Source organism: Aplidium turbinatum, chromosome 17 (genome assembly GCF_918807975.1).
Source record: "Aplidium turbinatum chromosome 17, kaAplTurb1.1, whole genome shotgun sequence".
NCBI classification, from domain to species: domain Eukaryota; kingdom Metazoa; phylum Chordata; class Ascidiacea; order Aplousobranchia; family Polyclinidae; genus Aplidium; species Aplidium turbinatum.
In genome coordinates, this window is record NC_137488.1 from 7,239,192 (window position 1) to 7,311,280 (window position 72,089).

General features: G+C 37.6%; 3 protein-coding genes and 1 pseudogene across 3 annotated transcripts; 2 read left to right on the top strand and 2 right to left on the bottom strand.

Moving 5' to 3' along the window:
* The first annotated feature begins 5,542 nt into the window (after window positions 1-5,542).
* LOC145786319 (26S proteasome non-ATPase regulatory subunit 13-like) lies at window positions 5,543-19,981 on the top strand. The gene is made up of 11 exons (XM_082597958.1): window positions 5,543-5,690; window positions 13,404-13,464; window positions 14,250-14,361; window positions 14,951-15,081; window positions 15,325-15,496; window positions 15,942-16,021; window positions 17,003-17,128; window positions 17,507-17,569; window positions 17,762-17,902; window positions 18,598-18,654; window positions 19,277-19,981. The coding sequence occupies exons 1-11, from the start codon at window positions 5,593-5,595 to the stop codon at window positions 19,370-19,372; spliced, it is 1,137 nt and encodes a 378-aa protein (XP_082454084.1). The 5' UTR covers window positions 5,543-5,592; the 3' UTR covers window positions 19,373-19,981.
* A 338-nt stretch (window positions 19,982-20,319) lies between these two features.
* Window positions 20,320-26,626, bottom strand: LOC145786574 (cytochrome P450 4V2-like). The gene is made up of 3 exons (XM_082598255.1): window positions 25,949-26,626; window positions 24,382-25,534; window positions 20,320-23,312 (listed from the first exon to the last, which is right to left on the bottom strand). The coding sequence occupies exons 1-2, from the start codon at window positions 26,593-26,595 to the stop codon at window positions 24,673-24,675; spliced, it is 1,509 nt and encodes a 502-aa protein (XP_082454381.1). The 5' UTR covers window positions 26,596-26,626; the 3' UTR covers window positions 20,320-23,312; window positions 24,382-24,672.
* Window positions 26,627-41,883: 15,257 nt separating this feature from the next.
* Window positions 41,884-53,219, bottom strand: LOC145786087 (lysine-specific histone demethylase 2-like). The gene is made up of 19 exons (XM_082597731.1): window positions 52,891-53,219; window positions 52,191-52,283; window positions 51,680-51,780; window positions 51,208-51,373; window positions 50,519-50,703; window positions 49,960-50,053; window positions 49,516-49,628; window positions 49,035-49,155; window positions 48,298-48,577; window positions 47,855-48,024; window positions 46,941-47,182; window positions 46,190-46,317; window positions 45,724-45,855; window positions 45,322-45,428; window positions 45,040-45,147; window positions 44,528-44,633; window positions 44,249-44,374; window positions 43,682-43,834; window positions 41,884-43,112 (listed from the first exon to the last, which is right to left on the bottom strand). The coding sequence occupies exons 1-19, from the start codon at window positions 53,034-53,036 to the stop codon at window positions 42,990-42,992; spliced, it is 2,694 nt and encodes an 897-aa protein (XP_082453857.1). The 5' UTR covers window positions 53,037-53,219; the 3' UTR covers window positions 41,884-42,989.
* A 3,994-nt stretch (window positions 53,220-57,213) lies between these two features.
* On the top strand, window positions 57,214-58,472 carry LOC145786925 (zinc finger BED domain-containing protein 5-like; annotated as a pseudogene).
* The last annotated feature ends 13,617 nt before the right edge of the window (window positions 58,473-72,089 follow it).

Consider the following 72,089-nt stretch of genomic DNA (forward strand, 5'->3'; position numbering starts at 1 on the left):
AACAAAAATCTGTTTCAAGGCATAATAATACATACAGTACGGTAGTTAACTTTTGGAGATTTTTTTATAGATAATTGAAAATGGTAGCAGTTTAACATTACTTAAGGGTTTCTCTTCATCATATACAAAACTCTCACCTATTATCATAGAACAACCAGAACCAGAAAGCATTTCTTGGCAATAGCAGGTTCCATCAATACACCTAGCCTTTATGCAGGAACAAAGCACAGCTTCTAAATGTGCATAAAATACAAATTCAACGAGTAATAGCTATCTGCTGCTTCTTGTTTTAGCAACTTTTTTTAACAAAAATATAGGAAAACATTTTATTTTTGTAAAAGCGTGTGTTAATTATACAGTACTGTTAGAGTTGGATACACCACCAGTGCACCGTCTCAAGTTAATGGATAATTGAGGATAATTATTTAACAATCTCTCAAATCCAGGCCTACGCTATCATATCCATATCGTATCGAAGCTAAATTCATCAGTGATATGGATTAAACCAACTCGGTGTTTGCATATCAAATGTACATCACAAAATCAGAAATGGGTAAAGATCTTTCCGCCTATCAACACAGGTCTTTCGGCCTCAACGCCTCATGCATTACATTTAAAACTAAACAAAACTGTTCAACACCAAAATAAAATTTAACCATGATGTGCTTTTTATGACTTTTTACATAAAACAATACAAATTACAAATCTGTCAATTATGTGTGAAAGCATAAGATAACAAACTATAAAATCTTACCAGCTTGAAACAATAAATAATATTGGAACATGTCAAAAGCTGGAAACAAAAAAGAGCACAATGATTAAACATTGATACAAAAGGGATAAAAAATCTTCTAAATTGATATGATCGCTGCATGATAACAGACAATCAAATCAAAAAGACGTAACTAATTTGCCTTTGTGCAAAGCTACTGGTTTATATTTTAATACTGTAACACAGAGTTTTGAAACCAAATAATGTACCTATGCTTTGGCAGTTTGAAAAGTTCAGCTCATAGAAATAGCAATGTAGGCTGTATATTACTGCCACCTACAAAGTCAACATATATATAGAAAAAACACAGGGCCTACTTCAAAAAAACTTCAACTAAAAAACCTTGAAAAACACATACAGTTTAAGAATTCCTGTAATACACAAATAAAGCACAACCAATTTTTAAATGTTGTATATATATAATTTATTAACTATGCTGCAAACTCAGATACTTTCACGCACCCCCAGTTAAAAACTGCTGCATTAAATATTGTGATGATCTGGTCCAGTTTATAATGACTAGGGTAAATAATACCTTTAGATTTGTACACTAGGATTAAAGTCTGTTGCAACTAAACAGTATTTTTGCAGAAATGTTTACTAAACATTGGACTTTGCTCTAATAATATATGGATGACATAGGTAGCTTACCTATAATAATAAGACAAAGGTCCTTGATGAACCAAACTTTCCTTTTTTCCATGATTTCAAAATGTGTTGTCCTGATTCAAATCTGGATACACAGCAGTAAATAATAATCCGAAGACCAATCCAGTATTGCTGGGTCATACAAAAAATCAAGCTAGTCTTGACACTTTTTCTTCCAATGAAAAGTAGATGTTGGTTTAGGAAGATTTAAAATCATGTGAATAGTGAACAGAAGAACATGTGATCCCAAAACAAATTCTTCATTCAGCTTTTACTTTCCTTTTCTTAGTTTAATTCAGTTTCTTAAACTATAACACCAAATTTCTTCCTGCATTTTTCACACTACATGAATAATTGAAAAAAATGAAGTTAATGTTGTCACTGTAAGGTGGGGTCACTGTAGGGTGGGGTCCCTGAAGGTTGTTAATCAAACAGAATATACTGTACTGTGTGATATTCAAACTAGAACTTAGAATATTTGAATGATATTTATTTGAAATATTGAAATATGCACACACGCTTCACATCCATATGTAGCTACATGAGAAAAAAGAGGAAAAATACAGATAGCCTGCCGGGAAAAGACTACAAACATCTCAACTTTCCTTGTAGGCTACAACAATTTAGAGGCAACATCATAAACTTTGATCTTAGATCGACATCAGTATTTAGCAGAGTACAATTAGGTTATTTTCGGAGTCTGAACAGCATTACAAAAAATTATAGACATTTTTTCTCAATAGAGCATCGATAGACTTTGTTAGTAGCCTACATCACAACAAGCTTGGTGAATGCTCACACTTTCATATGTAATGTAAACCAAACACAATATTGTCTTGTATAAATTTGTTTTTACTAGATGCATTTCAATAATAGGCTACATAATTATATACCAATTTTTATCTATAAGATCAGCTTTAATTAACCATATACAAAGGAAACAAACATTTGCTAGCAATTATTTTCTTATGACAGATCCACACAAATCGCACACAGATAGACGACACTTGAAACAGCTTGAAAGACGTCAATTAAACAACAGAGGTTTCCTTTCTTTTTCGGATGATAATAATTTTCAAATAATTCATTTTGTTCCCCTTCATTTTTTTCTTTGTGCCAGTCTAAAGGTGAAGGTGAATTCCTTACTTGATCTAAACATCTGAGAATAAGAAGACAAGGTTTTTATTATCCTAAACCTTTGGCACCAGCGAGAGTAAGGTGGCCATCAGTTCCTTTTTCTCGGCTACCGTTCCTTCAGCAACTATGTTCACCCAATTATTACACCGTGGTAGAGGTGAGCAGTGTTTTTCAACAACCAGCTGAAGCTGAGAGTCGAACCAGGATTGCATGATTGAAAAGTAAGCGCCTTATCCACTACTCTGAAATTAATTCATTTCGACAATAGAATTTTCCCTTTAAACCGAAATATTTTGAACTAATTATCCTGTTTCGGTATCAAGCACGTTATGACGTTCGCGTTTTATCGCTCCTACCATATTCTAGACTTCTGTCTTTATTTTGCTTATATTGTTTTTCGTTGTGATAGTCAGAAATAAACAAAAGTTGAACTGATGGTGCTATTGGAATTTACTTGACTGTATGTAACCTCATAATCTCGATGGTATGCTCGTTTTAAACTTTGGTGGTTTTCCACCTTTTCCTCTTGTTGGTCTTGTTCTTATGCTCTATTCTAAACGTCATCATTATTGTTGCGTTTCGATGAAGAAAAATGAATTGAATTAAATTGAACCTTAAGAAAATTGACAAGTGGTAACCTACCTAATTTTCTTTTCAATTGTGATAAAAAATAATTAGAATTGGAAACTTGTTTTCATGAAATAGCGTTTTCGCTTTTAATTTCAGAAAATCATTTTAGAAAATCTTACTTCAACATCCATGAAAAAGAAAATTTATGAGGAAATAGAGAATATGCAACAAAAGCGAAGTTTCTGCTCATCAGTTAGCTAAAAATACAGGAATTCTGTAGACCTCCATACTTATAGTAGCCTAATTCTAAACAAAAACCTACCGGCATATTTTTGTTGTTTAAACATGACATTCTTCCCAATTAATTCAAGACTAAATCAAGATGATAAAATAAATGGTGTATTGAAAGAAGTTGTGTTTCTGCTGAATACTGTACTCAACAGCTTGAATCAATTTCAAATTATTTCAAAGTCAACAAACTTACTGTTCTTTTAAACCAGGGGTCTCAAACAAATTGCTGATTGGGCCAAATGAATACGGTAACTTGTAAATTAACCCGAAATTTGCAATACACAATGAGAAGTACAAACAAAATCACTGAAAATAAAACGGGTAGGGTTAGTAAAAAACACACCAAGAATGTAAGATGACAGTAGGCTAAACAGAAATAGTTAGTAAGAACCAGGCTGCAGAGTCGGAAGGATTTTGGCATGTCCAGAGTAGGCCAGTTGTAAAGTCAAATATTTTTTAACTAATGGCACAGCTCTCATAAGAATAAAGAGACAAAAAGCACTGTGAGCACACAAAAAATGCTACTAAAAAACAAAACTTAAACGCAACGATTTCGACCTGGAGAGCAAAAATCTAGCAACCGACTTTCAAAACGCTTGGAAAAAATCAAATCTTTAAAGAATTGACTGCCGCAATTTGCACTATTTGTTCAAAAAGTAAATAGGCAATGTTCCGTCAAACGGGGTGACTTTGTTCACCGGGGTGACTTTGATCAGCACTGTTTTAGCTTTGTAATTGCCAATTTGAGTAATTGGACTTCGCTCAAATTCCAAGGATGGGGTCTGAAATACTTGAGCGAAGTCCAGTTACTCAAATTGGCAATTACAAAGCTAAAACAGTGCTGAACAAAGTCACCCCGGTGAACAAAGTCACCCCGGTTGACGGTTATTGTGATTAAACAATATGAGTTTTTTGCAAAAAGTGATGTGAGGTTTGACAGGCATTTTCAGATTTTTTTAAGCAATTTTAGAGTGAATTTTTCACCTTTTAAAATTTTTATAAAAAATATGTGGCACTTAAGCAGTTACCGGTATGGTACTGTAATTTCTAATTATTGGGAGTTTAAAAATGCTTGACGAGCTTCATCAAAATGTTGTCACAGGCCACTTGTTTGAGATCCTTGTTTTAAACTAAGAGGAAATCATGCTAATCTTATGCAACAAACCTACGTAATTATGATCCAAGCATACACAATTACACAAGATGCAACCTAGTTCGTACCCTGAACAGTTCGTACCCTCAGTTCGTACCCTGAAAAGATCGAGAAAAAAAATTAAAAAAAGCCAAAGTCGCTGATCGCAGTTTCCGCAAACATTTTAAAATTTTCTCTCTAAAAAGATCGAGAGAAAAAATAGCACAAAGCCGAAGTCGCTGATTGCAGTTTCCGCAAACAAACAAAAACTCTCAGGATCATTACTGGAAATTTTAAAATGTTTGCAGAAACTCCGATCTCAACCCTAACCCTTTTAAAATGTTTGCGGAAACTGCGATCAGCGACTTCGGCAAACTCTTAGGGTCATTACCGGAAATTTTAAAATGTTCGCTGAAACTGCGATCAGCGACGTAAGCTTTGTTTTATTTTTTCTGTTGATCTTTTCAGTTTGTTTGTTTGCGGAAACCCCGATCAGTGACTTTTTTTTTTTTTTTTTCTTGATTTTTTCCTAACCTTAAACCCTAACTCTTGTAAAATGTTTGCGGAAACTGCGTTCAGCGACTTCGGCTTTGTGCTATTTTTTCTCTCAATTTTTTCCTAATCCTTTTAAAATGTTTGCAGAAACTGCGATCAGCGATTTCGGCAAACTCTTAGGATCATTATCGGAAATTTTGAAATGTTAGCAGAAACTGCGGAAAAACGAAAATTGCAATCAGCAATTTCGGCTTTGTTCTATTTTTTCTATCGATCTTTTCAGTTCAGTTCTACGAAAAATTTTAAAACGTTTGCAGAAACTGCGATCAGCGACTTCGGCTTTTTTAATTTTTTTTCTCAATCTTTTCAGGGTATGAACTGTTCAGGGTACAAATTAGGTTGCACCCATTACACATGTACATATTATTTAACTTATTTATGGGTAATCTAATAAATCTGTTCAAACTACCGTTTTCTAAATTCTTATATCCAGGTGCATATATGAGATAGATTAGCTGCTTGCTTCTGTTGCAACGTATTAGTTATAATGACCAATGTCAAAGACTTTCTCAGAAAATGCCAATCCGAAAGTCCACCAGAATTGCTTCCTACTTGGGAAAAAATTGAGCAACTACACATTAAAAAGTATGTAGGCATGTTTGTGCATTCAAACTCTAATACTTTTCTTTACAGTTGTTTGCATATCTTTATCAGACATTGCCATTGGTAAGATGATTGCTTGAATATGTTTTTATATCAATACCCTTGATTTAACGGACAAATGCGGACCAGCAGCAGTTCGTTGCTGGAAAAAGTTCGTTAATCGAAAATACCGTACTCCCACTACTGTACAGTGTACAGTCAAGTACTCTGCTATAGCGTAGACCATCTGTCACCGCTTAATAAACCAAATACTGTACAGTACAACACAGTAGCAGTTTAAAGACACATGAAATGCGTTCCTTGTTTGTATTTTGTATAGCTTGCGCGACTACAGTACACAGGTACATTTACAGTACACAACTTAAATGTAGATTAATCTGAGTCAAAGATGATCATCAACTCATCATGTCCATCCTCCTGAACATCAACCTCAGGGATGGCGGGACGATGACTGCAGCATGGGGCATCATTGTTCAGATTTTCAGGGGCAGGTAGAATGCGTAAGAGAGATATAGACAACACAGATGGGTTGGCTGGAGCACCATGTTGAACAGGGCGGCTAGGGGCAAAGAAGCTGTTGATTTTTGTCTGGCGACCCCCCATATGCTGTTCTTTAATGATATGCTCCCTGATCATCCTGAGCTTCCCATATTGGTGCGCCATCTCAAGTAGTTGGCTGTAGGCGGAGTAATCAATGAGGGCATCGATATAACTCCGTAGAGTTGACAACTTCACCTTGGGGACTTCAATCGCCTCTTCCTCGTCACTGCTTTCCTCTTCTCCACCATCCACCACAGATGCCACTATGTCGGCCTCAGACATGAACTGATACCCTGGGTCCAGATGTAATGACCAGGACCTCATCCAAGTAACGTCGGATGTAGCGCCTCTTCAAGGCACTAATAACCCCCTGGTCCATTGGCTGTATAACCGATGTTGTATTAGGGAGCAGATAAAGGACCCTTATCTTGCCGTCAGCGCTTACAAGCTTCTCTTCACTAGGGTGCGCTGGGGCATTGTCGAGTATTAGAATCGCTCGTACATCATCAGGAGAAATCTTCAGCACTTCTTGATATTTCCAAGTCGTAGGCACAAAATGCAAGAAAAACCAATCAGTGTATAACTGTATATTGCAGAGTTAAACCAAGCTTTCTTAGAGTTGTAGTAAACTACTGACAGGTCACGCTCGACGTTTAATCCCTTAAATGCCCGTGGTTTCTTCGATTTGCCCACCACGGCTAGCTTCAGTCGGTGAGTACCGGTGGCATTGGACCCGACCAGGACCGACAGCCTTTCCTTGCTTGTCTTCTCCTCACCCTGACGGACTTGAGAATTCTTCAGGAGAGAACGCCAAAAAATTACCGTCTCGTCTGCGTTATATACTTGAGATAGGGTGAGGCCTGCGTCACTAATCAGCTTTGTTAATTTTTCGCGAAAGGGGGCCACACTTGCCGTATCTGCATCACCAGCCTCGCCATGCAGAACTTTGTTGAATAATCCGTGGCGATTCCGGAATCGCCAAAGCCACCCATCACTGCCCTTAAAATCGGTTAAGCCAAGACTGGTAGCAAGTTTAGCAGCAGCTGCGATTAACTCTGTCCCACGCACATTCACTCCACTGGACCGCTGTTGAACGTACCACTTCATAACTGCTGCGTCCAAAGATTGTTCCTTACCATGGCTTACGTAATACAGGCCTTGCCATCGTGCGAGCTGGAGTCCAAGCTGGAGGCGAACCTTGTTTTTGCACTGTTTGCAGTAAAGAGTTCTCTCAGATTCGATAAGATAATAAAGAGAAAGAAAAAAATTGCTCCTCCGCGATCTCGTAGTATTTCTCGCATGTATCGTCACAACGATTGATTCAGAAAATATTTTACGAAAGTAGCCAACTAACTAGAAGGGGGCGTTTTTCTTATTTTGGTTATGAAATAGCAATGTAGTGTTGATTTGATTTTATTTTGAACAATTTTTTTTTTTATTACTGTATGTGTAACTTTTAGAAGCATAATTTGTACAAACGTGTATTAAAGTAGCCATTTGTTCGAGTTTTTAACAACCATGCCACATGTTGAATCGGTCTTTGTGAAGATAATGATTGGGAAAACAAGAATCTATCTATGCTGCAAGCAAGAAGATGTGAATTTTGACAGCAGCAAAGTACATATAGTCTACTAATACAAGTTCTTAATGTTGGTAATGTTATAAGCTAATGTTGTAGCTGGTGAATAGTCACTAACTGTTGTACATTAGATTTCTCACAATCATTAAGTTACTAGATAGGTGTAGTTTTTTCATTATAGCTGTATCTTGAACAGCCAAAATATCAAAGAGGACTTCCCTACTATAGATACAGCCAGGTTCTCAGCAATCAAGATTTGATAAAAATTTTAATAAACAAATTACAGAGTAGAAGTTATTCTGCATGTTTGTTTTTGACAGAGAATTTTACCAAGAGAGTATCTTTGCGCAGGGCTAGGTCAAAGCAAGAGATTAAAACTTTAGTTTTTTTATATGTTACTGATCAGGAATAGGTTAATAGGCTATAAGGAACCTAAAAGGTAAGCCTATGGTTGAATAAAATCATATACGGTACTGTAATTAACTACTCGCATGTTATATTTAGGTAACTTAATAAAAATTAATTTATATTGGGGCGTAAATGTGTGATGAATTGCAATTATTACTTGCTTCTTGCTAAAGATATGATAAATGTGTAGTCTTGTAGACTTTTGCAGTTGGTTACTTGGTATGAATGTCTATTGTTCATTGCAAGAATTTATCATTTTTTTCATACAATGAATGGAATGACTTGTGAAACTTGACTAAATTTGTTAAATCAATTTAGTAATAGTTATTAAGAAGGTTGTGGTTATATTTACACAATAGTATAATAATAGCCTCAATAGTGTTGCCAGATAAGGAATTCTGCCCAAATTTGGGAAAAGATTAAAGCTGTTGAAAACAAAAACTTGTAGTTTGGAAATTTTTTTTAGTGGTGGGCAAAGATTAAAACCCTATTCTTATTCCTAACTCTAAACCCTACCTTAAACCTTCCTAACTTTAATCCTAACTCTGGCAACACCTAATTGTAACAATGGCATTAAGTGTGGAAAAATAGCCACTTCCTAATAAGAAATACAGAAAGCTAGCTAAATCATCAACAACAAAATGGCAAGGCTATTTGCTTTAATTCTGGTCGTTAATGAGACTGTGACTACGGCTGTATATGATGGTAGCCACTTTAACAAGTCGAAATTCTGCCACTGAAATTAATTAGAATGCAACCGCCAACCAATCAGAACATGTTATAAGAGGCTACCGTCCAATTGTGATCCTTCGAGCACTCATCCAGAGAGTTAATGCTTGTTTTGAACTTTATTTGGTAATTACAGAAGAAAAAGAGCAATAGCAGTAGTGGGAATCGAACCCGCGTCAATGAAATGACTACTTTCTAGCCCTAACCCCTAAGCCAACCAGCTGACAAAAAATCCATCACTTAATTTGCTTTCTATGATCTTCTTTTCGCCATTTTTTACGTCACTTAAACCGTAGCTTGTGATTGGTTGGCGGTTTCATTCTAATCAATTTCAGTGGCAGAATTTCGACTTGTTAAAGTGGCTACCGTATATGATAGTGATCAATGCTTTCAGAGTGCTCAATGTATTATGTGTTACCATCATGACTTTTAGGAATTTAATAGGCAAATAACTTATTGTAGAACATACTGTACAATACACAACATTATTGCTACAATTTATGTGTCAAAGTTATGCAGCTGGAGAAGTGCTTTATTAGAAAATCAAAGGAGTCTGATGAATGTCATAAAACGTGGTATACCAAACGACAAGAATTGTTACCCATTGCACAGTTGAAACGAAATGAACTAGAACTTGCATAATGGAGAGCGGGAGTCAAAGTGGAAGATTGCATTTACGACTCAAGTGCAAAGATATGCCTTTATCCTTATTAAGTATACATATTGCGCGATGTGAAGAGACAAACGAGATGCTGCAATCTCTTACTCCATTATGGAGTTAAGCTTCCCAAAGCACGCCAATCAATTACATTAAATACTCATAAGAAGTTTGATAAAAACCCACAATGCAATTACACCCGGATTGAAATTATGCATCACTTGCCAAAGACAAGCAAAAAAAAAAGCTTGATATTCTAGCCAACGGCAACCTGTCTGACACGGATGAGTGTGATGATGCATGCTAATCTTCAAGTACATCTGAAGCTGACAGATCATCATCATCATAATCCATCGTCGGTTTGTTCCCCACTAGTGGGGGTGGTGCACTTGATAACGAAGGTGCACTTGATGCACTTAATGAAAGTCTTTTAAATCAAAATCTGTCACCAATCAAATTGAACATTTACTATGACATCATTAAAAACAATGAAAACTATCAATACTACAAAAAAGTGCTCAATGCTAAGCAAAAAAGCAAAGCAGAGCAAATTAAATCAAATATAGTTAAATTTTAAAATTAAATTAAATTTTAAATTAAATTTTATTAAATTTTAAATTAAATAATTAAATTTTAAATTTAATGTTGAAGGCTATTATGTAGTATGTTTAAAAGTAGTATATTTGATTTACTATGACATCATGATGCATATGCTGTGTGATCATGTATTTTTTATTAAAAAATCAATAATCAGCAGTGCCCTATTTATGGCATATGCATTTCGCTCTACTACTGTAGAGCATCATTAGTGCCTTAATTGTATGACACTTCAAGTCTATTGATTGAAAACATTATGAATATACTGTAGCAATGAAAATTTCATGTCAATTGCAGAAGCTTGCAACAAAATGTATTTATCATACTTTTCTACATGAAGCAGATAGCTTTTCGTGACAGTTTAGCATGCATTAGTTGGGGGAAAAATCTTTTTGCAGATTTGAGATATGGGGCATTGAAATGGAGTGGCCCAAAGCTTTTGTAAATTGAAAAAAGTGTTTTTCTTTGCTTTTTTCACAAATGTAATAACATATTTCAATTCCTTGCCCCAAAAACTATAAGAATACATATTTTTATTATTTCTGTATCATAAAAAATAAAAATTCTAAGCTATTTTTGTTTTTGTGATATGAAAACAGCGCCTTTAGTGGCAAAAATATAATCATTAAATATTTTAAAAACCGCTTGATAGATTTTGACAGTACAAATGCCAATCTTCATCTTTTCCTAACAGCTCTAACATATTAAAAAAAAATGAAGAAATTCTGAGAGGATGGGTTACAAAATTTCGACTGTATTATAATAGAATGACCCATACATATTGTCTTTCATTGTGCTTTTGTGTTGTGTTTGTATTTGCGTTACTGACGTTAAATCAACGTTAATAATAGCAGATTATGCTTGACCAAGAAATATTGTTTTCTTGTGTGCATTTGTACCTTTTCATTTAACACCTTTTATTCCACTATGTGGCTGTGCTTTATTTAAATGTGTCATTCATTGTAAATCAAACGTAGACTGCATATAACTTATCAATAATTAAAAAAAAATTGATTATTATTCACTGATATGGTATCAATCGAGCAGGATTTAACAAAATGGGCAAACAAGCCTTGAAAAGTGTGTTTAGCAAATTATAGACATGAGTTTTTGTTCGCCTCCAGCTTGGACTCCAGCTCGCACGATGGCAAGGCCTGTATTACGTAAGCCATGTTCCTTACCCATCTTCATATGTTTTCTGTTGCTCACTTTACCACCCTTGGAAGACGCCGCATCAACACAATAAGACATAGCGTATTTCAACAGCTTGTCCTTGCTCTTCTTAATGTCTGAGACTGTTTGTTTTTTGATACCATAGGGAGCAAGTCTTTTAGGCGCTGACAATTAGGCGCTGGTCTAATAGGCGCGCACACTGTGGCGTCTGGATATTTAGGTGCGGAGCACTGTGGCGCCCGGTCATTTAGGTGCTATTCCTAGTAAAGTCTGTAGATTGTAACAGCTTGCCAGAAAATTATATCATGGCTTCCGTGAGTGAAGCTGCTTAAACCGGCAATGCTTTTCACATAAAATGTTATATTGAACAGAAAAATATATTGTTGTTTTATTGATTTATTATTGTTTTATTTGTTGTTAGTCCAGGTTTGCGTTGGTGAAAGCTTTATCAATAAATTATATTCAAGCTTCCGAACATTATTGGAAGTAATCCTACGGAAGTATCCCTACGTCGTAAATCATGGCAGATCCATAGTCTTTGCCTGTCCTTTTTTGGCTACGGTAATAATATAATATTTTGTGTGAAAATCATTGCCGGTTCAAGCAGCTTCACCCATATATTTTTCTGTTTAATATAATATTTTGTGTGAAAAAGCATTGCCGGTTTAAGCAGCTTCACTCACGGAAGCCATGACATATTTTTCTGTTCAATTTAACATTTTGTGTGAAAAAGCATTGCCGGTTTAAGCAACTTCACTCACTGAAGCCATGACCAACAACGCACACGCATTAACAACACAACATATTTTTCTGTTCAATATAATATTTTGTGTGAAAAGCATTGCCCTACGCCCCTACCTGCCAAGCTGATACAATCTGCAGACTTTACTAGGAATAGCACCTAAATGACCGGGCGCCACAGTGCTCTGCACCTAAATATCCAGACGCCACAGTGTGCGCGCCTATTAGACCAGCGCCTAACTGTCAGCGCCTAATAGACGTGGACCCATACCATACTGATCGCAAACACTCGCAACGCTGGTCCCTTTTTCAAGCTTTTTGATCAGTTCTAGTTTCTGCATCATCGACAAGTTCACACGTTTACGTTTTTCATTTGGCTTAGACATAATGCACCGTACTAAACACAGGCAGGTTCTAACTGATTCTAAGGTGCACCGAATGAAGGCTCTTGCTAACAGAGTACAGTACAGAGTACGCTGATAGAGTACGCTGATAGATCACAATACGTATTGTGACGTTGTGAGAGACAGCTTTCTAATCTGGTAAATTCCAAAACAATAAAAACCGTTCTTTTGGTACGTTCTTTTACTCATAGATCTGCGCATATTGAGTCCGTTAAATCCGAAGTCCGTTAAATCGAGGGTTGACTTACTGGCGATTGTATGTAGACAACTTGCCATATTGGTTTATTCATAATTTAAGCTGAACCGTGCATCATGCAAATAAGTCTGAAGTTTTTTTTGCATACCATATTATTAAGTTTTAATGGTGAGGTGAGGTAGAAATTTTTTATGTGGTGTGAAAAAGTGGGATTGCATTTTTTGTGGTGAGTTTTTTCAAAAAAAAAACTTTTGACATTAAGTTATGCACATCCAGAAAATAAAGAAAATTAGTAAACATGTGACAAACAGTTTAAGATTGGTGCATTGATAATGATTTTTACAAAAACATTAAATGCATAGTGTCAACAAATGAATTTATAAATTGGTCAAAAATACTTTTACTGGAAGTTTTTGGTTGTAAGTACAGTTTTAATTGATTAGATTGTTTAACATCAACATGATTTGTGCATTTGGTAAATAGATCCTACTCTGCATGAAACGTTGGTAACCTATGAATTATAACTTCATTTATTATCACACAAATCTTCATCCTATGCACCCTGCACCCACTGTTTGCCAATGCTGTCTGGCCACATTTTGGCACCATTGATGTATTTCAATTGTAATAGAAGCGGTGCAATAGGTTTTATCAGATTATTATTTTGCAGATTGTGGCACCAGCTGACTGCAGTGCTACTTGATTTTGTCAAACAGGAACAGTTCCATAAGGTTGTTGTTTTTATATGATTACCTTTGTAAATGCATCTTGTTTCAGCGTTTAATTGTAGCCTATGATTTAAATAATGAGCAATTGTAATAATTTAAAATCACAACAAACGATAAATTATGTGAGAGATGAATATAGAAATAATTTTAAATTCTGATGTTGTACAGACTGTCTTTGTTTTATTTTAATTATCGTATCTAAAAGATTGACACACCGAATAAAGTAGAATCATAGAATGTAAATTAAAATAACTCAAAAGGCTTTTTGAAGTAGCTACAATGGTTTATGTGGAAAAGAGCACTTTTTTGGTAGTCAGCACAAGATTGAATACTTGCTTGAATAGCAAGCTATTGTGATTCACTAATCATAGCCTCCACGTTAGCCATTAAGATTATCCAATTAACTATACTACCTTATGGGCAAAACACATGTCTATTGCTGTTAATTCTTACTACTTTGTGATCGGCTGCCAAAGAACCTAGGCTATATAGTTGTAGTTAGTAAATTATAGGTAGGTTTGTGTCAACATCTGCTTTTGTTCAGTTCTGTAGTATGTTGCACCGGTAATCGGTATGTTTATGAGAATACATTCAGTTGCCATCTCCAACTCCACTTGAAGCAGAATGTGCATAAACCTGAGTCATGGTTTTGAGCTAGCTTGTCCTGTGTCACCAAATTGAGTTCACTCCATGCCTGGCTGGATGTTGTCATGCCGTCGTCTTGGTTGTATGCTTTGTTGCATTGTATTGTATGGCAGTGTATAATACTTGCATTGAATCAATTTCAGGGATCACAACTACTGGATTTATACAACTGCTTTATAACTGATTTTGAAAGCAAAATAAACTCTTTGTCGTTGGTTGAAATATTATGTCCTTACGTCATCAGACAATTTACAGGTAAAATTTAATCAGAGAATAATGTTAATTTGTAAGCAATGTTGGTTTGAAGTGCAACCCAGGTTGTGCTGTGATCCTCGTATTCTAATAGTTGGTCAAGCAACAGTTTGTTGAATGACAATTTCTCAAAGGACAACTTATCAAGCAACTAGGATGAATGAATTTGATTGGCATTTTAGAGAAGTAATCCACTGGTCAAAGTTTTTGGATTTTTCCCCGCCTCTAATCTCAATTTCCTAAATCCCCTGTCCCATAAAATTCTATTTCCCAAGATATGTTATTTGACCTGCTGTCGTAATACTGAGTTATTGTGATCTCAGGAGTTTAACTTTTAGTTTTATTTTGGTGTCTCACTCAGTACTGGACCACTGGTGTGAGCATCTGATTTCTTCCTTAAATATTGAATTGGTAAAAAGGTTTCTTAAAGAAGTAAACAAAAGGTTTTTTAGTGATAGAAAAATGTGGAAGTTAGAGGATAATGAAACCAACTAACAACATAAAATATAATACTTCTACTATGAGACTAGGCAAAAACATGGCCAACAAGACAAGCTGTGTTACATGGTTACAAGTTGCATTATTTGTTCAGATCCAAGTGAAGCACTGAAGTTTCTTGAAACTGTAAAAGAAAAAACAAAAGCAAATGATGAAGCCAACATTTTGTGTTCAACAGCAATGGGAAACATACATCTTTTAGGAAAAGACTATGCAAAAACTAAAGTAAAGTACAGTATAATTTTATGTAATAAAACATGTATATAACTTGAGCAATTTTGAAGAACAAAAAAACCATTGAAGAGAGCATATTCTGTTGTGCTACTTGAATTCATTTCGATACGTCATAGTTGAGACTATTTTGCAAAGAGTTTATGAATTTTACACTACAAATCATAATATTTGCCATCATTACCACCATGTAAGTTTTCATTGTTATCCTGTGACTGCATGTTAAATTATTTTCAGAAAATTATGGAAGAAAGTGAAGCGAAGCTCGATGCCTTGCCAGGTGTGACGTCAGTGCATAGCCGATTCTATGAACTTTGCAGCAACTATCATCAAATATTGTGCAATCACAATGAATACTACAAGGATGCTCTTCGTTACCTCGGTTGCGTGGAGCTTGACACGATACCAGGTTTGAAATATTTCCAGCCGATAGACTTGCAATAGAAAATAAATCAGCCTTGAAAATTGTCTTTAGTTTTATGAAAACAAATACAGTACTTTGTTTCTTTGTCAGTTTATACCATTTTCAGTTCTTATTCAAATATAATTTCATTAGATAAAGTTCGAAACAGAAAGCTCTCTTTAGATGGGTCTGCTACTATTCGGTGAGTCCGATTCGGTGAGTCTGATTCGGTGAGTTCCTAACCTCCAACCCCTAACCCTAAAACGGCAATGATAATTAGGCTATGGTACCCGATAATTTAAAAAAAAAATTGAAAAAATCCCCCGTTAAGGGATCGGACTCACCGAAACGGGCCATTCCGCTTTAGATAGTGTCGGTTCCTTTCGTTGGATTTTGTTTGTTAATTATTGTTCGAATGCAAGTCAAAGGCTTTTAACGTTGCTATTTTTAGGTCTTGAGCAACAAGAGAGAGCATTTAACCTCGGACTAGCTGGTCTTATGGGAAATAAAGTGTTTAACTTCGGAGAATTGGTAAAAAGTTAACTTGCATGTAGCCTACTTTAACATCAACTACATTTCTTCTACAATCAGGTTTCGAAGACCACTTCCGGTTTAATTCATTTTATTTATCAAATGGCTGTCGCTATTTTGTTAATCGTATATCCTTTTTAATTCACAATGTACAGTAGATGTACTAACGACCTGTTTTAGCCTGATTCTGCGAGTTCGCTGTAGTAATAGCGCTTTGCAGCATCATGTTAACACAGGTCGTTAAAGTCTACATTGTGAAGTATGCAACGATCATGCCGCTAAAAACAAAACTCGATCTATTGCACATTCTTTTTAGTGTTATGTAATAATTTATCCGTCCGTCGTCGATGCCTGGTCCAGGCAAGGCAATTGAAGAAGAAGAATAATAGTTTATCAGACCCAGTTGATAACGTTGATTTACCGCGATAAATGTGGATTGAACTTTTGTGAACGAACAAAGCAAAAGTTGGGACTTGTGGACGGTCCGATTTTTTCTATTTCTCTATTAAAAAGAAGGAATAAAAAAGAATAACACCAGTTGCTCGTCGGACCACTCGGCATGCGACAACTCAGCAAGTGCTTCAATTCCGCAAGTACATTTCAGCTACTGCCAAGTCAGCGAATGAACTTTACGTGCTCACGTCGGACTTGCTTCGTCATCGCTTGTCAAACTCATTTTGCTGATTTGCGACATTCCAAGTTTCGTCTTACTCAGTTGTCACTTGCTCAGTTGTGGCTTGCTCAATTCGCAACTGCTGACTTGTAGAAGACGCACACCAGTTGTGGACTTAACTTTTGGAGAAACAAAACACACCAACGCTATTTTGTAGATCTACAGCGAGAAATGTAGACTTGTCATTTTTACCGAACATGGCAGAAGTTCCATTGGAAGGAAAGAAAGAACAAAAGTAGCTTTAATCAACCATGTTCAATTAGAATAAATGTGGCGTCTATGTGACACTTCCTTGTTTGTACTTTCAGCTGCAGCATCCTATCCTAGACACGTTAAAAGACACCCCCCGACAGTGGCTGGTAGACCTTCTGTATGCTTTCAATAGTGGAGATATTGAGAAAATGAACGAGTTAAAGCCTTTTTGGAGCGCGCAGGTACAAAATGAACTAATATTACGATCATTTCAGAAAGAAAAGACCATCCATGATCTGGAATCAAACCCACGTTTATTTAACTAATACGTATTAGTTAAATAAACGTGGGTTTAATTCCAGATCATGGATGGTCTGGTAGTACACATATCCAGGTAGTACACATGGATGTACACTGGTAGTACACTGGATGTACCAGGTAGTACACTGGATGGTAGTACACATATCCAGTTCAGAAACTGAATCCAGCTCTTGACTACAAATTTATTAGTAAAAAAGGCCTAAGTCTACTAATCATCATTTTGTAAATTGACGTTAACGCTGTCTGTCGTAAGAGAGCTATCAAAAACTTGCAAAACTAGTCTCTTGTTTTACTTGCAGCCCGACCTTCTATCAAATGAGTTGAAGTTACGACAAAAAATTATGCTGCTGTGTCTCATGGAGGTAAGACAGAACTACTCCTTTGTTGAAAAAGTATTCTTGAAAATACATTAGAAATAATATTGTATTTCTTGTAGTCTTGAATCGTTCCTTTTGGTTCAACTGCCATTTTGTCATGTTTTTGATTTGCTACATTTAAACTTTTGTCAATGTTCCGTTTTTAAGGGCATTTTAATTTCAATGTTATCTTTCTAGATCACTTTTGCACGCCCTGCCAACAACAGACATATTGATTTCAACGAAATTGCTACGAAAACCGGAGTCCCTTTGGGTGAAGTTGAAATTCTTGCCATGAAAGCGATGTCTCTTGGATTGGTTAGAGGAACAATTGATCAAGTAAAATAACTTAGGAAACGTTTCTTTTGCATGGACGTTTATATATTTGTTTGGCTTCAAACACGTGAACCAAAGCTGAAGAAAATTGTTAACCTATTGTTATTCGGGCTGTGCACGATGCTCTCAAGATCGCCGTTGCGACACAAACTGTTTCCATTAGCAAGTTCATCAATTGCTGATTTATTTCTATTGCTTGTCATTCCCGTGCTTGTTATAACTTGTTCAAATTCCTGCATTTCTTCCGCCACACCATACTACTGCAACGACTAATACAGTGCTGGCTGAGTGCAAGCATCACTTGAACCAGTCTTCTCTCGTTTGACTTGTAGTAGCTTAGATTGGCAATGCCTCATCGTGCAGCCAAGATACGGTAGTTGGGTCCAGTTGTCGAATACCAATGATTTCACTTGGGTCCGTAAGATGGAACATTCGTGGAGTATGTGTTGCATTGTTTGTTCTACCGCTCCGCAGACACATATCGGCGTATTATGCAACCCCCACCTAAATAGATTAGCTCCAGTGCAGCCAACGTCACATCTGATCCTGTTCAATGTGACCCATGCCTTTCTTGAGAGGTCTGCTCAACTTGAACCAGTGTATGCAGCTCATAAAGCAGAAAATCGATTAAGGGCTCCTACTGTTCAAATTACGATAGCTTTGTTTGAGGTCATTTCTCATTGACGTTCTGTTGGTAGGTTGAAGAAAAGGTCCATATGTCTTGGGTACAACCGCGAGTGCTGGATAAACAACAGGTGGGGAAGTTTATTACATTTTTACCCCTATTGCTTTTTCTGTATGGAAAGTGTTATTTCACTTGTAGCAATTTAACAAACTAAAATATTGCATCAGCAGAAGCTCGTGCAATCGTGTAGGTTTACTTTTTCTTGAATCTCTGGTTGCCATGACACTTTTTCGTCGTTTCAGTTTTGTGAAAAATATTAGTTTGATGTTTTGTGGACATCGGACTCTTTCTGTCGCAGTATCCAGGCTGTGGCTATTTTTTCCTTACAAGTTTTTCCATATCAGTAATTTTGCCCTAAATTTGAAAAGTTTAAGCTGTTGAAGATAAAAACTTGTGATTTGGAAAATTTTGAAGTCCTGGGCACTGAAAAAATCCTAATAGCAACCTTAATTCTAACACTGGCAACACTTGCAATGGCAACCAGCATGGAAAAATGGTCACTTTGTAATTATCTATTAGGCTACAATTTGTTCAACCTGGAAATCCTGACATCAACAAAGCCAACAGAGCTTTAATATATCACTGCTCAAGACGACATTTTATTTGCTGTTGAAGACAAAAACTTGTGATTTGAAAAATTTTGAAGTCCTGGACAGCGAAAAAATATCACAATGACGACATTTTTTTTTCAGGTTTCTAAGATGAAAGACAAACTGAACGCTTGGTGTGGGGACGTATCATCAATGGAATCCCTGATCGCAGCCAAAGCGAATGACATCTTAACCTAAGATTTTCAGTTCTAAGCTGATGCTCACAACTTAGGAATATGAACGAAAGTTTGCTTTCAAGGAAGCAATGTTCTGTTCAACGAGATACAAGCATCATATGATTTGTATTAGTAGACTGATTGTACAAGACATTTGATATGTCTTTTTTTGGTAAAAGCTCAGCAATAAAAGTATATGTTGTTTGTAGGCTATGCTGTGTTTGCAGTAACGATTCAAGTACCGATAATAAAACAGTTTTTCCAATTTGAGTCGCAAAATTAACATTAGAGAATAGAGATACAACTTTAAACCATCCTCCTTCTTGCTACTTTCATAACACATATATATTCTTGGTGAATTTTTTTGGGTACAGATTCATATAACATCATTGTCTCTCAATATGGAAATGGCGAGATTTATTCAGAGGAAAAATATGCTCTAACGAGTGCCGAGTGTAATCAACGGATCATCTATGTCCGGCTAGACTGCAGCGTTTCTTAACCTTTTCTGACTCTAGCACCCCTGTAAACAGGCGTGAACAGTCTAGCACCCCCTAACTATCGTTGACATACGACTACTATAGTGCCGACAAAAGTTTACTAGAGGCCGAAATTTTGACATGCCTTCAGATAGCTGGCAATATATTTTGTAATGAAGTGAATTGAAGTCTCTTGTTTAACAAACTGTGCAGTTGTTTTAACGAATTTGATTCAGGATTTGGTATTTTACTTTCATTCACCAACAGAAATTCAATTATAACCATATGCAAGCGAATCAACTCTCTTAAAACAACAGCACAGTTTGTTAGGCGACAAAAAATACAAAATATACCGCCAGTGATCAAAAAGCATGTCAACATTTCAGCGCCGCCATTAAACTTTGGCCTACACTATTGAATTGAAAGCCATGTACAAATTGATCATTTTGTTTATTCTTCAAAACTACTGTTGTCATTGGTGATAAAAGAAGTAGGAAAACCAGAGAATAGTGAAATAACATGGGCAAACTTTAGCATACTTAAGTTACTCAGCTGGGTAACTAGTTACACATGAATCAATGTGATTTCTGTTGTTGCTTATATGTGACCAATGTTTCTATTCGAGGCTTCGTGTTGGTCAAAGCCACTCTCATATCGTGGAGCAACCCATGTTGAAGGCGGTTCCGGCCAATTGTTTTGATTTGGTGCATGGTGGAGAACGCCTTTTCACACAGGCAGGTAGTCGGAAATGGAACGATCAATTCCAATGCTGCCCGTGCCAATGCAGGATATGCTGTCAACTGATTACACCAGAAATCAGCAAGCGGAAGGACGAAATTTTGTCCGACAACTCTGATTCACCTGGATGTCAATCAGCTCCTCCTTTAATATATTATCATCACTCGCATGGAATGTCCCTCGCAAGACTTACGTGGGTCCGACGAAACCGCCTACGAACCGGCGTCGGTCGCTTTTGTTCAGACATGTGCAGATGGGGCCTGGCTCCCTCACCGGGATGCGGATGTGGTGCCACAGACCAGACAGTAGACCATGTCGTCCATGACTGCCCAATCCATCAACCACCACATGGAACGCTTGGACTGAAGGCCCTGGATGATGAGAGTCGAGTGGCTGATGACCTCATGCCCAAACATATAGTCCGAAAGAAAGCTCATACGACGAAGAAGATCACTCATGTCTGCCAAGAAGGGCTGCTGTATCCACTCTGGATAGTGGATATGAGTGATTTGTGGGAACGTATTTTGCCATGGTGGTTTCTAGAAGCGAGAGGTGAGCAACAATATTACAACAAAGCACCCACCAGTCGCACAAACTAGTCAGGATCAATTTGCGTACTTGACTGGGAGATGACTAGTGACTACAATAACAGCAAATCATGTAGGCTACTTCGAAACAGCAACCATTGATATGACAACTGCTGATACTGGCAGAAAGACAAAAAAATGCAGAAAAGTAAAATGGCATTTTTGATATTATACTGCATGCATTTAGCACCCCCTACAGACTATTCCAGCACCCCCAAGGGGTGCTAGCACCCCCGGTTAAGAAACGCTGGGCTAGAGAATCGGCCTGATTTGTTACATTTTGCCGATGTTTGGAAGTTAACAGTCGAACTGATATTTTATAAAAATAAATGCATTTCTATGTAGCTGTGCTGACATTGTTATTATGTTCATTGGTCACCGGTACCCAAAAAACATACGATAACTGGAATGTAATTACAACCTCAGAACTGATACTTAGGGTGCATTGCAAGAAGCAACTCGAATATAATGTTGACTAAGATGGTACGAGATAAGGGAACCAAAGGACTGCAAAAATGATATATTTAGTAATATCAAGCAACTTAACATGGCTGAAAAAAATATGTCAAAATTATTACCAGTCTGAAAACAAAATGAAGGAACTTCATAAAGGAGATGATAGCTGATCTATTTGTTGAAGAATTGAGGTTTATAAAACTTGTTGTTCAATCCGCCCCGTGAGCTCATTGGTTGAGTGCCGACTTCGTACTCAGTGCCGGATTAACCATTAGGCAAAGTAGGCACGTGCCTACAGGCCAGTCAAAAATCCAGGCCACTTTAAAACCAGTGGAAATTTAGTCATGTTTTCAAAATAGTGATTTTCTAAACTAATAAGTATTTATTTCTAGCTCTGTTTTTCACAATGTTGACACATCAACAACGTCTTGGTACACTGGCACTTTTGTGTATTGAAAACGATCTACTCCGTAAGATTGACCTCCAAAAACTAGTTAACGCGTTTTCAATCGCAAAAACGCGCAAAGTTGCTATTTAGTTAGGCATATGACCAAGCTTTTGCACGGTACCCTGTGTTATAGTCAGAGATGTAGCCTACGTATACGCCGCAAATTCTATGCCGTAGACTTGCGGCGTATAAGTTAGAATTTTTTTGAATAGTTGTCACTTGAGGCTACGCCGTAAAGTTTTCGCGTTTTTTTAGCGTATAGCGTCAACGTATACTTTTTATTGTCTTTTTTTCGCTACAACACGCCAATACCTTCCAGCGCTGCAGTTGAAAGAATGTTTTCAATGGGCAAAGACATAGCCTACTGAAACCAAAACGCAGCAAAATATCAGATGAACATTGAACACTTTCAGATGCTTGTGTTTCTTCGTGAAAATTCAAAATAAAACTTGTTTGTTTCGAGTGGTTTATACCGTGTGAATGTTCGGTACCTAGCAAACAAAATGAGTTTACGCTAGTGTATGCGCTGACGCCGCCAACTTTTTTTACAAGTTACGTTGACGCATACGGCGTATGGTTTTTCTAACGTTTGCGTTACGCTGACGGCGTCAATATTTTTTGTATACGCGTACATCACTGGTTATAGTTGCAACAACGATCTTTGTGACAATGATTTGGTAACACTGATAATTTTAATTTTTTAGTTGGCAACCCTGATTTTCGGGCCACTTACAAAATGTGCCAACAGGCCAGCAGACCCTTAATCCAGCACTGTTCGTACTTAAACAAATATGAAGCGTGTGCGGTTGAGCAACGCCTTTTAGGACCGCTCTCTTCACCAACCGTTTCCGCAGTGGTTCAAAACTGCCAGGAATGACCAAAGGCTTTACCAGTCCTCGGGTAAAGACTCAAAGTAATTTGAAGTTATTTTTTCCACGTTGTTGTAGGCCTACTATTTGTTTAATTATTGTAGGTAGGCTGTACAGAATTTGGTTGAAAGATCCATTTCTTTCCTTGCATTGACTTAGTTACGGTGGGCCTACATAAGATGTCACATTTGCTGGAAGCCGACAAACTTCGCGAAAAGCAAAATGACTTTTCCGAAGAATAGCATTGCCTTGTGAGGGATTTATTAAATAACCGTCTCCCGGGTGTCAAAATCGATGCAATTATGTTTTTAGGCCATTTGATGACAACCTCAAGAGCTTGATAGTTAATTGGTGCAAAACATCATGTGGGGTTATGTTATAGGCTCTAAAGTCTAGCACAGGGGTGTGCAACCTTTATTACAGGAGGGCCAGATATAAATAACTGGGTGAAACCGCGGGCCACACGTTTATTTAATATATGATTTCTAGTAGTTGCAGTCACAAAACAGTAGTTTTTTTGTTACTCATGTTATTCTTATGGCATTATTAGGGGTTATCTCCTTGTAGAAATAATAAGTTAAGACGCATAAATTTCTGAAGAAAACTGCTATTCAAATTTATTGTCACACCGTCCTTTTAAACGAGTTCAGTGAGAAATTTGCAGTTGGCTTCTTTTTACGACGACTTTTTTCAAATTTACCGTACTTTAATTGAAGTGTTCGCATAATTTGAAGTGCATTTTCCAAGTGTTTGTCTGTCAGAACTGATCAATAGGGAGATTTCATGACGCCCATTTTAGAAAAAAATTGTTCGCACAAATACGTTGAGCCAAAAAGAGCCATTTTTGAAGCAATGGATTTTTTCCAATGTGGAAAGTCATCTTGGTTGAGATGTTTTCGGTAAAAATCGCCAAGATTCATTTCTAAATATTTTGCTTTCAAATCCGTTTTTTCTTGAAGATCAATCAGTTCAAATTGGATATCAGCAGATGCTTTGTCAATGACTGTGTCAAATGGCGAAGAGAATATACCAAACAAATATTCATGAGATTTGAAGTCCTTGAAACGAGCCAAAAATTCATACAACAATTTTTCAAATTAAGTTTTCTTCTCCGGATGCATTCCATAGTCTCTCAAAGTTGGAAAGTGGAAAATACTTCCTATCTGTATATGAGCTTTCCAAAGTCGTAATTTGTTCATAAAGCCTTTTATGTGACCATGCATTTTTACGTTCTAAATAATTAACACAATGGATTAGCGGTGGCCGGTGGGAGATTTCTAAAATGGTTAACAGAAGATGAGAAATCTATAATAATCCACTCCACAATGAATTGTTCACACGTACCAGACTAAACTAAATTATAAACACGTTTCGCGGGCCGCACACGATTCAAAATTGGCCGCACAATTTTTCTTCGCGGGCCGCATTTGGCCCGCGAGCCGCACGTTGCACACCCCTGGTCTAGCACAATGAATTATAGGGTCAACAATAGATCGACTGATAGCCCATTACAAACGACTTGTAGGCCTACTTGTCAATTCTAAAAACGTAAAGTTTACATATTATAAAAAAATATATCTTGCGCAACTATTCGATTTTGACATTTCTGATCAGTTGAATCGCGTTTAGTCCAGCCTATAGGCCATGGTTTACTGATCGAGAATATTGCTTCATAGTATGAAGTTAGCTACTCCACAAAACATTCAATGATATACACTTGTTTTGGTCACCAGTATAAATTTAGATTATGATCTTGAGTTTAAAGTTATATTCAATGGAACTGTTGGACGAAGAATGAGATCGCCAGCCATCTTCAAATCTTTAGGTTCATCATGACAAGTTATTGTGAATCTTCGTAAAAGTTGTGAAATGATCACTTTTTCTTCCAACATTGCAAAGCGCTGACCGATGCAATTTCTTGGTCCTGCAGAAAATGGTAAATAAGCAAATGGGTGGCGCCCGACTGAATTTTCTTTAGAAAATCTCTCGGGATTAAAAGTTTCTGGATCTTCCCAAACGTCAGGATGATGATGAAGATTATAAATCGATAAGTTCACTATGGTACCTTTTGGGATTGTGTAGCCATCTATTTCACAATCTTCAGATGTTACTCTCCCATAAAAAGGAACCGAAGGGTAAAATCGTAAGGACTCTTTTATAACTTGCTCAAGATATTGAAGCTTTTTCAGTTCTTCCATACTTGCTGAACGTTTCACATCTTTACCAAATACTTCCTCTAGTTCTTCATGTAAGCGTTTTTGAACATCTGGATGTCTACCAATTAAATAAACGGCCCATGTCATGGCAGCGGCTGTCGTATCGTGTCCTTCAAACATAAATGTATCCACTTCTTCTTGAATGTCACTCTGAGACAATGTTTGTCCGTCTTCAGTTGTAGCATGAATAAGCATATCAAGAAACGCCATTCTTTTTGAAACTTTGTGGGATTCTTTATTATGTTTCATCTTTTGTTCAATAACACTTCTGGTAAAGCCATGAAGTACGCTTAACATTTCATCATGTTCAGTTCCAACTTTCATCTGTTTGAACCCGTAATCCCACCAAAGCCAAGGAGATTTTTGACGCAATTGAACCAAATCAGACAGTCTGAAAATAAATAGTTTCTGTGAAAAAACAATAAAACGACTAAACCTAACTTTTAATATATAATGTAGGCCTATATAAAAAGCTATATAAAACACATATTATTATTACTGCCGTATACAAAACACAAATTATTATAAGCCTACTGTAGCCTTTGTTGTCGCGACGGACGCAAAAATATCGGTATTACTTATTTAATTTAAAAAGGGCCAGTTATTACATCTTGTTCGCCAGAGTGTGCTACATCCCCTGGCCAGCTTAACCTTTGTTTATTCTTATAGTGTACACTGTAGTACACACTGATTGTCAGTCAATCTAAGGTGGCCTACAAAAATACGTAACCTAAATTTTCGAATAGGTGATCGACTAACTATGCAGCATTGCATTTGTCTGAAGCGGAAACAAATTCTCACCCACCGATAAAGTGAAGTCACATAGGGCGAATCCGAATTGGATTGTGCTAAAACAGACTGTCCCATTGCTGTTTCACAAATGATGTCCAAGGCACATAAAGTTATTGATTTTGCAATATCGATAGTTTTTCCAGATGCATGTTGTTCAACCATAATATCGATCATTATTTTTGACTGTTTGTTCATGACATCAAGATAGTCCTGAAGAATGTTAAAGTGAAAAGTCGGAGTGATTAATTTTCTTCTTTGCTTCCACTTTTCTCCCGAAGAAGTTAAAAGACCAGTTCCTAACCACGGATGAAGGAACTCATACAAATATGATTTGCTCAAGTGCTTAGAACTTTTAAGAGCAGGTTCGATGCTTTCGGGATGTAGTAAGAAGACTATTGGAAAAGGTCCGGACCAAGCTACTCCAACTTTTTTGCTCGTTTTTTCTATGAATCTGCCCCACGTGTCACAAATAACAAAAAAGAAATCTGTGTTACTTCCGATAGATAGATAGGCATGGCCTATAATAGGGTAAGCCGTTTCCAGAAGAGAAGGGAGTTTTGATATTGCATGTCTAAACTTCGCAAAGTTGTAAATTGCTTCTCTGTACGCAATCAAAATTATTAAAAGTATTGTTAGAAGTATAATTATTGTTATATTCATTTTTTGTCAGTTTGATTTTTGAACTACTGAAACTACGGTTCTGTAAAGAGAAAAAGTGCAATCGTTGTAATAAAAATGATACACTATTACCATTTATCAACAATAGCTAAGTGGCAAATTTAGAAATGCTTGATTGAAAGTTTAGTTCTGAAAGCTAAATCAAGCAATCGCACCTTTGCTGCCCGTCTACTCTACAGCAATATTCAGTCCAAAACAATTTTTAAACAGGGACGAAGCCACGGCCCCACGGGACGGTTGAAAAGCAATTGCCTTTATAAAATGAAATCTTGCCCCACAAAATAACTTAAGATGGTAACATTTAGCTTATTCAATATTTGAAGAGTTGATTGTGGTACAGAACTTGAATATGGTGAGAAGATATATGCTGCTCGATTAGCAGGGCAGGTAGGCTAATTATCCTATGTTGATTAACCAAATATTGCATTATTTTAAGGAAGTGCCTTCAAATTGCGCATTTTGAGACTACTTTCAGCCTAAATCAACAGTAAAACTTAATGAAATGATGCTGTAACAAAATGTGAAATTTTTATTTAAAATATTTTTGGGGGGGAAGGAATTGAGCAAGGTTCATTGTTCACGGTTCAAGCAAAAATCAGTGAATCACAATGAGTCCTTTACATTTGTGACAAAATCTTGAGAACGATCGTTGAATTTGCTGCCAAGAAAATAAATGAATGCTCGACTATCACTCTTTATCATTCTTTCCAGGCAATCATAATTGATTTCGCAAATGAAGCAACATTGACTTTAATTTTTCTCGCCTGCCTTTTGTCTGTGAGAAATTACTGTCTTGCTTATTTTTCTAAAAAATGCACGTTGATATTGTATGATTTCTTTGTGTTTGCAGGCCAAAAATAACACATTGTACAACAGCAGGCGCGGACCATACAAAAACATCTCGTGGGCCGGACGTTGGACACCACTGATTTAATTCAACCCTCTCCGGACTTTTTGCAATGCAAAGTTACGGATCACAGGATCAAATGATAAATTTTTTGCAACGTCTGAATTGATGCACAACATGTAAGTTTATAGTTACTCTTTTCAATCGGTTTTGAGTAATAGTGGAGCGCAAACAATTCTTTACAAATTAGCTTACATCAAAGCATAGGCGCCGACTTTTCAAAAAACCTTGGGGGGCGAGAAAGGTGATGACGTCATAACCATAACGTTATTTTACATAATTAAAATGTCTTGTTTATGTTGACACCTAGATCGCAAACCGAATTTATTAGAACCGCTGCTTGAAACGATTAGTTTTACGCATGCAGTGCGCCTAGTCGTAAAAATTTTGATATTGTTAGCTCATAATTGGAACAGTTGGAAAACAAGCCGATTCTTTTCCTTTTCGTGCGAGTGAATAACAACGATCAAGACAGTAAAGTTATCGAAATAAAACGCAAAAAAAACATGATCTCAAGCAAAGTGGAAACCCGTTATCAGTTCTATTAGCCTCGTTTTACTAATTACTTACCTTCAAAGCGTTAACAACGGCGAAGTGTTTTCTCTTTTGTTTTTTATCGATAGTCTTTTATCGAATACCGTATATACTCGAGTAAAGGTCGAGTTGTTTGCAAGTGATTTTCAACTCAAAGACAGGTTCAACTTATAAACGGGACAAGCTGTTGTCTCCAGGTCGGCAGTTTTCAAAATGAACGCATTTTTGCTGCGGCAAAATGATTGCCGACATAGATTACGGAGTGTGAAATGGCGTCGGCCATGCCGAAGTGAAAGTTTTGAATACGTTTATTTGCAGTGATTCAAACTTAATTTTTAAATTTAATGATTTCTTGTCAATTCTAAACTTTATGCACTTGTTGAGCAATATGCAAAGCTCACGAGACAAAACAGCAGAAAGAGCTGTTTTAAGAGATCAATTTTTTTATTTTTGCGTATAGGATATAATCGTTCTTATTACGTAACATTCCATGGTCGTTGAAGTCGATGTCAAATCTTAGCGGCCGCATAAAACAATGATGTCAGGTTGGCTAGGTGATCATAGCGGTAAGAGACGTCGTTAATGCAGGCAATATCTGCGACCAAGACCATTAAACACCTTTTCTTTTATCGGTTTTCGATTTAATTCTCACACATTGTGAACAAAACAATACGTTCTGTTTAATCATAATTGATCTCACAGCGGAAAGACATCGTTGAAAACAGCGCGTCTAATTTAGCTGGTTTACTTATTATCGCCGTGAATAGTTACGTGACTATTCCAGCTGCGTAAGTTACTCTACGATGTACTTTTAAATTTCCATACCGCATGTCAGTGCCAATACTTTGATGAACCATCGAATGGTAGTGTCCGGAACAAACTATTCGACTTATGAACGGGAGAAGGAAATATCATCGATTTTCAGCTCAAAAGTAGGGGTTTGACTTATACACGAAATCGACCTATACTCAAATACACTATATAGGCTACGGTAGTGCAGGAGTGTATATACAGTAGATGAGTGTACAGTGATGAGATGTATATATTTTCATAAATAATATATAACTTACATCAATACAGTGCTTATTGAAACAAAACTCTGATGACAGTTTTGAAAAATGCATTTTTTTTAAGCTGTATTCACGTACGTACGTAGGGTAATTGTTCGTTGTGTCGTAGTTTAAACTCGATAAAGTTTGCTAAAATCAATTTCATGTTTGAAATCACAGAAAATCTAACGGACGTTTGGATAACTCGTGAAATGAGAACACACATTCAACCTCGAATTCGCTTTTTCGTTACCACGCGTTTTGACTTTGAAGTTGCTCCTCACGCGCGGGATGATAAGCACTAAGCGGTGTGTGACTGTGAGCGTGCATGCCGTGCGCATCTCAGTAGTAATTCACGTTCCAGAGAAAGCCGGCAAGAGCAACGTAGGCTATTTTTTTGCTTTTGGCATTCTGTAAGTCCGTTTAAATGATCTAAATCTCTTTCGCGAAGTGTTTTATCTTTGAAACACCACTTGTAATAGCCATTTTTGTTGCCCCTCAACCATAAATTTACGGGGGGCGCCGCCCCCCGGCCCCCCCCGGAAGTCGGCGCGTATGCATTAAAGTGTGCCGAAAAACCACGTTCTCAAATCGCAACCGTTGGAGGTAGCTTCTGGAAAGCAAAACAAAATTCATAACAACAAAACTATTTAGAAAAGCCTTTCGGAAATTGCAATCAATGATTTCCTTGTGTAGAGATTATGGGGTGGTTCGTTCTGGTTTGCAGCTGAAGTTTACTGTGTGGCTTTCTGTCAAAAGTACCAACTCATCCAAAATGTCTTGAGAAATGTCATTGTTGTACAAATGGTTTAAATTTATTCCACATACCCGCAACTGCGCATCAGACATACGATGAAATTTTCATGGAACTTTTAAATTCATCGACCATATGTTTCAATTTGTTGATACATTTGTCAATTTCAACAACTAGCGAATCCTTTGCAATGTATGATAGAATACATTTCGTTTGAATGATTCAGCTGGTCAAGTGGAGTTATAAAAGCGTTCTGTCCGCAGAAAAAGAAAATCATTTTCTTTTAAATTTATAGTTGGAAGCAACAACAACTTTAGCTTGCGAATAGTAGACTACTCTTCCCAGCCTTTTCTTACTTCTTCTTTTTCTCTCGTTTGACTTGTAGTACCTTAGATTGGCAATGCCTCCTCGTGCAGCCATACAATGCCTCCTCGTGCAGCCAAGATTCTCTTACTTAAATTACATCTTCCTTTAATTTCATTAAATTCATCAGTGAATCTTGTTTAGGACCGTAATCCACATAATGCAAAACAATCGAAAATTTAAAACTGCTAGTTGTAGGCTACTTTAGCATTGACTCAGCTTCCGATCTAGCTCTTGATGGTCACAAGTTGATGCATTTAAATAACGTCTTTAGCGCTTCAGTTGCAAAGGGGTAATGTAAAGCATTGGGTTTGACTGCGTCATGCCTTGATTACCTTCTTGAAGTAATTTTTTTTTGCAAAGATAATAATAGGACAGCTTTCGTTTGATTTTTCAGAAATTTTCCTCTAACTGAGCTATAACTCTAAAGATGCCACGAGCTTACTGTCAATCAATTACTCCTAACATGATATGACATCTGAACAACACTTTAGGCAACAATGTGAACTCCAACTAGATTTAAGCAACAACACCCACAAACAAAAAATAAACAGGGAGGGTTAAAGCGACTTTCTTTTATCGTGCTTGGACTGACACCTTTCACATCCCCAGATAAGCAGATATGTTGGATACAACATCATATGCCTGGCCTACTGTCCAACGCAGATTTTGAAGGAAAGGTTCAGCTTTCAAGCAAAAATATTTCACGATTAGCCAAAGCAGCACCAGTTTTCAAGTTGAAACTATCAATATAATCGAAACCACTCAGCAGGCCCGCAATCAGCAAATATTTTCGGGGAGGGCATTTAATTTTTATCAAAGAACAAACATTAAAATAATGCATTGTGACATTGTTATGTTAATGTCCACGCCCATTGATAGAGTGTGTGGCACTACCATGTTACGGTTCAGTGGTCATAACTTATGTCAATCACGTTTTTGTTTAGTACAGCATTAAAGGAAACTAGCCTTTGTAACCCTTTCTCATTTAGCTATGATCACCCAAGGAAGAAAATTACGATAATACAGTAATGTGTTCAGTCGATTACTAATAAAATACAACATCTGTAGGCTACGAACTGCATTGGCACGACTGGAGTCATAAATTAATCAATAACATATATTTACATCAACATAAACAAACAGATACATATGAATAAACTCAACACGGTAATTACAAATTACAATCCTGAAACATTTTGTTGGCTCAACAAGTTTTTATGTTTGTAGGCCCAAAGAAGTTGACTTTGCAAATGCAAAATGACATTTTAATTTAGAGCATAATGTCTATAACTTTCGACTTGATTTGGCAAGTTCGTTTAACACCACTTCCGCGCTTGGAATTTAAGTAGGCTCAGGCCCGGATTTAGGGGGGGGGCAGTTGCCCCGGGCCCCCCGACTTTTGAAGGGCCCCCTATGTGGAAAAAAATGTGATTTTGTGTTATTTTTTGCCTTTTGGCCTTTAAAGTTTCTGCAAAATGCTGTGCAGTACTGGACTGATGCTACTGTAGACGTAGAGACGGTTTTTCGCGCCATAGACGCAAAATTTTTTTGCACGGGGGCCCCCCGATCTAAAAGTGCCCCGGGCCCCCCATCAGCTAAATCCGGCCCTGAGTAGGCTACGATGGATTTGCATGAGAGCTAGTCCAGAAAGCCTGTCCTGCCCCATAGTGCTTCTAAGGTAACTTTTCAAGCGTCGTAGACAGCTAAATGTTCTTTCTGCAGAAGCAGTTGTGACTGGAAGTGTAGCCAAAATTATCAAGAGTTTGTAAATGTTTGGATAAAACTCTTTTTGGGATTCTATTGCTGACACCGCATCAATCGCACTTGTTGGCCTTTCACTTTCAAGAATTCGTTCCCACTTAATTTTCCACCTGGCAAGTTCATCTATCATGGCTTCGCAGTCAATGTCTCCTTTGTAAAATTGTACTGTATTGTCAATGTCACTATAGGCTACCTCGTTGAAGCGACATTTCTAGGCACAATGAGTTGAATTTGGGCAGCTGTTTTAAAATGCTCATGAAATCTTCCTTGCAATTCTTGTAGAAGGCCATCTACATACGGTATGTAGCCTATACAGATTGACGATAGAAATCTTCCGGATCATTTGTCTCGTAGTTTTCTCTCATTGATTGGCGACCAGCTTTCCTAGGTATTGTTATTGCATCTAGAAGCAGCTCTTGGGCCTTAGAATATATTGTTTTGAAATCAGCAACTGCATTTTCTCTGCAATCAAATACAACTGCTTGAACTCCGCTAATTTCCTTTGCACACTGTGTGAGGTCCATATTTGGAGATTGAAGAATTTTAGAAATCGGCAAAAGTAATCTTGAAAATCTGGCGCACACACAAAGAGATACAACAAATTTTGGAGAGAGCATAGCACATAAATATTGCGGTGCCTTGGGAGCAGAAGTTGTATCTGACCACTCTATCATTCCCTCAAGTGTGTCAAGCACGACAGGAAACATTTCCACAAATTTTGTGACATTCTTGTGACGATCCACTAGGGATGGTAGAACGATCCACCCACCTGGTTTGGTTTCACGCAGGCGTGTGAGTGACTTACTCCTACATGCACCCGAAATGGATTCACTGCTCTGTTGCAATGCTTTCATGCGCTTTGCTGAACCTCTAACAAATGTGGTGATGTCTTTAATTGTGCTCACGCAATTAGATATGGCAGCTACACTGGAAGCCTTACAAACAACCAGATTCAATACGTGTGAAGCACAGTGCATATACAGTACACAGCAGTAGGGTACTGTCTTTTTACATGTGCCTGCACACCATTAACGTACCCTTTCATCGATGCAGATAATGAGGATGCCAGCCTAATTTATCGAACAAAGTCGTTAGCATGGCTTCCAACCAGCGTAGCCTACTTTCGCTTTCGATAGTCTACACTCTACACTACAGTATGGCTGTAAGTGTACGACGTACGTCTATTCATAGTACATTTCATACTGCATAGAACGCTTAAAATTTTTTCAAAAAATTTCGGGGGGGGCAAATGCCCCCAATGCCCCCCCCTGGTTGCGGGCTTGCCACTCAGTGATACACAATTCATTTCAGCTTCATATTTTACGTCTTGAAGCTGTTCAACACAGCCTAACTTAACACGAAAATGATTTATTCTTGATAAGAAGCATCTGGAGTGACATCTACAATAATTGAAAAATACTTGAAACTACGCACTTCATTCAAGAATTTGCTTATTATTGAGTTGGTACATTTTTATTTTGGTAGTAAAAATGGACCCCCTCAAAAGTGAAAAAACAAAAAAACTACTCGTTTTTCCTTTACAATTTTTGCTAGGGGGGAAATTTTTTCAACTTTCCCCTTCTCGGAGACCTTGATCTTAATCAAATAGCATCATCCTGCATTGTTTGAAGATTACTCCCAAAGGAAGAAGTATATCTCACACAAGGATGCCAGACCTTGGTTTTTCCACCTAGATCTGGGTTTTTTTGACCACATCTGGGTTTTAAGTTTTTTTATTTCAAATTTAGGTAAATCTAGGTTTTTTTGGTTTTTAACTTTGTACAGAGCTTGCACGGTATTAAGGCACTGGGATCTTCGATAAATGGTCCACACTGCAACACAAAAATGATAAGGTAGCCTACTGGTAATGTTTTTTTGCATCAGCTACTGCAGTCAGTGAGGTAGCCTACAGGATGCTAAAGAAATGATCCAACTTTATGAAAATGTGGATGACTAAAAATTGGAGTAGTACAACTATTTGTGTTACTGAACATTTACTTATTGTGAATTTGAGTTATTCTTTTCAACATTATGTTCAAATGAAAAAGGCTAAGCAGGGTTTATTGCTAAGTACCAAGTTATCGTAGTTGTACACCAAGCAGTAAGCAGGCATGATGATTCTCCTCAGCCGCAGTCTACAACTCACACAGCAAAAAGTTTAGTTCAAAAGTCAAAACTAACCTTATTGGTTTTGTCTAGTCAGTTTTAGAAATTTTGGTTAAACACGCACTGAACCTTGCTAGCTAGACGCTTTACCATAAAGGTAATTTTGAACCAAAATCTTTGCTGTGAGCCCATATAGGCCTACCAAGCTCTTGTTTTTGTATATAGTTATATTACATATATATTAACTACCATACCAACATAAGCATGTATATTGTATAATTAAATCAAATATAGTTATTAATTACTATATTTGATTTAATTTGCTCTGCTTTGCTTTTTTGCTTAGCATTGAGCACTTTTTTGTAGTAGGCTATTGATAGTTTTCATTGTTTTTTTTATTGTATAATTATATATATATAGGCTACGTGTTACTATTTGTAGCTTTCTGAGGCTTCTGTGTAATGATTTAAAAATGGTGCTGAAAGCGCACGCAGGTTTTTTTAACCGCTTTACTACATATTTTCGGGACCTGGGTTTTTTTTGCCTCATCTGGGGTTTTTTTAGCACACAATCTAAGTTTATTGGAAATTTGTCGCTGGCATCCTTGATCTCACACAATCAGTTCTGACGTCACAAGTCTGGTGAGTTTGCCTTCCCAAGATAGAAACAAACATGATCGCAAATTGACTTCCGCCAAAATGACGTTTCGAAATTAGCCTACATAATTGGTGAATATCCATTTGCATTACAAAAAAGCGCGAATAGTCTCGACGTTCATATGAATTTTTTTACGCATAGGGCAAACTGCCATTATTTCGAAAATTTTACTGTGGTGCATTTGTGTAGCCAGTGAGTAGTAAAAAACAAATTATGACTTACTTTGAGTTAGCCTATGTGACCTGGAGCGAGTGATCGATGCAAAAGAAAATAATAACTAGTGAGCTACACAACAAATTGATATCACTAATAAACTTTTCACGCCACCCCTTTAGTTCAGTGGTTATAATTAAGCGTCCGAATAAAGATCAAGCGGCGCTGGTTCGGCTCGGCGCAACGCATGAGCAACGCATTTTAGGACTGCTCTCTATTCAGCGGCTACTAGTGGATGGAATAGCTTACAGATAACAGCATTTCAACAACTATAAAAACTTCACTCCGTCAATATCGGTGTAACCGGCCCTAACAGTGGTTCAAAGCCTCTAGCCTACAAGTATGCGAAACTGCCAGGAGTAACCTATCAAAGGTTTGTCAGACCGAGGTGATTCAAAACCAAACCCAGCCTGCAGGTATGGAAGGAGCGAGTCAATGATCGGATCAACCACTTTCAAAGCCATAGACTACACTTTTGTATCTTTTTGTATTTCGCATATTTTCGTATTTCGTAGGCTATCTTGTCGTGTTTAAAAATGACAAGCTTATTTCACTATCTGACATGCACCTTAATCATGTTTTTAAACAAACTCTATTTTAACCATCAAAACACTTGGTCTAAAATTTACTTTGCCCCATAAATTATGATTCTGGCTACGTCACTGATTTTAAACCACCAGCTATTTTTAACTTTTTTGAAGTGTCAATAAGCTTTACTGCAACATAATTATGACGAAAACTGCTTCTACATGCAGATGCAGTCAGCTGCTCTATAAATACGAACCGGGTTTCATGACATGTTGTCTCAAAATTACAACATAGTCTATAGCGCTGAAAAACTACTGTGACTTTAGAACTTGAATTGAATCTGCAGTTCTGCACTGATGCTGACTTGTGCAGCGAAGCCAAAGCTCAGTGATGCGTATCGGTTTCAAGCAAACGATGCGCGATGTCAATCGCTTTACTTTTCACTTCTTTCAAATTTATTGTCTAGTGATCGTGGCGCCTACATCTGCGCGAAAACTATAGTGCTGCTATTCAAATCGTTTGGATTGCTCACAGACCTACGGTAGTGGTTTTGTATAATGTATAATGCTAGGACAATGCGCTATCATACTTGAACTCATAGGTGTAGGAAAACGTTAATTTTTTGGGGTGCGAAAAACTTCTTGTTTAAATATAACTATATACTAAAAAAATTGCAATATAACTATAAATAAAAACAGAGAGAGACTGTTCACCAGGCATTTGGTAATAAAATTATTTGGTAATAAATTTTATAACTATAAATATAAAAAAATTGCAATGCAATATAACTATAAATATAAAAATTGCACCCAAATATTTTTTGCGACAAAGCATAGACCACCTGATTAAAAATTCTATGCTGCTACCAATAGTCTGGTAATACTGTAACTGTAATTGTCAACTAGCCTTCCAGTCCGACAAAACAAAGTAACTTTAACGGGTTCAACATACTTTAGCTATAACACAGGGGTGGGGAACCTTTTTAGTATTACCGGCCACATAAAATGAGAAATAACACAGGCGGGCCACTAAAGATTTCGAAACTTTATTTACAGATAAAAAATGCAGCGAAGACAGTTCAACAGTTAGAAGACAGTTGGTAGACAATGATTTATTTCACTTTCACAGCTAGTGGGATGGCAGAAAGTTTTTATTTTTGGTGAGTCCTGTGATGTCTGCTGACACGGAAGATGTTGCAACTCTTAATTGTAACTCAACTCTTAACTGCAACTCTTAATCTTCCATGATGGATTAACTAGTCATAGAAGGCCATTGGCAATATACCGAGAATGTAGAGCCTACTATTTTTTGAGCTTTTGTTTCAATATATTTTGAGTAAAAAAATTTTGACGCGGCCACATGGAACAGTGACGCGGGCCGCAGGTTCCCCACCCCTGCTATAACATATTGTATTACACATATTGTAGCCTATTGTGCAATACAATATGTTAAATTCGTTAAACTTACTTTGTTTTGTCAGTTTAAGGTTCAACAAAGCGAACTCTCTTCCAAAGCTTTAGTCTCCTAGTATTGCCCAAATAATGACAAAATACCATAGCAATAGCCTACAAATAACAATGCACAAAAATATTTCACATCAATAAGATAATAATAGGTCGACACCTACTTCAAAATATAAATTCTTATAATGATCTAAATCTTAACAAAGTAAAAAGTTATTTCTAAAATTTTATAAACCAAACTTGTAGGCTACGCCTCGACTAAATTTTCAGCTGAGCATTTTGATGTTGTAGGTCCTATGTTATGCATTTAGGCTACGGTACCACTTTCAAATTCAGTATTTGGGCACTACTAGATTAAGATATATTTTTCATAAAACTTGCAAGCATCTGGATTTTTTTAAATGTTGAAAATAAGTTGAAAAGTTATTTCAAATGACAAATGTTATGAACTAAACTTGTGGACTATAATTTCACCTGAGCATGTGGATATTGTAAGTTATGCATTTGAAGCAATACCGTACTTTTAATATTGGAGCACATTGGATTGGGATATTTTTCTGTCCAAATGTTTATCAAATTTGCCAAAATTTTCGACTAAATGAAAAGTTTCGTGGTAAGGTTGCACCCTTTGCTCCCATGTCTATGCTTGAACTTGTTCAAGCCAGAGCCTTGGGAAAGAAACATGTCGGTTTACTTTTCGAGAGTGCAAAGGTTTTCATTAATCTTTAACTTATGATAAAAGTGAACTTTTGTTTACCAATAAGCTGATTCAACTTGGCCAGAAGCGTAAAATTGACGCAAACTACTGAAAAGATACCGCTTAAAACTGCCGACCTTAGCTTACCATGACCAGGTGACCACAAAGTTTTGTGAAGTAGACTAGCAGGTTTGCGCTTAGCGCAAACTTTGCAAGCATAGAGGGCAGGATCGCAGTGGCGTAGCTAGGGGGGGGGACCGCCCCGGGCGGCACGTCTGGGGGGCGGCACTTTCAGACAGGACGTTTTTTTTTTTTTTGATAACGCAAAAGTACACGGAAAATAAAAGCAAACAGAATGGCAACGTTCAAAACAGTGGCGTAGCCAAGGGGAAGGAGGGGTTTGGGGGTTACAACCCCCCTTTTGGCACGCATGTGACGTCACGATATTGAGAATGATGCTTTCAGTCTCTATGTCTCTAAAACAAAGTTTGCCTAATTTTAAACGAAACTCCATTAAAAGAGCGAGTTTTGCCAATACCAAACATTCAAATATCTCAGCCAGGAATTAGCAACAAGAAAACATAGAGACTTAGCATTATTAAGTTACCGAAAAATTCCCAAGAAAACATGATCTTATCCTTTTGCTATGCCACCGGACAGCACCATTTTACAGGAATATTTATACTAGGGGATTTATACTCACATTTTTGTTGAAAATGCTCTCAGAATGCACCAAATCCAAAGTAATTTTTCAAAATTTTCTGGGGGAGGCCCCCCAGACCCCCCGCCGCTGGGTGTCGTTTTTGGCGAGGACGCCGTCGGGCTTCGCCCGCCGGCCCTTAAAACCCCCCCCTTTCAAAATTACTGGCTACGCTACTGGTTCAAAACATACAATAATTCCACTTTAAGTCAATTAAAAAATTTCATTTTCACATGCTTTTTCTTGAAGGGGCGGCAAAATCTGAATCCGCCCCGGCGGCACAGTCCCTAGCTACGCCACTGCAGGATCGTTGCAATTTTTTCCATTTCAAACTGCATCACGATCCGTAATGTATTGAGTAAACCACAAATAACCTATGAAACAAGTTTCATCAGATTTAGAAGCTAACAAAGGTCTCAAACACGTTTTAAAACAAGGGTCTCAAAAGTCAAAACCGAGGACTTTTGATGCGGCCCGCGATGCATTTTTAAGCTTTGAAATACTTAACAATTATTGCAATAAATTACATTTAATTAATTAATTACAACTATTTTTTCTATAGATTTAAAAAGACAAAATGCACTCTAATATTGCTCAAAAAATCTGAAAATGCCAATCAAACTTCACATGACTTTTTAGCACTACTGCCACGCCATTTTATTGCGTACGAAAAACTCGTATCATTACATCACAATCACATTGGCTATCACTTATCGTGTGCAATTCAATAATAGGCTAACATTGGTAGCCTATTTGCGGTTCAGTTCTTCAAGGGTTTTGTTTTCTCCGCACTTTCGAAAGTTGAATACAAGGTTTTTACTCTCCAGGTCCATTGTTTCGTTTACGTTCTTTTTTGTTCGTACATTTGTTTTTCCATCTCTTTGTGCTTATTACTTTTTCTTGAGATCTAACGTTCTTGGTGTGTTCTTACTCCCTTTTTTATTGCGTTTTAACTGTGTTATTTTGTTTAATGATTTCTTATTGTGTATTGCGGCCCTCGGGTTAATTTAGAAGTGTTCATTTGGCCCTCAGAGTCAGAGCAGTTTGAGAGCCTTGCTTTAAAAGATTGCAGCCGAGGCCGAGTGGTTAGCGCGTTGGGCTCGCAGTCGAGAGCCTGCATGTTCGACTCCAGCCACCCGCACTTCCTGTTGTTTCTCTGGGCAAGAAACTTTACGATAATTGCCTCTACTCAGTGATCAATTTCGAGTAATGGGTAGTACCAAATTTAAGTCATAAGTAGAGTAGACAACCGGAAACAGACATTGCCGTCGGCTGCAGCGTGGGTCAGGTGTACATCGGAAGGCGTACACCGATGCATAGCGCTCAAGTCCGCTTTCCCGCAATGCAGGGTAAAGATATAACAAACAAACAAACATCATCGTATATTCATCAGCGGCAATACGCAAGCCATGTTTTAGGTCTTTAATGACTTGCTACATTGCTGCAACAAGCCTCATTAAACTATCCACTATACCAGCGGTTCTTAAACTGGGGGGCGCGAAAGGTTCACAAGGGGGGCGCGAGCGATGTCAAACTATGTGACTAAACGCATGTGACTAAGTGGATTTATTGCCAGGATAAAGCAAAAAAGTCCCAATGCCATTGGATCTCACTGCGTGATTCACCGTGAGGCTGTGGCCTCCAAGACTCTACCAGCTGCAATGAAAGATAAGCTTACAGTAATCATACGAGCCGTCAACTTCGTCAAAACCAGTGCCTTCAATACGAGACTGTTTACCAAGCTGTGCAAAGATATGGATTCGAACCATCCTAAGACTCTCCTCTTTCTTACATCTGTTCGTTGGTTATCGAAAGGTAATCAGTTAGCCCGCGTGTATGAAATGAAAGATGAACTGATGCTATTTTTGGAAGCTCATGGGAAGCAAGATCTCTTTCTGCCATTTTCATCAGAGAAGTTTCAGCTGGAGTTGGCATACCTCGTGGACATTTTCGAGGCCCTCAATAACTTAAATCTGCTCTTGCAGGGCAGAAATACTAACCGGATTATTAGCTATGATTCCATTCGAGCATTTGTGGCAAAGCTGGTGTTGTGGCACCGCCGAATACAAATAGGAAATGCAGCTTCATTTACCAACCTAGATACTGCACTTGACAAAAAGCAACTTGAACTGAAAGGTGAGCTTAAGGCTGAAGTGGAGGCTCACCTTCAGCTTTTGAAACAAGAATTCGAACGCTATTTCCCAGACTTGGGTGACACCGACCTTCCAGAATGGAAGATGACAAGAAATTCCTTTCGTGCTAACGAGGACATTCTTCCCGACGGTTTGCAAGAGGAATTTTTGGAAATAAAGTGTAACTCCACTGCAAAAGACGATTATGAAGCAATGCCACTAACTGATTTTTGGGTTAAATATTTGCACATATACAAGGGAGTGGGTAGCGTGGCGATACGCACACTTCTTCCGTTTTCGTCCACTTATCTGTGCGAAAGTGGCTTTTCTACAATTTTGAACATAAAAACAAAACATCGAAACAAACTTATTGATCTGCTGACTAGATGACCGTTTGGTCTTTTCGCAGTCTCCTCGTCATATGACACACAACCAATTATTGTATACTTTGTATTCTTTTCATGTTTGTGTTTGTGACAAATAAATGAACTGACTGACTGACTGACTGACATTGTGAAGCCGATCTGAAGTGTGCATTATCAGCTACAAAGCCTCAAATTAAACTTTTGGTTTCCGAAAAACAATTACATCCCTCACATTGATGAAAGCTAAATATAAATTCCTGTAGTCATTACACTTTAATGTTTGCTAATTTTGTAGTTTGGGGGGCGCAAGTTTGGATGGCACGTCAAAGGGGGGCGCGGCTCAAAAAGTTTAAGAACCCCTGCACTATACCAAAAGTACAAAACAAGCCACAAAAGACCCAGCATTTGAGATTATCACACCCGTTCACCAAGTGCTATGTAGGCAGTGAATTATTCAATTTATTTCGCCGACTACCTTTTTTTGTTCTTTTGCACCAACCCTAGTGCGATGATGACAACCACCAGCCTAATACTGATCTACAGAAAAACTTTACAGGGCTGTGAAGTCGGCCAGTTATAAACCGAGATTCGAAGTCGTGTATTTTCTATTATTTGAAATCGCGGATTATTAATCCACCGATGAACTTTGCACAAACTGATTCTCGATTATCCAATTCCACGGTTAGCTTAATCGGAGGTTTGGAATCTTTATCCTCGGACTGACAACGCCTTGATAGGTTATTTCTGGTAGCTTCCCATACTTCTTGAGGCAGAGCCGCTTACTGAGATTGGCAGAGTGAAGTTTCCGATTGTTGTTACCGGGGGGGGGGGCTATATTCAATAGGTGCAGCTGAATGGAGAGCAGTCTTGAAATGCGTTGCTCAAGCGCACACTCCGAGAGCCGAATCAGCGCCGCGTGATCTTGAGTAGAGCGTGTACCCACTGAGCTAACAGTGCGGACGATCCGCTGCTGGTGCATTCAACCCTAAGTCTTATCCCTCCATCAAACCAGTAGACCACTCCAAACACAACAAAAGCTACAGGCAGTGGAAGTAATTTAATGCAGGTGCAGCCAAAAACAAACGGGACCATGGTTTCTACGCTCAATAATAAAAGGTGATTCATAAACAAACATGATTTCAACCGGGCCTGAAGAAACATGAACAACAAAGCATGATTCAAGATTTGCAATTGCAACAGTCAAGAATGATTGAATGTATGAACACTTTTCCTCTGACTTAGAAGACCTCTTGGAAAACTGCAGTTTCGCATACTTTTGACGCACTGACGCAAATGTAACAAAAAAAAACATCACTTGGGGCGCATGTCATCATCATCATCCATTTTGCTTCAAAGAAGCCTGGTCTTTATCCCAAAACATCAACGTCGACCAGTTGTCTGCAGCGACTCCTCCATCTCTCTCTATTGTTAGCATCTTCAATTTTCAGGGTTTCTTTTCTTCATGTCTTCTTTCATGGTGTCATCCCACGTTTTCTTTTGATGCATGGCAGAACAATGCTTGTTAATTCGCTTTCGTTTTATGTTGAATTGACATCGCAAACGGTACTGTTTCTTTCTTCAACTAAAAAAATCATTAAAGACAGCTTAGGCTACAGCTGAAGTGCAAATGATGAACATTTTTCAGTATCGCTTGACTTGAGAAAAGACTTCGGTTTCACTCATAACTCTATGTGGCTTACATTTCTCTGAAGGTAATTGTTTTAAAGGCTGAAATTGAAAAAAAACTACCAAAAGAGGCTAGATTTATACAATACATATTACGCAAAGCAAAAAAGACAGTTCTCAAAATCGTGGAATACAAAAAAATATTAACTACAAAGTGGCAAACATCTCAAACAGTAAACAACATATAAACCATAAAGACACTAATTTGCAGCACAACTTTTCTCGTGTGATGCATTATCAGACACTCTCAACCCAGACAGCAAATCAACCGTTTTTTACATCGATTCAACGTCTGCAGACGCTCCATGTAAAAAGCGGTAGATTTGCTCTCTGGGAATACGGCAGTCATGAGAAAGAAGACACAACTTCAAGCATAAGTAAGACAGTGTTTAACGTTGATTTAACGTCGCTTGACAATAAATCTACGAAGTGATTGCGCCCTGCTGGTAACACAGAAGTTACGAGCTGTGGATATCTGAAGATGATTGCTTCAACTTGTTGTGGGACACGATCTTTGAAGCCTCACGTAATCCGCTCAAGTAAGCCCCAGTCACCGTTTGAGGGAAGTGACGGTTGGTGCCCTGAAACATTGCAATGATTAATATTCTGCTTCATACGCAACGTCTGCCGACGTTGAATCAATGGAAAAAAACGGTTGATTTGCTGTCTGGGAAAAGCCATAGCCAAAACTCTTTTGGATCCCTCTTAAGCTTTTCGAACGCCGCATCTGCATCGAATTAACCAGTTTGTAGATAGATTTTGCCAAAGAAGCAAACTGATTTTCATCGAATTCGACTTTTTCTCTCACAAAGTCTTCGAGTATCATGGATACGTGCCTGATCTTTGACTAAAAAACTGCACAATTACAATGCTAAGACACTGTTAGCGTGTTGGTTACACAGTAAAAATAGGGCTCTTCATCTTCAAGCAAGGTCCGTTACAATCAAATACTTTGTCCACATTGTACAATGTACAAGCCTTTTTTAGTTTGCAAGCTATGCCACAAGAATAAGTACAAACCCCAAAATTCAAAAACTTGAATATAAAACGTTTCCATAAGCTATGCAAATCCCTTTAGCGCTTACATTCCATTGTATTCTGTATTTTATTAACACCACAATGGGCTTAAAACATAACAAAACCCTACTACCTCGCCGGCAAAAAAGAGTTTATCATCAACTTCTTTGGCCATGTGATCGTAATCGTCACCACTGCTTCCTCGCTTCACATAGCTGTAAGCCATCTGTGAATATTCATCATCTCGCCAGCGCGTTAAGAAGTAGTTGCTTGGTTGTGGCACCGCCTGCAAAGTGAAGAAAGGTTTGACGCAAACAGCAAAATCAATCGCTTTTTTACATTGATTTGCTGTCTGGAGAGTTGTTAAAAGTGCAGGAATTAAGTTAATCGTTTTTTTTAAACACATCAACAATTCTGCCACACACGCTTGAGTCCGACGTAATGGCTGTTTTCACCGTCAGGATCAGTCTTAAAAAAGTTTGACAGAAACCGATGTGTCGTTGCCTACCAGACACGAGTTGATGTCAACAAGTTACGCAATACGGAATTTGTGTTACAACATTCGCTATACAACATTACAACACGGTCAAATGCAGATTTTGTTATAAAAGACTCGGCGTCCGGTAGAATTCAGTAGATAACAGCAAACCATACTAGAGTTGACAACAAAAAAAGTGCAAAAAAGGATTTTTTTTTTTACTTTTTCCGGAAAAATGTCGCGTAGTATTGACAGTGCGATGTCCACTATCTCCTGGTCGGTCAAACCTCTGGCTACTTCCACAGCCTCTCCTGAAATGACGCTCATCAGCACGTTGCTCTTCTCGCACTGAAAACAAATCATAAATCACTTAGTGACGTCACAAAACAAAAACAAATGACGTCACAAAGCAAACTAAGCCTTCTCACAAAATGAAAGTTAAGTTTTTGAAGCTTCAATCTTTTTTGTAATTTGTTGGGAACTGCACAAAACTAAGCTTACCTGAGGATAAGGAACGTCGTAAAATACGGAAAAGAATCCTTTATTATCTGGTGTCAACGGAACATATCCGAAGTAGTTCGCTCCGTTTATTTTAGCATCCCAAAATCTGGAAACCACAAGTATGCACAGTTTAAAAAATACTCACAAGACATAAGCGCTTCCCTTCAAAATAACACACGTTGACCCCAGTGTAATTTCTTGATATGTAAAATGGTGGAAATATTAAAAAAAAGCCCAAAACTGGTGTTTTAAAAGGTCATTGACCGCCTTCGCGCTACTCTAGAGTGGGATGTTATATTTGCAATATGTTTCAATGGATCACGCCGAATCGCCATCTTGTGTGTGCAGACTAGACTCCAAGACCGCACAAGTGCACGACACGTTATTCATCACTGCCCAATCTACCGATCTCGAGATGGAAATGCTAATCTTTGATGACCAGGTCCAGTGGCTGCAACGTCTAAATGTACTGCTAGCACCTTATTCGAAAGAAGGGGCCATTGAAACCTCACCTGTTTGAAAATTGTAACGCAATCTTTTCGATACACCCGCAGCCAAGTCTATTCATCGCCTCTTTCTTTTCTAGCGGTAAGTCCGGATGAAACCGGATTGAACCTGATCTAGAAAATGTATAAAAAACACACAATTTAATAAAAGTAAGCACTACTCCCACGATAGCTGAATCAGCGATAGCAATTTTCAATTTATTTTTTTAGGAAATAATAATAGAAGTTGATGTTGAAACGACATCAATGAAAACTTGTGCCAGGTTGGGACATGGAAGCCTAACAAACCTCAGCACAGCAAGAGGAACGGCAACAAGAACACGGTCTGCCTGGAAGGTCGTTCCACCTTTTGTCTTCACTTCTACTTGGCTGTCGTTGTAGGTTATTTCGGCGACCTAGGCAAATAGTAACCTTGTGATGGTAGTAATCATAGGGGTTTTAGCTCACACATGACATCATGTATCCATATGTACTTTTTGTAACATCTTTTTACTTGCGGCTTTATGAAACTGATGTAGTACTCGTATGTATGCCAAACCGAAATACAGTACAGTTAAATTAGAAAAAAGGACACATAAAAGTGACACACAAATTTATATAATAAACAAATATGATTAATCATTGATCAATATACATTATACAATATACATTATACAAGCGTTTTTGTTTTTACAACAGTAGTCCACATACAGGAGAGTTAAACCTAACATCCAAATCCGTAGCAAGCGCAGCCAGCGGAGAGCTGAACCCAAACTGTGCGAAAGTATGATCTCCACTAAACTGTGCGAAGATTTCATTCTGATCCCAATGAAAAGCTGAAACCTGAAATCGATAACATCGTCTGGTAACGTTGCAGTGATGTAAAAGACGAAATTGTTGCGATTGAAGCAGCTGTGCAAATGCATAACAATTTCAAACGAAAGAAAATATGTTTGTGCTACAGGTTAGCTAGAGAAGTATTCCAGCCAGGCAATTAGTCGTTTGTTTTTTTACATTAAACATAAAAAACATTGATTGACCGGCTGAGCGTCACGCCGAGTAATTATGACGAAGTTATTAAAACACAATGGCAAAGCAAGGCAATGGTCAAGAAAAAGTTGTCAAGATTTGAATCTTCTTAAAATTTCATAGCTGTTGGACACGGCATGTATCGTACCTTGTCTAGACTGGCACCACACGCAAACTCTAAGTTTCCGATATGAAAATTCAAAAGTCGTTCTTCCAGCTTCGTAAATGACAGTCCACTTTGCTTGATCCACTCTTGGTGGGCTTCTTGTATCTTTTCTAAACAAGATAACATCATTAACACATTGTTTAAGTTGTAACATTGTAATTGTAACATTCGTACATACACATTGTAACATTCGTATGTTCGCTATAATATACGTCCAACAACGCCGTCAAAAAATGCTACACGTCCATTGTTTAATGCAATTTTTAAAGCATGGCTCAAAGAAGCAAGCGACAAGAACGTAAGTATTTTTCGGTGGCCAATTATGGAAGTTGGAAGTTGATAACCAAATGCATGCAACCGCTGAGCTACAGGGTGACACTAAAGCTCTGCAACTAATCAGTTTCAACGTTTACTGGCTTGAATTGAAAAAACGAATGCCGGAGTGGCTAAACCCTCTTTTTACTGAAGCCGCATGAGGTGAATGTGAATATTTTCAAGAAAGCAGACAGCACCAAACAAAAATCAAAAGTCGTTTTAATCGAACAATGTAGTGCAAAGAATTATATGGTTAGGTCTATTTTACATCTGAGATTCTCATCTTTAATAATACCTCAGCCAGCACATCAGCTCATTTTTTACATTGAAAGAATTGAGTTGCTGGCTAGGGTTAGACGGTACAATCAAACCACAGCGGCAAGACGACGAACGAATGTCAATACACAATCGCACGAACCACCGAGAGAACAGTCTTCAGCGTCTTCAACTTGAGCTTGCCTCCATTCTACGATGATATCCAACAAGGAATTGAAGTGGAAGTCCATGCGCTTATCGCAATGCAGGGACACAGGTTTAGTGGGAGGTCGACGTTTGGTCGACTGCTCGCTCGTCCCATCAAAGAGATCGCAGCGGGGTTGCAGCGTGTGCATTTTCAAACCAAGCTGATGAGCTATGAGCGCTAGAGGATTGTTGACGCAACTGTCAGAAAGAGATCGACTTTAATCTCATATTTTTTGGTTGATATATTTCTATAATAACTAATCAGACTTGTTCAGCAGCTGACAGTCATGTTCCCTGCGCACAACAGTGACTAAAATCAGGTAACTCTCAACTATTTCATCGGCCAAAGTTATCATTGTTACATCTTTTCAACGTCTAACGGCATTGAAACATGTAATAAATGACAGTTTTTGTTGTGATGGCAATAAATACTAGATCATGTTTAAACATGTAATTAAAAATGTAATTTCCATGTTATGGTTATCGAGAACACGACTTAAGGCAAGAAATAACACAGATGTAGTTACAAAACTAGGAAACCACACTTCAGCTGCAGGTCTTTTCGTGTCTCTTCAGAATAAAGTAAATCTAACTCTGGTAAGGCATTCATATATAGAAGAAAAAAGAACACAGAAAATAAATTAAAAAGATTACTCTGTGTTTTCTTCTTTCCTTCGACCTATTAATACCTCACCACATTTAGATTTACTTTATTCTGACGACAAACTCCAGAAAAGAGTAAGACGAAAAGAACTGCAGGTTAGAGCCATAAAAAACCTTCTCGCGATATTCAAGTACTGAACCAAAAATCAAGGTTTCAAGATGAAAAATAACAGAAAACTTAGCCTACTGAAGCGAATAAAGCCTTACCCGTTGATTATTTGGGCTCCTCTTCCCACACATACGCCACCAAGTGACCAATCATCATGCACACGGCCACCAATTCTATCGCGGGCTTCCAAACAGATGACCTTACATCCAAAGTTGTGAAGTTGTCTGGAGGCAGCTAAGCCTGCAGGTCCAGCACCTATCACTACGACCTAAAAAAAAACACTAATTCGTTGCCAGTGCTGCTTTGCGTGAAAAGTCTTCGTTTTGATGTGATGCCAAAAAATTCCGCATAAACATCTTGATTAGTATAGTTTATACTAACTTCAGAAAAAGTGGCGTAGAGAAGGCAACCTAATAACGTATCTTTCAATGTACATAGGAGTATGAACAGTCTGAGCTTTAACAAAGAGTGAGGTACGCAATGTATCGCTATCAATTGTGTAATGATCACTAAGTCAACGACTTCTAATACATGTGCTCACTTTTTGCTTGCTGTAAGCCTCCGGTAGCATTCCTGGTTTAAGTTTCTGTGAACCGTTTTCCGTTGCATCAACCTTTCTTCCTAAAGCTCCAGAATTGACTAAACCTTTCCTCGTCACAAAATGCAAGATTCGAGGAACGTCTATAGTGCAAAGGCGCACACGGGACAGGCCACGCATCAACACATGCTGACAACATTTTTCAACGGTTAAGAAACGACGAGGGTTGAGAATCCAAAGGGCAATGATGAGATTGCGCAATCCAAGATAAACGGTTTGATCCCTGTTGGAGTGATAAAGATTTGGAATTCGAAGATTGAAACTTTTTCATAAGTCATACAAACCCTAAACTACAAAGTTATGTGCAATCACATGTGTTATGATGAACATTGAACATGAGTCTCTGACTGACAAGTTGAAACACATCCAAGTGCTGTCATTATTTTACACGTGTTTAGTTGATTGTTTTACACGTGTTAGTCGATTTTAATACGCTGTGAAAAATACACAAGCATCATTCAGGCGTTTTTGTTTTCTTATCGTTCTCGCATCAATAAAAACGACATTAGAGAGAGTGAGAGATTTTTTTTATTTGCCTTCCAGCACGAAAAAAACCATCGAGTAATTCCGCAATAGAATACAGATACGCAGAAAGGACTGGCAGCACCGAATAACCTTGCGGGTGCATTACAATTGTTCTAGTGCGAGGTTGGTACAAAATCAATCAAATTGGTACTAACTTGTAGTACATAGGAAACTCTTCCGCTTCGTCAAGCTCCATGACATCTGGCCTCATACACAAAGCTTTTCCACGTTCATGGGGTTTGTAAAAGGGTTGGAAATAAGGATTTAATCCTTCAACTAAAAACAAAGGACCATTGAAAAATAGAATTTGAAAAACCAAGCGCAAAAACTAAAAATAGTAAAATTTTGACTTTCTAAAAAATTCTTTTTCTCTCCACCCTAATAATTAATAAAGATGTGAATATACAGTACAACGAACTTTCATATCCATCGTTTTGGTTGATGAATAATGATGTAGACTGCAATAATCTGTCGTCAATGCTTGCAATAACATTACAGCGATCAGAAAAAATGTTGTCTAAAGCTAAATACCACAAATTTCTCTGCAATCAAAACGATCCATCACTTCATCAAAGTTAAGCTTAAATCCGAAAAAACATGCAAAAAGTTATGAAACTATGAAAGAATTTACGAGACCCGGAACAGGAGGTTCTTTGTAAGCGTGCTTTCTTCCGCCTGGTGACGTCATCATGGAGGTTTGTTCATTCAAGTGAGACCCTTTCTTTCTGCTGTGCATGACTCCATTTTTCCTACTCAGAAAAATGTCCGAACTAGTTACTTCAGAAAATCGAATATAAGACTTTGCACTTCACACCAAAGTTCACAATTGTTTGCTTTTTAATTGAAAGCAAAGGTTAAATAAGCTAGTCCTAGTTAGGGGAAAGACACCAAGTTTCAATGGAAGTCACACTGCCCTGTTGCTCCAGGTTTATTTGGCAAGACTGTTAGTGTTGTATTCGAAAAAAAATTTAGATTGCACAAATTTCTATGTGCTTTCAACGATGAATGATTGTGTACTAAGGTTCCCGTAATTTCGAACAACAACAAAGTGCACCTAGAAACCGTGAGGGCTTAACTTACTGTTTACAGTTAATTCTCTCCATAACATCAGCAGGGCGAATTACGTCATCATCTTCAGTATCGCAAGCAAACTTAGACATGGTTTGAGTGTTGGCTAAAAGTTTTAACAAATATAACATAAGGAAATTGAATTCGCACTAAAACTATACAAAAATTAAAATGGTATAAATTTGTCGTAACCACGTACGGATTAACATGAATCTAAACTGCTGTAGAACTAAAAAGCAAAGATACAAATACTCAATGTGACAAAGCAAAAATATATTTAATAACGCGTCAAAAACAGGATAGCCTACACGAATTTATGCAGCCGTTCAAATGACGCGAACACGACTGACGCCATGCCTCGGCCGCAAAACACGAATGAGGCAAGGCCAAAATGCCACAAGCCCACAAGACATGAATGACGCGAAGCTTGGATACTTCTTACTTTTTATGTGGTAGTAATTTGATTTGTCACAGCAAAAATTTCAATTTTCACATTCAAAAAAAATTTTTTTTTTCAATACGGTAGTAATTTTTCAACGTCAAAAATATTGTTAAAATGATTGAATTATACTTGTATCAACTGCACTCATTCCAACACCGTCCGGATAATATCCAGTGAGGAATGGAGCCGCAGGACTTTGCTTAAGGAAAGGAATGTAGTTAAGCAAAGCCATCCAGGGCGTGTTGGGATCTAAGGCAACATCCACCGAGCTTTCATTTGGTGCTGAGCAGGAATACTTGATGTGAGGGGCACGCCTGGGATTAAATTTGTGGTATCATTCATAACAATAATACTTTTCTACTAGTTCAATGTTGTTAACACTTTACAAGACAAAGACTTCATTTCACAACACAGCTGCTGAGTTGTTGCAAAAGTCAAATCAGTTTGTCAAATTGTTGGTTTCTGCAAGAGAAAAAAATATTTTTTGTAATATTTACAAATAATTATTATAATTACCAATGATGGATAAAACACAATGTTTTTTTTTGTTTTGTTTTTTTAATTTCTTGAAGTCATTTATGTATTTACATATTGCAGTTTGATTTGAGTTCTGAAGATAAAAAATTTTTGGTTGTGTTTATTTAGTCTTCACTAATCACTTAATTCCTCGTGTTGCTTGAAAAAATATACAAACTTTTTGTGAATATAAAAAACAAATAAAAACATAAAAGCAGAAACGAAAAAGAAAAAAACGTGAGACATAATTTTTTTTAACTGTCAACTGTGTTATGTTGCATGTTCTTAAAATAAAGTGATACCTGCAGCCGTGACCATTTTCATCTTGCTCCATGTCCGCCGTATTGGCTAAGTTTCCCTTGATACACGTATAAGTCCTTGCGATGTCAGGTGTAAGCTCTATCTCGTTTGTCAGCGATCTCCAATGGCCACACAACGTGCACTGTACCCAGTATGGAAGCTGTCTTTCTAAGGTTAATGCGCAAGTGCTGATTGATTGTATTTTCAAGTTTTGAGAAGTTTGTTAGTGTCAGAAAGACATACAGCATTACACATTACCTTAGGCAATTAAAACAAAAAAAAATCATGCATACACATTACACATGTACGGTACAGGATACCAATTACTATTGATTTTATTATTTAACGATAAACAATTAAACCTCAACAATACACATATTGGCCTACATGATGATACTAAGAAAGAATAGAAATACTTGAATAAAAATCAAATAAGTAGGCTACAATAGTATATATGTAACAAAACTGCTAAACCTGCTATGTAAGTTGTTAAGTTTCGGAAGTTTCCATCGGCTTTGCTGTTTTGCATCCACGTTCGTTTCCAGTCATGAAATTCATCACAACCAGAATTTTTCCTGCAATATTACAATCATTCGATATTTTGATAATAATGTCAATGTGAAACCAATTATGAGAGGATAAAGAACGTATTTGTTCATCACCTTTGGATTTAATCTTATGTAGCCTACATTCCAATGCATGCCACTGAAGCACAAACGTTACATATATATCTTTATAATTAAACATGCAGTAAGGAGTAAGCTTCAGTCAAACAAGAGAGAGCATGTCAGAAATGGATGAGTGGTCGGTCGAGTTATAAAATAATATTACACATACAAGTAATTTCAAACCAGTATCAATGAGCTCAATGTAGCAATTGAAGAGCAGCAAAGTAGGCCTACTGCCGGAGCACTTGACAACCCAATATCACGGATACAAAACAAATCAGCATACAATAGCAATCAATACAAAACAAGTGCCGTACACTCTGTAAAATTGCTCAAAGCATCCATTGCAGTAATGTTCCTCCATTGACATGTGGTACCAACGTGAAGACTTCCCTGATGATTCCATGCAACTACAAGTGTTTATAAAATTATGTTGTTAAAATGAACAATACTTGAACATGAGACTAGTTAACACAAAAGACAAACATACTCGACTTATATAAAGAAATACACTACAGCTAACAATTTGACCTAATGAGGTGAAACATTGGGAAATCATCTGCCTGCTGGTATTAGATTTAACATAAGAGTAGAAGATCGTTTTTTATGACAACCAATAACACTTGCGGCTGCTGCTGCAATTTTTTGTCAGCTTAGGTTTATCATTAGATTGCAGCTGCTGAGAACAAACAAAAGGATGAGACAAAAACAAATAAACTGAAGAGTGTTGGAGTCATTAGAAAGACTGAAATTCATGTATTCTCAAGGACTTTGAATAAGATGATCTAGAAACGGAATAAAATAATCACAAACATAAGGGGGGATTGAAAACTAGTGATGCTATATGAGAAAAATACATTGTTTCATTAACAAAACTGAGGTTTCTAAATTGATGTTGTTTCATTGGCATTGTACTTATTATCTATGATATAAAATAGCATGTTCTATTATTTGCAAAGTAATTAGTATATACATAGGCTATATCAGATTTAGCTTACGAAAAATTTTAATATTTACTTGTTTGTGGCTTTGATACAACAGATCAATCCTGACTTTCTACAACCACTTTTCTTGCAAACATGCATTACTTTCACTTCTTCAGAATTGACTTCCTTGTTATGCTTTTGAGCAATCAATGATGCACCAGCAAAATTTGCCTTCATAAATGTTTTCTTGAAAACAGTTTTTGCGCTGGAGCTTTTTACGCTATGTTTTGTGACCCTCAAGGCATTGCCATCTTTCTTCTGTGTTGAGGACTTTTGAGTTTCTTCATTAGGTTTTGGGACTACAGAATTGTCTGATTGAGATGCATTGTCTTGATCAGAGCATAAATCAGATTTACTTTCTAGCACATTTTCTTGTTTACTAAGTTTTGTTGCAATCTCAAGACTGGTGTCATTGCTTTTACGTTTTCCAAGAGTGGTAGGAACCCAGTCGGCAGTGGAAATAAAATCATTGAACGTTCTCCGCTTAGCCTGTGAGATGGTACAACATAGATTTCACAATATTTACGGTTATATCATGAGCACAAAAACTGTAACCTATGCAAACTTCATTCCAACTTGATGTTGGATCAAACTATAGGACTGAGCACCTAAAGTCCTATATATTCAATAACTAAATAAACTACCGTAAGTAGTAAGTTTTTCATTTCAATGTCATTTCACTTTTTAAATTATATAATTTAGTGTATTTTAGTCAACAAAGTCCAAGAACCTTTGAGTAATAAATTATACGCTTTTCATTTTATACATAGTTCTGCAGTTCTTACAGAAAACAGAGACAAATAATGCTCATTAACTACAAACTACCAGTAAAATAAAATTTGAGAGTGAACTGAAGCAAGCACTTTGCAGAAAAGATTGCATGTAATTTGGTTCAATAAACAGGGCCATATCACGTTTTGGCAAGCAAAAGTTCACCTAAAGAAACCCTGATGAAAGCACTTTTTGTTGAAATATTTATTTTTATGCCTCTTGAAAGCCAGGATGCCATGTTTTATTTTCACAAAAAACAAAGCTTTTCTAAAATTTTAATTTGAAAACTAAAAAACAAGTCACATAGTTAGTGTAAAAAGATAAAACTTACACAAGTTGTAATAACATTATTGGTAAATCCATTGTTAATTTTTTTTCAGTCAAATTATTTTCAATTTCAAAATATTTACAAATTTGTGTTGGACGCAATTATGCTGAAATACTTGTCTCAAATACCCACATGGACCCGGGTGCAACCTACTCCATCCCCTAAAAAGATCAAGAAAAAAAAATATAGAAGTGTCAAAGTCGCTGATTGGAGTTGCCGCAAACATTCCAAAATTTTTCCTTTGAAAAGATCGAGAGAAAAAATACAGAAGCGCCAAAGTCGCTGATCGGAGTTACCGAAACACATGACCACGCTAAATATATTAAAATAATTTTAGTTGATAAACCGAACCTCACTATCGGGATAAGGTTATGGAATTAAGATTAGTCACACGTATTTTGTGGTGGCCCACAAAAATTCAATGATGAATTCAAGGGGAAAATTTTTAAATGTTTGCGGAAACTCTGATCATCGTCATCGGTTTTGTTCTATTTTTTTTCGACCTTTTTAGGGAACGAAATCGGGGGACAAAATGTCCAGGCGACATAATAGGTTGCATCCCATGGACCCTATAGCTTTATTAGGTGTTCTTTAACGTTGCAGAACCAACTAAGGAGAAGAGCAAGGTTTATGTTCAATCGACAAGGGGCACATACCGTAGCCTAACCTTTAGAGGGTATGGCTAATAGTAGCCTATACATGGAAAATGAAGCCAACACATTTATTAAAAGTTACTAAGTTCTAGGGTTTCAAAATAAAGTCTTTATTTGTCTAACAGAAACAATCCTATATATTCAAAAGCAATAAAAAACAGTTCTATAATATCCCGGAGCTGGTATACAAGTCCCCCCCTGGGTTTTTTTTTCGGTCATTAATTGGTCATTGACTGATTTTTTAGCAAAATGTCCGAAAAAATATATATAGTCAATTCGGTCAAAATGTCCGAAAAAAATATAGTCGATTTGGTCAAAATGTCCGAAAAAATATACGTAGTCAATGAGAGGAAATATTTTCATCAGAAAAAATGACCGAAATAAATAAAAAATGACGGAAATTTTTCAAGTCATTCGGACAATGACCGAAAACTCTCAGCGAAAAAAGAAACATAGCCCTCCCCCTGGCAACTCATGATAAAGAGGAATTCACCAAAACATGTGGATTGAAGTGTGTGAACAGTAAAGCAAAGGTAAAGTACCGCAGTTTCACCCTATATGTTTGGTTGAGCCCTGTCTTTGTCATGAGTTACGGTACCAAGGGGGGGAGACTTGTATACCAGCTCCAATATTCCCAACAATTAGACATGAACTACGGTACCGTAGGTTAAGGTAAAAAAATAGCGTCAGCCTTACAATCTTCACTTACTTTTCGTCCAGACATCCTCAAATTAAGCCCATTTGCTTCCATCTTGTATGCAAGTAGATTACTTCAGCATAAAGCTTGCCAATGCCGTAATAATATACAGTCGTTTGATAACGGTACCGTAGTTGCCGTAAGAGGTACCATAGGCTATACAAACAAAGAAACTACGGTAGCCAACAATTGAAACTTTAAAATCAATATTGAAGCTAGAAATTTTATCCAAGTTTCATTACATTGAGATTAACGAAAGAATCATCTTATCTTATTCATGAATTTTGAAGTGAAATTTACTCAAAATGTCAATGAAGAAGAAATTTTTGAAAACGATAACGCCTAGAACATCACACAACTAAGGCGAAAGAGAAAATTGAATTGAGTCCTGTCTTTGTCATGAGTTACTATGGGGGTGGGGGGATTTGTATACCTGGGACTGGTATATAAGTCCCCCCCACCCCCCTTGGTACGGTAACTCATGACAAAGACAGGACTCAATTCAATTTTCTCTTTCGCCTTAGTTGTGTGATGTTCTAGGTTTTTCCTTTAAAACATGGTAGGCCAGCGTTGCCAGGTTATTTTGTAAAAACAAGTACCGGTAAGTGAATGTGAAAAAAAGCCAAATACTGTACACGCAGGTCAACAGAAAATGGTGGTTTTGTGCAAAGACATAAATAAATAAAAAAATTTCACCACTCACCAGCCTAATTTTGCGTATATGAACTCCTGTAACGTAATCTACACAAATAAAAGAACTGCAGCTCTCGCCATCAAGGTAAACTTTGTCTCCACCATGCCTTAACATTACAATTTTTTATTCCCAAAGTATTGTAAAAGAAAATAAGCTTAAGTTTGCGGGAAAACTACAAGGTTGAGAACACTGGCTGTCCCGTCAGCTCAGTGGTGAAAAGCCTAACTCAAGATCAATGGGCACTGGTTCGGCTCTTGAGTTGTGCGCTTGAGCAACGCATTTAATGACTGCCCTCCATTCAGCGTCACCTGGTGTTCAGTTTTTTTTAATGTATGGAATTATTCCCAGATAACAATACTTCAACAACTATAGGAAACTTCACTTCCTCAATCTCGGTAACCGGCCCTGCGTTAGTGGTTCAACCCCTCTACCAGACTTGGACAACTAGATAATTCTAGTTGTTTAATTCTATAAATTAGAGCGCAATATCGGTAATTCTAATCTAATTCGGTAAAAACTTGATTGCTCTAATAATCTAATTGTAGCCTAGTTCTTATCCAATCTCCAGTTTTGCTAAAAAGTTTAGTTTGTCCAACAGTATTTGTTGGCAAATGGAACGATACTGCGCTCTTATCAACGTAAAACAAAGACAATGCAATAAAACGATCAAGATCAAAGTGTCATTCTATCCCTTGAGCAGCAAAGTCATGAAAAATTCGATTAATTCATCAATTCACTGAGTTGCAATGTATAATGTGACGTAATGCAGGGGTTCCCAACTAGAGATGTAAAAAAACGTTTTTTTTTTGTTTTTTATTCGTATTTTTGTTTTTTTACCTATTTTGACATTAAATGTCACAATATGCAGCAATTAGGGTAAACTCATTGCAATAGCGTCTCTTTCAACAAACAAACAGTCTCATAACTCGTATAACTTATCTCAAATCAGACTCAGGGGCGGATCTACCTGGTGGGCCTCATTGGTACAGGCCCACCCAGATTGACAGTGGGCCCATCCAAAATCACATTCATGAAAAAAAGCATATTAATGTTTAATACTAGAACAGTGGTTCCCAAACTGTGGTACGCGAGAGCTTTTTAAGTGGTACACAAAGAGTTCGGCGGTTTTTTGTTGTATTTAGTCTACTCTATACAATTTGCCGCATACAAATTACTGACATTTTTCAAAGAGAAAACCCACGACTTTAAAGATGATTTGGAGAACGTTGAGTTTTATCTCACGGCTGGCCTACTTGTCGGATATTTTCCAGGCTCTTAACTTTGTGAATCTTTCGTTCCAAGGATCGAACAACAATATCACTGTTTGTATTAAAAAGCTGGAAGCATTCATTCGCAAACTAGATATCTGGACTAAAAACATAGAGAGCAAACAGTACGAAATGTTCAAACTTCTTACCATTCTTCCAGTGGACCCAAGTCATAAATTATCTCAAAAAATTGGTGATCACCTTAAGCTGCTCAGAACGGAATTAATGCAATATTTCCCAGATTCAGTAAGTTGCACCTACGTGTTCCCGACAATGGTTCACCAAATCAAACGTCATATAAAACCGTTCAGGTCTACTGAATCTTAGCGTATTACGTCATGGAATTTTTCCTAAAAAAATGAGCCAAGATTGCACCATCGTTCGTAAGATTTGTATCACACCTGTTGAAAATTGCTTCACAATGTTTCACTATGACGTCACAGTAACTGCGTACGTGAGTTTGAGATATAGCAATGTATTCTAGTCATTCGTAAAATGGTTGCTTGAAAGTTGGTCGCATATTTAACTGTTTGCTTAGTAGGCTACTTGCCAGCTGGACGAAAATTCCGTCTTTATCTAAGTAGTTTGTATCGTAGTGACAAGTTTTTAGTGGTGTACGGTGTTGCATCCCAATTTCGACAGCCAGGTGGCTAATTTTACAGAAATACAATTTTGATTAGACGTTTTCAAAAAAGCGTTTCTTTCAGTCATTACATATAGACGAACGGATGCGGGAATCTTATGTTACATTTTTCCCACGAAGAGATTATGGTTTACCGTTGTGACCAACGCTGTCAATCCATTCTGCATCGATCCAGCTTTTCTACCCGTAGGAACGGGAGAACAAGAAGAGATAATTGGTATTCAAGTTGACGAGACAGCAAAAGCAAAGCAGAAGGAATGCTCTCCTATAGATTTCTGGCTAATCATGGGTTCCACTTACCCAACATTGGCCCGAAATGCTGTTCCTCAGTTACTCGTTTTCCCTTCTACATGGGAGTGTGAACAAGGGTTCTCGGCCTTGATGGCTATTAAGTCTAAGAGCCGAAATCGTCTAACTGCGCCTGGACATGATTTCCGATGTGCTGTGAGTAAGGTTTTACCCCGGATAGACATGCTTGTGCAAAGGAATCAGTTGCACCCATCGCATTAAATTGTATTTTCTTGCTATTCATTGGTGTTATGGTGTAGTAATAAGGTAACTAATAAATATCAGACAGGTGGTAGGCTACGCAGTGTATTAAAAAACAAATGAGCGGTACGCGATTGGAAAAAGTTTGAGAAACACTGTAGGCTACTAGAACAACCAAGTGGCACTGAATTGTCTGCGGCATCACTATTTCACAGCATTTGTAAGAGATATTCGGTAACACCAGGGCCTGATTTCAGGCAGCACCTTGACTGGTTAACCGCAAGGTTGTTCGGTGCTGCCAGACCTTTCTATTGCTATATTTTGATTTGTATGTAATTGTGTTTCTTTTTCTCGACTCGTATTAGAAAGGCAAATAAACAATCATCTCTCTCTCTCTCCCTGATTAAGGCTCACGGGGCCCGAGGCACAGCTAAGTTTAGGGGCCCCTATTGGCAATCGCTTTCAATGCAGAGCAGCAGTGATCAACCGAAGCCTAGCATACCAAGTAACTTTCCATGTAGCAAATGTGCCCAAGACCATGCAAGCATTAATAATGATATAATATGGGTGCACCGGTGCAACCTATTTCGTACCCTGAACACTTCGTACCTTGAAAAGACCGAGAAAAAAATAGAACAAAGCCGAAGTCGTTGATCGGAGTTTCCGCAAACATTTCAAACAGCGGAAGTCGCTGGTCGGAGTTGTCGCAAACATTTCACCTCTCAATGCTAGACTGCAGTTATAGCCTATTATTACCACTAGCCTAGATCTACTTAAATTAATTATTAACTCTAATTATAAGAGTTGATTGCAGTGCAATTTGCTAATGTGGACTGATAGCCTTACTCTTTGAGCTTTTTTTATTGTTAACGATCAGCACCTAGGCCTACAAGTCGCTGATAGGAGTTTTCGCAAACATTTCAAAAAGACAAAGTTGCTGGTCAGACTTGCCGCAAACATTTCAAAATTAACCGAACTTCACTTTCCTCCTCTCAATGCTAGACTACAATTTTATTATTGTTGTTTGGATTGCTCTAACCATGTTTTCCTTCTTTTGCTATTCGAAAATGCGTTGTTTCAATAAAAATGTGAATCGTGTGCCGTATTGCATGACAGCTCCTATCATAGGCGTAGCCAGGGGGGGCGAAAGGGGCCATGCCTCCCCCAAATTTTTAAAGTTAGGATTCCGAAGTTGAACCCTTTGTTGAAAATATAATATAATTTGTAGGCTATAATAAATTTATATCGTTTTCCAAGACATCTGGCTATTAACACCCCCCAGGACTTGTTTTAGACACACAGAAAGACACCAATAAATTTTGCAAATCGTAAATCGCGCAAACTTTACGCAATTTACGCTTCTTTTAACTAATCTGTCAAAGCAATTTCAGAATCGCTTACTCTGTTGGGTTTTTGTGTAGCTGAAATTTTTGTGTTCTCTATCTTTAGTCGCAGTTTTTGCCCGTTCGTGTGTAACAGCTACCTTTAATAAGTTAATAGCTGTTTATCTGCTAATAAATTTCATACAAATATTACCCTGAAAGTGTCTCCAGAAAGCGTTATAATCCATTATTTGAGTGTAATTTTGCAAAAAAAATTTCGGGGGAGCATGCCCTCAAACCCCTATAGAATACGCGTGCCTTTGGCACGCTCTAATCCACCAGCTTTATCCAGCTTTATTGCTCCCCTTGCTTAACCCACCAGGATACGCCTCTGCACATCACGTGGCGATGTCTTAAATCAAACACTTTATCGTTCTCTTCAATTCATCAAATATTTGCCTCCCCCCCCCCCCTAAATTATTTTCTGGCTACGCCACTGGCCCCTATGAATGACTTTTGCTCATTGTGACGTGGCCTACCGTAACAGGAAAGAAGCAAGACAGTGGGGCGCAATTGCATTGGAATTCTCTAGCTGTAGTTGCATTGGTAACAAACACAACATAGGCTAATGACAGTGTTAAAATGTTTGCGGAAACTGCAATCAGCGACTTCGGCTTTTCTATTTTTCTCTCTCGATCTTTCAGGGTACAAAATCGGGGGACGAAGTGTTCAGGAGACGAAATAGGTTGCATCCATATAATATTATGCCTCGGTGGGCATCTCAGTGTATGCTAGCATGAAATTCTACATTAAAAGTGAAATAGGCCTAACAGAAATATTGTGTACAGTGTACATTTAACACCAAAAATTGGGGGCCCCAAAAGCAGGGAGTCTGAGGCCTGTGCCTCGTGTGCCTCATGGTTAATCGGGCCAGTGGCGTAGCCAGGAAAAATTTTTGGGGGGGGGGCCAAATATTTGATGAGTTGTAGAGAACGATAAAGTGTTTGATTTAAGTCAAGACATCGCCACCTGGTGTGCAGTGGCGTATCTTGGTGGCTTGAGCAAGGGGAGCAATAAAACTGTTGGGGTTAGAGCGTGCCGAAGGCACGCGTATTCTAGGGGGGTCCGGGGGCATGCTCCCCCGGAAAATTTTTGCAAAATTACACTCAAATGATGGATTATAGCGCTTTCTGGAAACACTTTTAGGGTAATATTTGTATGAAATTTATTACCAGATAAACAGCTATTAACTTTTTAAAGGTAGCTCTTACACACGAACGGGCAAAATCTGTGTCTAAAATTAGAGAACACCAAAACTCAGCTACACAAAAACCCAACAGAGTAAGCCATTCTGAAATTGCTTCCACAAATTAGTTAAAAGAAACGTAAATCGAGTAAATTTTGCGCGATTTACGATTTGCAAAATTTATTGGTGTCTTTCTGTGTGTCTAAAACAAGTCCTTGGGGGTGTTAATAGCCAGATGTCTTGGAAAACGTTATAAATTTCTACTAATTTTATTATATTTTCAACAAAGTGTTCAACTTCGGATCCAAACTTTGAAAATTTGGGGGGGGGGGCATGGCCCCTTTCGCCCCCCCTGGCTACGCCTATGAATCGGGCCCTGGGTAACACAAAGTTTTTGTGTGCTGGGCCGCCGTGGCATTATAGGTGAAAGCCCACCAAGATATTTCCTAGGCCCACCCATAAATTACGTTCTGAATCCGCCACTGATCAGGTATATGTCTGGTATATTGTTTCATTGCAATTTTGTAGATCTCAAGTCTCAACACAAGAGCCATAAAGATTTCTCATCGTCTCAAATAGTAGTAGCAGTGTCCTATGGCTGGCACATCTCAAGTATTGTCTGTAATTTGGTCCAGCCAGTTGTTAAATGCAGTAACTTACCACACTCCACTCGTGTACAGTTCCGAAGCCACCTGGGATTTTGGTTAATGGGCATGTTAGGACCAGGTGGTCAGAGTCCTGTTTCTCTGCTTCACAAAGGCACTTTTGATCAGCACACCACACCTTTTCCAGTACAACGTCCAGAGGTTGTTCCAGTTGATGTGCATTTGGTGCAAACTTGATGAAAACCACACAAGCGGTTTTCGAGTTATAAGTGAAATAACTTTAGCCACTAGGTGGCTTCATAGATAAGGAGCAATAGAAAAACGGCTATATCTCAAGAACCGCTCAACATATTTGGATAATCTTTAGCTCTACCCCCATGTTTTCTGGGTGGGTTATCTGTTTATGAACATTAAAACAAGTTTTGGCTACTATTTTTTGAGATAAAAAGAAATTAACCTCTTGTCGTTACGCGCCGATAAAACCATGATGCGCAGCTTTAAAAAAAATTTTTTAATTGGGTAGAGGAAAGATTGATGAAAAGTTTGGCAAAAGCAGTGTAGTGCTAAAGTCCCAACTTTTAGCCCAAATTACATTTAAATGTAGTGAAAGATGGAAACATTTTGATGTTGTTTTATTTTCCCTGAAGAGGTTCAATAGTCCTTTATGATGTCATAGTCATGTTTGGTTTCCCTTAATCACACCATTGTGCTGTCATAGACATGTTTAAAAAAAGTATGGTTGCACTTAATCCATCCAATTTGAAGTTTTGAACTAGTTTGCAGGATTGATTGATTTTGAGACTTTAGCACTTTTCTGTTTTTGCCAAACTTTTCGTCAATCTTTCCTCTACCCAATAAAAAATTTTTTTTTTAAAGTTGCGCATCATGGTTTTATTGGTGCGTAACGACAAAAGGTCAATTTCTTTTGATCTCAAAAAGTAGTAGGCCTAGTAGCCTATCCAAATAAAATAAGTTTTCATCTTTGATGTTTGTTTTGTATTTTTATCCTGCATTGCGGAATATGGGTAAAACTTTATAGGCTACTTGTCAGGAAAAGTGTTATGAAGCATTTATTCACTTTGTGAACACTGAGCAGTGCTGAAAAACTCCACTTTAACGCGAAAATTTCTTCATTCAGGGTTGGTAGTTACTAGCAATAGTCAACATGGGTGGTGGCCTGGTGGGCATTTAAAAGGAACATTAACCTAAACCTTTTCTGACAAATGCATTCACTTTTGACAGCTAAAAATATCAGTGATAAGATCTCTTGCATTATGTCACAAATGATCTGCAAGAAGCATCAATGACAAAGTGTCTCAGACCTTACAAGTTACAACACACGAAAAGAATACTTCTGTTTCAACATTTATGAAGCATATAGTTGTTAAGCTATCAGTTAAAAAAAACATGTTTAAACAAGCTATTGGCAATAGCTTGCATTAGTAAATTACCACAAACAAGGTAGGCTAATGTGTGTTCTGAATACTGCTATCTTGTTTTTTCCAAAATTTCGTCAACCCATTAAGTGTGTACAAGAATAACCAGTCCCGGCATAGGCTACTAACATTCAAGGCTAACTTCCATAAAAGGAAAAGGAAATTAACTCATCTACATTATGTCATGTCTCAAATTGCATTAATTCAATGTTAGTCAGGTCTACTGACACAAACATGCCTGAGAATGAAGAAGAAAGCGAAACAACGTAGGCTATAAGGCTATGCAAAAAGCATATGCTGCTGCCAACAGGGGCGGCGCCAGCCAAAAATGAGTGGGGTGGACAAAAATATTTCTAGGTAATATACTACCGTAAAGTATGGTCACTAAGATTGCCGATTGCGATGTGACTCACTGCAGCTCGGTTAGTCGGTTGTGAAATTTATTGAAAAATAAACAAAGGAAATTGAAAGGGGGCAAAAGCTCGTTTTCCATTGAGCGCACTCTAAATTATGAACAAAAGAATAGAATGGGGCCAAACGCTCCCATACATTTCCTCTGCGGTCCATAGAACTGCCGACTACGATCTTGATGTTAGCAAGCTTGTCGTTATTTTATGTCATGGAGCTGCTGCAATGATAGGCGGCAGTGGCGTAACTACCCATTGGATCTTGTGGATAAATCCAGGGGCGGCAGGTTGCTAGAGGGCGGCAAAATGTGATAACATTTCAAAGTTTATACGAACAAAGACAGTCACGTTAACTTATTCTCGTGTAGACTCAGACTTAAACGACCTAAGTTAACACTGATCTAAGTGAAGCCAAAAATTAAACAAGTTATGCCTATAAACTAATTTGCAACTTTTTAGATTGTGCCTCACCATGTGGTAGGCCTATTTGTGACGGTTTAACGATACTCATGCTGTTGAAGTAATGATAGAATGTCCGTTGCAACTTGTAAGCTATAGCATTGTTCAGTCAATTTAGCTTTGGTAGTTAAGTTCAGATTAGTTTTACGTTTATTTCACTTTCGGGAGGAGACAGGAATGGACCGTGAGGTCATCGAGTCAACTGCCACCTTTACCATCTGTCTGTGGTAGATAGACGGGACTCCTCCATCTTCATGTGTGAAGATAGGTTAGGTTTATGAAAGGTTTAAAGTTTTAGGTCTGAAATAGATCACTTAGCTTAACTCAGCAAATTTGCAATTATAGTTATTGTTTTTAACTAATGTGCTGCAGATTCCAGAACAAGATTTAAGTTGCAATTTTTTTAAGTTAATTTTTGCCTATGACGAGAGTAAAAGAAAGTGAAGATTTTTTTAGAAAGAAAAAGAAAGCTAGAGAAGAGGAACTAAAAAGAATGAAGGAGTCATTTTGAAGCTCCGAAAAATTGCCTCTGATAAAAAAACAGAAGAGATTAGCACAGTCAATATCTACCTCAAGTTGAGACGGAAGAAGACGTGTCTATAGGCTACCTCGAGCTAAACAATAACAAAGTGATCATTGAAAGAAGTCAGCCTGTAAATCAAACACTGTCAGATAAAGATAAAACAGATGTCATGTATCATTCTCATAACGATGTGGCTACTTGGCCAGAAACATTAATTCATATCATGAGAGTTGAGATGATCAAACTAGGGCCCGAAAGGTTTCAGAATAAAGAAGGGCCATTCAAGCCAGTGATTAGAGTAATTAAAGGAGACAAAGAATCCAGCTGTCTGAGTAAGAAGTGGTTTTATTTTGAACTTTTAATCAAATTAAACAAACCTGCTTTAATTCTTCTGTTGGAATTTTAATCAGCTTTTACTACGGTGTCAGGGGGTGGCGGGTAGGGGCGGCGTTTCGTGCAAAAATCCAAGGGCGGCATATTGCGTTGCTACGCCACTGATAGGCGGCCTCATAAAAATTTATTGGGTGGCCCCATAAACAGAATTTCAAAAAACCTGGCTATTACCCAATAATACCCATAGCCATAGGTTAAGAATCACTGCACTAAAGTTTTATTTTGCGCTAGCAGGTCAGTTTAAAAGCTTTCGCCAATTTTTGAGGACCAGTGTTATCGGCAATGTCTCGCTCACTGCTGATCTACACCAGATGTTCAAGTCTTTGTGATGACATGGCAGGTCGCACATAATAGTTTATTGTCTTAACTTTGCTGTTGATACGTTCACAAGGTGCCACAGTCATGGGCAAAGTAGCAATAATTTGAAACAAATCGCTGTACAAGTGATTTAAGATCGTTTTGTCCACACAATTTCAAAAATGAAGGCAAACACAACCACGCGGTCTTGGTCAATTCACTTTGGTGCTTTTCTTTTCAAATTCTAGTTTCCACTTGTGACAATTAGCTGAACTCAAAAAAAGAAGATCCTATTGCTGCTCAACCCGATTTTCATCGAAATTATAGAATTTGACTAAATATTCAACTTTAGGAAAATTTGATGGAGACGTGTAGGTGAAATAAAATCCAGCTGCATTTGACATTAATTCACATGCTTGATCCGAGTAACGCTTTTTAAGTTCATTTAGCATTCTGTAAAGCTTAAAGAAAAATCTCTTCTTAGCTTTTCTCTAATGGATTCAGATTCACTCCACCAGGGGCTCTATCCACTTTTAGAATTCGAGAGGGGGTGATTTTTTTACAGTAGGCTAAATTCCTCATAGTCATTTCAACTTTACTCCATTGAGTGGGGGGTGATCACCTCCCTCACCCCCCTTTGGATATAGCCAATGCACTCCACGGAAGACTGTTGCAACCTATCATTATATCTGACCATCTTAGAAATAGCTTGGTGGGTAGCGGCATCACTTAGTCGGCGTGGTGGTTTCAGTAGTAATTTGATTTCTATCTGCAAACAGCGATGAGTTGAAAACCAATTTGTTAAAATTTTCCTCTGAACGCAGTGAGTCAAATGCTCTTGTCAAGTCGTTGATAGCAGCAACCTCAGTGGTGAGATCTATTTCTTCACTTTTTAAATAATCTGAAGCCTGTTCACTTAACGAAAAGCATTTATGAGGAATAAGACTAGCAGTAAAAAAATCAGTTTGCTTGATGCGGAACAACAAACCAGTAGCTACACCATTACCTTTGTTTGACGTTTGTTGGAACATTGACAGTAGTGCTGGATATAGGCCACATACATTAATAACAACATCCACATCTTTTAAACGTGCAGACCATCTAGTGGCCTATCAGATAACGAGTGCAATGCAATTTTTCCAGACGTGATTCCCCCCTTTTTCAAATGCTCTTTATACAAAAAATGTCTCTTGGGAGAACAGTCCATAAAGTGGTGGGCTAGATGTTATCAATTGTTTCAAAAATTGTTTTGACTGTCGCTACGTTTTCAATACTGTGCTCAAGCACAAGATTTAATCGGTGTGCAAAACAATGAAAATATACCGACAGTTTAGCACCTGCAGCTAGGTGTTGCTGTGCACCTTCATCCTTGCCTGACATGTTGGTGCTAGTCCCATCAAAACCTTTGCCTATTAGGTCTTACAAAGCTTGTGTCTCAGCTGTGATGAAAGCCATCACCTCAAAATGGTAAAATTAGACTACAATCAATCAATACAACAGAGCGATAGCAATGAAGATTCTTCATTTCTTCGTAATGTCAATGTTGCAAAAGTAATTCATACGTAAGAAGTTGAAATTAATTTATGACGCAATCACTAGGCCCCCTAACCCCTTGCATACACCCCCCAAGCTTTCTTATCGGATCTCGACGAATTACAAAATTGCCCCTAAATAGGAGTGGGGTGGAGATGTCCACCCCAGTTCACCCCGTGGCGCCGCTACTGGCTGCCAAGCACAAACACTTAGGAATTTCAGCACAACCATAAAACCATTTTTACTACTTTAATGTTTTTCAAGAGCACTATAATGAAACTAAGCTGCAAATTGTAAAAAATTTGCAACTTTTCAAGACAAATATGAAAAAAAACAAAAAACGCGTGTTTTTTTGGCCCAAGTTTAAAACACGTTTTGGTTCGTTTTTTTTTTGCATTTACATCTCTATTCCCAACCTTTTTTGCTGTTTGTACCCCTTTGTCAGGTCAGAGCATTTTTCGTACCCCCAAAAAATTGTGATTGAATTTTTTAGGCATATATTGCTAAATTAAATTGCTTTTATAGCTCAATTAAACGTTAAACCAATATTTCACACACAAATGCAAAAATTACCAAAACAAATTAAATGTCAGTTATTTTGTTTGCCACTTCTCTGTGAAATATTTGTTGCCTCTTCATTCATAAAATTCGCTCAAACGATAGTTCGATTTTACTCAAGGCAACACGTACACCATCTTCCGCAGTTGCAGTCGATTTCTGTACTTATTCTTGATATACATCATGGTCGAAAAGCCACCTTCACAGTAATAAGTTGTTGAGAAGAGAATTAACACTGTCATGGCTTCCATAGCAAGACTTGGGAAGATTCATAGCAAAACACTAAAAATCTTTTAACTTTGATTTTTCAAATAGCAGTTTCAGTTTTTGGCAGCTTTTCATTTCGATGATGTTCTCTTTCAAATGTTAAATCAAAAAGGAATGTATTTATAATCCAATGCTGAAAATAATTCAATTCACCAGCAAAAACGTAACAACCGAAAGAATCAACCAGCATCCAGGAGCGGATTTACCTATGGCGCCGGGGCGACGCGGAGCCCCCTAAAATTCCAATTTATTTTTTTTATGTCAGCATGCAAATTTCCTTTTTATGCTATACTTTAACTTGTAAATTTCCATTTTACTAACGTACAACAATGCGTGATGTTTAGTCTCGGCAAGTAGGCCTACTAACCGCTAATAACGGTACAAGAGACAATGGACATTAAATAAAATACTAATAACTAATAATAAAACTTTTTTAACTCAAGTTTAAATAATATAATGCATGGTAGCAATCCAGATTTTATTGCAGTTTAGGAAGAGAGATAGGATGGAATGCCATACATCAACCTTTTGGACAGTAAGGCTGGATCTGGTCTTGAACACATCTCTGCTAAATTTAGTACGTATTTTATTCAAAACATGTTTGTGATCGAATTACTTGTTTGAGGAAATCTAATGTCATTTTTATACGTTGTTACAAATTAAAATTACGTATTGAGACGTTTTTGCAACATTATCAGCATGAGTAGTTTAGTCGTATTGTTCTTTTGCTCAATTGCATCATTGTCAGTTCACAATATTTGTTTTGCTGATAGGGCATAGGCCCGATTTCGCTTATTCTACGAAATAAGAAATACTAGACTCTTATTGCTGCAAGCGCTTTGTTCGTATTTGAATTATTTTTTTATTCGCAATATCTTAACTGAGTACCACTCACTTGTACTAAGTACACCTTGGCCTCACCGTTTGAATGTTTTTTTATAATGCATTTTTTTGGGCTATGCACCAGTGAGCTTCAGGCACTCTAGGTTGATGATTTATTGAAATGAATTTTGGTAGTTACCCCTTTTCATTCACTTGGAGCAATCACTGTTGTATAGCCTAAAGTTTTAGTGGAAAATACCTAAATTATCATTTCACGTTCGTTATTGCTTTTAATTGCCACGAGCGGCATTATGGCATTGCCTCAACTTTACAACTGATTGTCACTTGTGGTGTTGATTTGTGATGTGGGAATGACTGGTAGTCTACCTGACCTAGATAGGCAATTTTATTGATAAAAACGCAAAAAAATTTCCCAAGCCATTTGCGGCGAGGTTGTTCCATACTTCTTTGGCGCCCCCTAAAATATTGCCCTAAATCCGCCACTGCGGCAGCATCATGGGAAATAATTTCATTTTTGACATTTTGCAGCAAAAAATTATTTGCAATTTGATCAAGACAAGGAAAATTAGCAAGGTTTCCATTTTCATTTTCAGCAGCAAGTAAAAAACACTTTGTTATGAGACAATGAGGCTTCTTATTAGCCTACTAAATAACAACAATTATTTGTGGATAATTGTTTTTTCAAAGCAAAAACGGTAATGGCATAATATCATCTACAAATCCAAAATAAAACTGTACTTTGAAATCTGTTTGAAAAGCTGCTCTGTAGCACAAGGATCTTCGTACCCAGGGCCGAATTAATCATTAGGCCAATAAGGCTACAGCCTTAGGCTCTAGAAAAATTCGGCTCTCAATTTTTTTAAGGTTAAATTTTTGTAAGGCTGATAGTAGGCTAATAGGCTACAGATGTAGTACCAGTACAGTACAGTTTTTGCGTAAAAACGAATGACCGAGTTGAGTCAATACATAATATGAAGAGCCCATTTCCGAAACCACGTAGGCGCCACTTATACCGAAATTGAGTTTAGAGTAGGGGTTTTCAACCTGGAGGTCACGAGCTGTTTTTCGGAGAGTCGCGAGGCGCTTGAAATTCCAGTGTATTCTTTTCAATTCTTTTTTACAAGAAAAGATTAAAAACTGTGTTTTTTTCGCAATCGACCATTCCTCTACTTGAGGTTATATCGTTTAAGTTTTCAGACGTTGCAAAAGGCTTTAATTATAGACAAGCATTCAATTTTTTTCACCAAGTTCTTGTAACTTACGTTGCTTTGTGCATACTAAAGTTAACCAGTAACCACGCTATGGTAAAAAAGCAAAATCATGTAGAATTCTATGCAAAATATAGATTTCTCAGCATTTTTTTCAATGGCATTGAAAAAAATTAGTGTCGGCTATTTTGTTTGAAAGTTCTTTCAGCAACAGGTGCACACATTGACAAACTTAATAGTTAAAAATATGCAGCACCAACCATCGCACTGAAATTGATTTAAATAAATTCATAAAATGTTGTAATAAATTCAACCGGTGAAAATACGAAAATGTAGATTATTCTCATTATTTTTTTCTCCTATTATCTAGCTAATATTGATAGAAAAAGGAACTAACAATCGGAGGAAATGTAATAAAAGCCATAGGTAATAACATCGCAAAAATCGTTTTTCGTTTCGGAAATTTACGTTGGAACAGCAAAACTAAACATAAATGGATGTCAGCATGAATCAAATTTGGTTAAATTTTTCATTAAATATGCTTTTGTTGAATACTTTTATGGAGGGTGGCGAGATTATATTGATTGCTCTGAGGAGGTCGCGGTCGGAAAAAGATTGAAAACCCCTGGTTTAGGGTGTCAGTTGGTAGAGTATTACCATAGATACCTACTATCCACTTCTTTCTTTCAAAAATCTTTTCCATCTGCTTCAAATTTGACACAAAAATTGTGTTTGTTTCCAAAACCAATTAGCTACGCGCCATCATGAGCCATTTTTCTGTTGTGTTTATGCTATTTTGCAGTAAATAATTTTTTATGTATGTATTCTTATTACATTTTTTTAGCTTGGTTTGAAAATTAGGCTCTTCTCTAGTAAACAGCCTTAGGCCTACAGTACCCTTAATCCGGCTCTGTTCGTACCCCTAGAAAAAGGCTCCCATCGTTTGCACTCGTGTGTGATTTTCAAACTAGTGCAAAGTTAAAGTGCACCGCCAATTTAGTGTTCAATCAGTAAGTCCTGTTAAAGTAAACAATGTAGCCTAATATAGCCTACCGATAACTATTAATATCACTTCAGTAAACAAGCACATTAGCTTACTTTCATGCGTTAGCTTAAAGTTCAGTTAGGAGGTTTATTTTCTAGACTATAGAAATTTGTTTTGAAAACTTACAGCAGGTTTTAATCAGCCTCAGCCAAGTTTTAGGCTACTTTGCAGTATCTCATTAGCAAAAAGCGTTCACTGACCCGAAACGGCAATAAAGATAAGTCCATCAATCTGCCAAGCAAATAAAAGCGGATTTGTATGATTTGTAGCACTTTGAAATCAATGTTCAGTTAGCAGTGATGAGGATATAGCCAAATGCGATTGTAGATGTGGCTTTATGTTAAACTTTTATTTATAAACAGCTTCTGTTTTTGTCGTATCCAGGCAGTGACATCAATATGTTTTGTTGAAATCCCCCGCACCCCACTAAAGCTACTTATTGGATCCACCTCTGCCTCATTGCCATTTTGCAAAGTCAGAATCTCAAACATTTCAAGTCGAAAAGTGTTTACTTTAGCCGCAATGTCAGCGTCATCAATACTTCTACAAAACGAATGATGTTTGTCGAATCCAGGCTTACACCTGGTGGTTGAAGATTTAGATTAAGTGGACGGGAAGGCAAGGAAGCCAATCTTCGTGTCCACCTTCAGGCATGCCTTTAAGTGTCCTGCCAAAGACACAGCCGCATGCTCTTAAGCGGTGTCGAACCGGCGCCCTTTCGATTGCCGTTTCAGCGCTCTCACCACTCGGCTATGCAGCCGACTAAAACGAATAATAAATATAGCTGACTACAATCTCAATAGATGCAAAGTCATCAAAATGGCTTTTAAACTCCGATGAAATGCTTTGAACTTGCACCACATAAATGTGCACTGTCATTCTGTGTCACACCTACGCTTTGGCGTTTCTAGCTCTGCTTGCATTGAAAGGAGATTGCAGTAGCCAGCAGCTACATTGCAACCTGCTTGGAAACTACAAGCATGCTTTTTAACGGGTTGATTTGTCATTTTGGCCACATCTTTATCCTTACACTGCAGTTCACATTCAATGCATTGAGCTCGCCAGTATGGAAAGATAAATTTAAAAGCAACCAGCCGTCCTCTACCTTGGCATGATAATCTGCACGATTTGAATTTTCGGGAGAACCTTGATTTCAGGCAACAGTTTGGTAAATCTAACCAAAAATTTACATCTCCTTAGCATCTGTGAGAAGCAGCAGATCCGAGTGTTCAACATAATTATGATGCTTGCCAATGTTACCGTATTTTCATCACCAAAACAAGGAAACATTTTGTTTATTAAAACTATCTAGGGTTACTAATTGCTTTGGCATTATCCATAACTCCTAGTGCCCACTCAGCCCACAAGGGCATCACATTAACGCAGTTATATTCTGCAAATATAGCCCAGTCTAGCCGCTTGTGGCTCATAACGATCCAGCATTCGCCACATTTGCACAACTCAGACACAAGTGATCATGATATTGACTTTACTCTTTGAGTTTACGAGTTATTGACTAGTTGGTAAAATTTTGAATTTTTCAAA

Excerpts from the sequence above, each read along its gene's own strand:
- LOC145786574 (XM_082598255.1), bottom strand. The coding sequence starts at position 26,595 with ATGAATATAACAATAATTATACTTCTAACAATACTTTTAATAATTTTG. Across the intron at positions 25,535-25,948 it reads TATGTGACTTCACTTTATCG|ACTGTCTGATTTGGTTCAAT; the intron begins GTGGGTGAGAAT and ends ATTTATTTTCAG.
- LOC145786319 (XM_082597958.1), top strand. The coding sequence starts at position 5,593 with ATGACCAATGTCAAAGACTTTCTCAGAAAATGCCAATCCGAAAGTCCA. Across the intron at positions 17,129-17,506 it reads AGCCTTTTTGGAGCGCGCAG|CCCGACCTTCTATCAAATGA; the intron begins GTACAAAATGAA and ends TTTTACTTGCAG. Across the intron at positions 17,903-18,597 it reads TTAGAGGAACAATTGATCAA|GTTGAAGAAAAGGTCCATAT; the intron begins GTAAAATAACTT and ends TTCTGTTGGTAG.
- LOC145786087 (XM_082597731.1), bottom strand. The coding sequence starts at position 53,036 with ATGAAGGCAAATTTTGCTGGTGCATCATTGATTGCTCAAAAGCATAAC. Across the intron at positions 51,374-51,679 it reads CTTAACAACTTACATAGCAG|AAAGACAGCTTCCATACTGG; the intron begins GTTTAGCAGTTT and ends CATTAACCTTAG. Across the intron at positions 45,148-45,321 it reads GTTCCTCTTGCTGTGCTGAG|ATCAGGTTCAATCCGGTTTC; the intron begins GTTTGTTAGGCT and ends TACATTTTCTAG.